Below are 54451 nucleotides of genomic sequence, written 5' to 3'. Positions count from 1 at the left end.
GGGGGGGGGGGGGGGAGAGATATTGTCTGTGCATATAAATACATTGTCAGGTTTACCGACTCTTGAACATGCAACACAAAATTGTCCATGGGAAAAACAATCCGTATTCAGATCTATACCTGATTATTCTAATGATTGCCCTTGAGCTTTGTTGATGGTTATTGCTGATCGAACATTCCCTGTATCCCCATCGTCATTTATATATCCCCCTGTGCCCCCGGCATCCCCAATTGTAGTTGGGTCCCTGTGTCCCGGTCGTCATTTATATTCCCAGTATCCGGCCGTCATTTGTGTCCCAGTGTCCCAATCTTTAATTTCTCTTTGAGCGTCCCAGTCGTCATTTATACTCCCTGTGTCCCGGTCGTCATTTGTGTCCCGGTCTGTAATTTATCTTTGAGTATCCCAGTCGTCATTTATATCTCCCGGTCGTTATTTGTATCCCAGTTTCCCAGTCTGTGATTTCTCTTTGAGTGTCCCGGTCGTCATTTATATTCCCTGTGTCCCGGTCTATAGTTTTCTTTTTCTCCTTTATTTTTATTTTTTCCTTTTTTTACTTTTTTTTTCTTTTTCAGCTTTTAGTTTTTTTTTGTTTTTTTATTAGTTTTTAGTTTTTTTCTTTTTAGTTTTTTTTTGTAGTTGTTACCTTTTTTTAGTTTTTTTCTCTTTTAGTTTTTAGTTTTTTACCTTTTTTTATTTTTTGTTTTGTTTTTTAGCTTTTTTAGTTTTTTTAGTATTTTCTTTTTAGTTTTTTTTTGTAGTTTTTACCTTTTTTAGTTTTTTTTTTCTTCTTTTGTATTAATGCACCAAACGACGTCATTTGGAAACATGAGTTATATTTTCTGATTTTTGATAAAAAAAACGCTTAGTTCCAGTATGCAAAGTCTTCAATGGCTCTGGGGGTGTAGCCAGTTGAGGAAGTTTAACTTTTCCTGAGGCGCAACACATTCCCATTGGTTCACCATTAAATTTCAAGGCCTTGCAGTAGGGACAAATTTTAGACATAGTCCCGATTTGAACACATCAACTATAATCATCGACTGGGCTGTACCTGAATGCCATGCGATAATTTTCACGTTGCTCTTGTGATTCCTCGGCACGCTCTCTTTTGGCATTTTCTCTTGAAGCCACAAGCCTGTTTTCATGTTGCTCTTGTGATTCCTCAGCACACCTTCTTTTTTCACTTTCTCTTTTAGCAGCAAGTCTGGTTTCGCGTTGCTCTGGTAGTTCCTCGACACGCCTTCGTTGACGGAAATTGCACATTCCTAATCTGGCATTATCTCTTGAAGCCGCAAGCCTGTTTTCACGTTGTTCATGTGATTCCTCGGCACGCTTTCTGTTCTTACTTTCTCAGCCGCAAGCCTGTTTTCTTGCTGTTCTTGTGATTCCTCGGCACGCTTTCTTTTCTTACTTTCTCTATCAGCAGCAAGTTTTTTTAGCATAGACTCTTTGAGCAGCTTCCTCGGCTGTTGCCATTGTAGGTTCTTCAGTCATTTTACAATTAAACATTTTTCCCTTCACGATCTTTTTACAATTAAAAATTTGTCTTTGAACGAATTTCTTAAATACCTTTAATGACGTCAACGTCAAAACAAACATGAATGCAAATAACTTCATGAAGACATGACGTCACTCGACAGACATAACACAGAGACAACTTATTTTTATATATATAGATGGATTTTTTTTTCTTTTTCTCCTTTATTTTTCAGTTTTTTCCTTTTTTAGTTTTTTTTATTTCTTTTTCAGTTTTTAATTTCTTTAGTTCTTTTAGTTTTTTTTAGTTTTCTTATTAGTTTTTAGTTTTTTTTCTTTTTAGTGTTTTTTTTGTAGTTTTTACCTTTTTTTAGTTTTTTTTCTTTTTTAGTTTTTAGTTTTTTTACCTTTTTTTGTTTTTTAGTTTTCTAGCTTTTTTTAGTTTTTTTTTACTTTTTTGTAGTTTTTACCTTTTTTAGTTTTTTTTTTCTTCTTTTGTATTCAAGGTTCGAACCTGGAACCTCTCGGACCTAAAACCTGAAACATAACGCTCTACCAACTCAGCTACTTCAGCTTGTATATATTCGTTTTTGAATTGGTATATTATGAAATAATTCAGACGTCATATATATATCTTCTATATATATAAAAATAAGTTGTCTGTCTGTCTGTGGATGTGTGGATCAGGTGACGTCACCTGAAAAAACTGGATCAGGTGACGTCAAAACTGAAAAAACTAAAAAAAGGCAAAAACTACAAAAAAAACTAAAAACTAATAAAAAAAATAAAAAAGCTAAAAAACTAAAAAAACTAAAAAAAGGCAAAAACTACAAAAAAAACTAAAAACTAATAAAAAGCTAAAAAACTAAAAAAACTAAAAAAAGGCAAAAACTACAAAAAAAACTAAAAACTAATAAAAAAAAATAAAAAAGCTAAAAAACTAAAAAAACTAAAAAAAGGCAAAAACTACAAAAAAACTAAAAACTAATAAAAAAGCTAAAAAACTAAAAAAACTAAAAAAAGGCAAAAACTACAAAAAAAACTAAAAACTAATAAAAAAAATAAAAAAGCTAAAAAACTAAAAAAACTAAAAAAAGGTAAAAAACTAAAAAAACTAAAAACTAAAAAAAACTAAAAAAAAAGGGAAAAAACTGAAAAATAAGCTAAAATAAAGGTAAAAACCAATAAAAAATTAAAAAAAAACTGAAAAAACTAAAAAAAGGCAAAAACTACAAAAAAACTAAAAACTAATAAAAAAAGTAAAAAAGCTAAAAAACTAAAAAAACTAAAAAAACTAAAAAAAGGTAAAAAACTAAAAAAATAAAAAATAAAAAAAAAACTAAAAAAAAGGAAAAAACTGAAAAATAAGCTAAAATAAAGGTAAAAACCAATAAAAAACTAAAAAGAAAAAAAGGAAAAAACTAAAAAAAATTTTCATCTAAAAAAACTAAAAAAAACTAAAAAAGGTAAAAACTAAAAGAACTAAAAAAGAAAAAAATAAATGACGAAACTCAAAGAGAAAGCGACCAGGACAAAAGGAATGTTCGATTAGCAATCAACAAAGCACCGGGACACAGGGAGTATAAATGACGACCACGACATAAGTAAAAAAAAAAACTATCTATATATATAAAAATAAGTTGTCTGTGGATCTGTGGATCAGGTGACGTCACCTGAAAAAACTGGATCAGGTGACGTCAAAACTGAAAAAACTAAAAAAAGGCAAAAACTACAAAAAAAACTAAAAACTAATAAAAAAATAAAAAAGCTAAAAAACTAAAAAAACTAAAAAAAGGCAAAAACTACAAAAAAAACTAAAAACTAATAAAAAAGCTAAAAAACTAAAAAAACTAAAAAAAAGGCAAAAACTACAAAAAAACTAAAAACTAATAAAAAAAAATAAAAAGCTAAAAAACTAAAAAAACTAAAAAAAGGTAAAAAACTAAAAAAACTAAAAACTAAAAAAAACTAAAAAAAGGAAAAAACTGAAAAATAAGCTAAAATAAAGGTAAAAACCAATAAAAAACTAAAAAAAAATCAATCAACAAAGCACCGGGACACAGGGAGTATAAATGACGACCAGGACATAAGTAAAAAAAAAAATTAACAAAACTAAAAAGAAGGTAAAAACTACAAAAAAACTAAAAAGAAAAAAAACTAAAAACTAATAAAAAAATCTAAAAATCTAAATAAACTAAAAAAGAAAAAAAAAGGAAAAAAATAAAGGAGAAAAACAAAACTAAAAAACGAATGTATATACAGACCGGTACACCGGGATACAAATGACGACCGGGACACAGGGAATATAAATGACGACCGGGACACAGGGACACAACTACAACGGGGACACGGGGGAAACAGGGGGATATAAATGACGACCGGGACAAAAAAACTAAAAAGAAAAAAAAACTAAAAACTAATAAAAAAACTAAAAAATCTAAAATCTAAATAAGCTAAAAAAGAAAAAAAAAGGAAAAAAATAAAGGAGAAAAACAAAACTAAAAAACGAATGTATATACAGACCGGGATACAAATGACGACCGGGACACAGGGAATATAATTGACGACCGGGACACAGGGACACAACTACAACGGGGACACGGGGGAAACAGGGGGATGTAAATGACGACCGGGACACCAGGACAGGGAATGGTCGATTAGCAATCACCATCAACAAAGCTCAAGGGCAATCATTAGAATCATGAGGTATAGATCTGAATACAGATTGTTTTCCCATGGACCATTATATGTTGCATGTTCAAGAGTTGGTAAACCTGACAATCTATTTATATGCAAAGACAATGGGACAGCAAAGAATGTTGTATATTCGCAAGTTTTACGTAGTTAAAACCATATATATATATATATATATATATATATATATATATATATATATATATATATATATATATCTATATTCACAGGTGGGACATAGGGACACAACTACAATGGCGCGTAACTATTATGGCGCGTAACGACTTACGCGCGCGGGGGGGCTTGGGGGGGGGCGCGAAGCGCCCCCCACCAACTAGGTGTTGGGGTGGCGCGAAGCGCCACCCCAACAGCTAGTATATATATATATATATATATATATATATATATATATATATATATATATATATAATATATATATATATATATATATATATATATATATATATATATATATATATATATATATATATATATATATATATATAAGACAAACCTTTTTTAGTTTTTTAGTTTTTTTTATTAGTTTTTAGTTTTTTTTTCTTTTCAGTTTTTTTTGTAGGTTTTACCTATTTTTTGTTTTTATTCTTTTTTAGTTTTTAGTTTCTTACCTTTTTTTTAGCTTTTTTATTTTTTTTGTAGTTTTTACCTTTTTTTAGTTTTTCTCTTCATTTGTATTAACACCAAAGTCAAGGTTCGAACCTGGAATCTTGTGAATCTTCTTTTTTTACATGGGTCTTTCTACAGACATAAAATCTTTATTTTGGGTTTGGTTCTACTTTTGTCGTTTATAAAACCCCATGGCATTTATTATAAGCAAAACAAAATAAGAATAAGATCTTCCATCCTCCGCACTCGATAGTTATTGGAATTGGAGGGGACGAATTGACCCCTTGAGTTTGACAACTACCTTAGCCTTTGTATCTTTGTTTAAAAACAATAAATCGAAAAAAAATACTCAAAGGGTCCTTTTCTTGTGTGAATCAGGGTATAGGGGGCACGCATTTCCACGGGGGGAATTTTCCGCAGGAGAGTGGGGATACACCAGACACCGTTTTTATGTCTAAAGTAACTTCAGCGAAAGAAGCTCTGTCCCCCGGTATTACAACTTAAGACGAGCAGAAACAATGTCCTACAATGAACTAAACTTAAATAATAAATAAATATTTCTTTATTGACAAACTAGGCAAAGAAAAGAGTAAGTGATTGTTATCAGAACTATGATTTGAAAAAAATATTGTCAGTATAAATTTTAAACCAAAAAAAACCTTATAAATAAACTAAAAAAATATAATCTCAATGAGCCATACCCAAAAACAACCCACCTTCTTATATACTTGACCCCCCCCCCCAAAAAAAAAATTAATTATATGACTTATTATACAGTATCCATCCATTCTTTCCTTTAGAACAGGACGGTGAATTTCCCCTTTCAGTACTTTTAACTCCTTACAAAAACCAAAAAACAGATCAAATTATCCTGGCAATATACATTTATTGGAAAAAATAAGGATCCACTTTCAACTTCACCGTTCCCATGCATATTCTTCTATCTCCAATTAGAAAATAGTTTCCTCTTACCGGTATTATCCACTTAAATTCTGTACTAAGCATTGCCTTAAAATAAAATTCATCCCCCATACTTCCTTAATCTAAATATAAAGAGAGGAAGACGTGATGTAAATAGAATAAATCCATTATATTCCAGCTCAGCAGCGCCATATGGTAAAATCTAACCCAATTTGTAATTATTAGAGGTGTCCAAGGAAAACTTTTTAGATATCAAACATTAAAGAACAAACTCGATTTTAGGAAAAATCGTCTCATATTGCAAACAGTAAAACTTAATTCTAAATAGCTCAAAGTTTTAGACGATAATGAGTGAACTAAGGCGAGGGAGGAGGATTTAACAAAAGGAATTGGTTAGTTGTACTGATTTTACCTAGGGTCAAATGAAGCTGGTAATCGTGTTAATTTGAACTTAAGCGTGACTCAGGCTCGGTTACCATCTCTCCTTACCACCACCTTTAGGATTACCACCAGCGGAGATTCCTAAAAAATCCTATGACTTTTCATGTTTTTAGCATTTTTCTCAATGACTTGCAAAATCAACTAATCATATTCCATATCCAGCCTTTATCTCGTAAACTAGCTGTAGAAAACTTTAGAAAAGGATCAAAAGAGAAAAGAAACACAAAAGTTTCAACGCAAAAGATACAGACGACAAGAGATACAATTTTAATCTTTGCTTGAAATGATTATCTCAAAAACAAAATTATTCAAAGAAGAAATTATTCTTTTGTGTTTTTTACACAACTGAAACAGCTTTATCTAGCTTGTGGAGCTCTTCTTCGTCTGATCTTTAGCTTGACATCAATTCAGTATCAGTGAAGAAACCGAATTTTATATACTTTCCATCACTGGGCTCGAACTACATGGATCCGTGACTAGCTTTAGGATAGAAAGAGACATCTAATCTTTATTGGCTCAATACCAAACATTGGATTTCGGTAATTAGCTGGGGTGAACCACAAAGTACAGACAGATAATAAACTATAAGAAAGGATTAGAAGGAAGTGTGAATGTCAGCGGAGGAAACAAAGAGTAAGTTGAATCGGATTGGTTTGATGAGAGGCTGGCACAGCTATGTTGACCTTCGGCAATTTTGTGCAGCAATGAGTTACTGGTAGTAGTAAGCTGCATTCAGTAGCAGCAAAAATTATTTAACGACAAATACGATTGAAGTAAAACAGAAAAGTTAAAATAAATCAATCCAATAAAGAATTCCAGCGAAACTAACTTACTTGGCCTCTCTTTAATCCAAAGTAACGAGCTACGGGGTCACCAGCCTGAATTCTCATAAGATGATTCTCTTTCAATTTGCTTTAACAGAAAAAATTACATTAATGTATTAGAACATAAAAAACTAGGCTTCCGAAATACAACACTTTTTACCAGCATGCGAGTGGGAACAATCAATATGATTTTATAACGACAGTACACCCACTATATGGTCAATATTTTTGCCATTAGAAAGAGGGCAAATCAGAGATTTTTTTTTATGGAGGAAGGGTTGAAACACTTAAAAGTCATTTTCATGGCAACCAAATATTTTCCAACTGCAAACCTTGTGTCAATCCTCTTTATCATAGGCAGCGCAATAGCGCTGCCTAAGTAGAGTGATATGGGCACAATGTATTATTTTTTTTCGGTTTTAGACCAGGGCACTTCGTATCGACGGAGGTGTCGTAGATAATTCAGAAAGGGCTCATTCAATTGAAATTTAAAGGGATATTGCCAATTTTAACAGCCGAAAGTGATTGGAGAGCAACCAACCCCACTTCCACGCCTACCACTTACCCAAACCCATCCAATCAAAATTTTGAGATAGAATTTTATCCAACGTAGTTGGAAGGTCTTGAAATTATGTATTTAAGGTTGACGATCCCCCTACAGCACTCAGGGCAAGGGTTGTAAGTTATGCCCTCAGGGCATTTATGGTTTATATAGAAAGGGTGATCGCATGAACTTCGGAAGAGGCTCATTGCAGTGCTAATCAGAAGTTTTAGAGCCTTTTTGAGATTCAGAGTGATGGGAGTGTGGATACCCCATCCCACACACACACCTCGGATTTTCTTGAAATGCTTCTGATAAAATTTTTATACGGCTATTTTTGTCATAGAACTTCAGAAAAGGGCTCATTCAATTAGTAATTTAAAGGGCTAGTGTCCTTTTTAAAGTGATTGGAGGGACACAACCCCCCTCCCATGCCCACCGTGTTTCCAAACACATCCAATCAAAATTTTCAGATAGCCATTTTATCAAACGTAGGGAGCATATAAGGTATATATAGAAAGAGTGATCGTATAAACTTCGGAGGGGGCTCATTGGATTGGTAATCAGAAGTTCTAGTTCCCTGTTTTAGATTCAGAGTTATCACCCACTTCCACACCTCATATTTTCCCAAAATGTAGCTGATAGAAATTTTAAGGTGGCCATTTGTTGTCGTAGAAACTTCAAAAAGAGCTCATTCGATTGAAAATTGAAAGGGCTAGAGTGCTTTTTATAGTCAAAAGCGATTGGAGGAAAATTAACCCCTCCTCCCATGCCCACAATTTCTCCAAACACATCTAATCAAAATTTTGAGATCACCATTTTGTTCAATGTAATTGAAAGGTCCGGAAATTGAGGATGACAACCCCCCGGAGCCCTCAGGTCAAGGGTTAGAAGCTAGGCCCTGGGGGCATATAAGGTATAAGTTTCAGAGGGATCGGAGGGTGATACCCCCCACACCTCGTATTTTCCCAAAACGCATCTGGTAGAAAATTTGAGATGGCCATTTGTTGTCGCTGAAACTTCAAAGAAAGCTCATTCGATTGGAAATTGAAAGGACTTGTGGCCTTTTCAATAATCGAAAGTGATTGAGGGAAAGTCACCCCCTGCCACACATACCATTTCCCCAAACAATTCCAATCAAAATTTTGAGATAGGCGTTTTAATCAACATAATTGAAGGTTTAGATATTATGTCTTTGAGGATGACAACCCCAATACCCGTCAGGGCAAGGGTTGTAAGTTGTGCCCTGAGGGTACATAAGTTTATATTGAAAGGGTGATCGTATAAACTTCGAATAATACTACTACTGTGACTACTATACAACTACGCTAATGCAGGAAGTTGAAATTTTCAAGAAATTTTGAGGGGAAAGATAACTGAATCAGAACACGCCCTCTGTATGCAGGTTGTCGAAAGGGTGTCATAGCAATATCTTAGAACAGTTTGGTGTGTGAAGTTCAAACTAACAGGGCTTGTTGTTATGGGTGTCGAACTAATCAAAAGAAAATATTTGCATCCTAATGCTGCTGCTTCTACTCATACTACTGTTACTATTATTACTACTTCTATTGCTACTATTTCCACTAAAGTATAGGCTACTACATCTACTACTACTATTACTGCTATCAGAACTAAGGATATTAAGGTGAAAAATTTGGGATAGACAGGAACTGTATGGAACTAAATACTATGCTCACACAGGTTGTCGAGCCGACGCATCAGAAATGCTTCAAGGATGGTTGATGGTATTTATTAAGCTGAAACTTTCAGCGTGTGTTGAAGGGGTTTCTAAAGAAACCAAAGGTGCTATGTGCATACTGCTACTAATGCTGCTACGAATATTGTTATTGCACAAGCTAGGGTATTAAGGTGAAACTTTTAAGGAATATTTAGGCAGATGTTGAACTAAATCAAAACAAACTAGGAGCATGTGGACTTTCAAATGGCGATAAACCAATATTTGAAGAACAACTTATATCAGTAAGCCAAAAGGTACAATATTTGTACTTTTAATGCTACCACTACTGTCAATGTAACAAATAAACGCTAATGGTTTTAAGATAAAACTTTTAGAGAACGTTTAGGAATTTCAATTAAAGGAAAAAACTGTATAGATGCAGGTTTTTAGGAAACTTTTAAAGGAGCTATTTCAATTCCAAATTAAAAGTTCTGGTGCCCGTTTTAAAAGTAACAAGACATTGGAGGGCAAGCAACCTTTCTCTCAAGCCCGTTCATTTTCCGAACAAATCCAGTCTAACTTGTGAGAGAGTCATTTTGTTCAGCATAGTAGAACGGTCCAGCAAATATGCCTTTAGATACACAAGGCAGGTAAACCACCCCCCCCCACTATTATACCTTAAAACTAAATGTTACTTTAAAATACATCAAAAGGCATTGTATTTATGGTTACCAATAAGATACCTCAGCAATACATCGAGAACGACTGGGGGTATTAAGTTGAAACTTTTGGGGATAATACAATTAATACTTCTGTTCTTACAATTTGAATAAATAAAAAAAGTGTAAGTGTATCCAGGTTGTCAAAGATCATAGATAGAATCTTGTGGGAATGATATTAAGTTTTGGTTCTTAGGTCAATTTCAGAAGCTATATCATATTAAATTAGATAATACCGCTTGTGTCAGGACTAAAAAATGTTGAAACAGTTTCTCCAACATTAAATAACAACCCGTATTATGGATTCTTTTAGAACCCAAGAGTTAAGAGCTCATATGGCACTTGTGACGAGGCGAGAAGAGCTAAGAGCCAAGAGATCATATGGTATGAGCTCTAACCAAATTCTATGAATCAATAGATTGATTTAAAAAGGAAAATAAGAGGCTTAATGCCGGTCAAGATTTAAAATAAGAGCCTGAGTCACAAAGTCCTTCTAAATATCAAAATTCATTAAGATCCGATTACCCACTCGTAAGTTATAAATCCCTATTTTTTTCTATTTTTTCCTCTCCCTTTTGCCCCCCCAGATGATCGAATCTGGGAAAAACGACTTTATCAAGTCAAATTGTGCAGCTCCCTGACACGCCTACCAATTTTCATCGCCCTAGCACGTCCAGAAGCACCGAACTCGCCAAATCACTGAACCCCTCCCCCCAAATCCCCCAAAGAGAGCGAATCAGTACGATTCTGTCAATCACGTATCAAGGACATTTGTTTATTCTATCCACCAAGCTTCATCCCGATTCCTCCACTCCAAGTGTTTTTCCAAGATTTCCCCCTCCATATCCCCCAATGTCAAAATATCTGGTAGGATTTGACATAAGAGATTTAAAATAAGATATCTGAGTTACGAGGTCCTTCTAAATATGAAGTTTCATGAAGATCCGATCACTCCTTCGTAAGTTCAAAATAGGTCATTTTTTCTTTTTTTCAGAATTACCCCCCCCCCCAATTGAGCAGATCCGTTCCAATTATGTAAATCATGTATGCAAGACTTCTGCTTATTTTTCCAACCAAGTGTCATCCCAATCCCTCCAATCTAAGCGTTTTCCATCATTTTAGGTTTCCCCACCCCAAACTTCCCACAATGTCACCAGATCCAGTCAAGATTTAAAATAAGAGCTTTGAGACACGATATCCTTCTAAATATCAAATTTCATGGAGATCCAATCACCCGTTCGTAAGTTAAAAATACCTCATTTTTCTAATTTTTCAGAATTACCCCCCCCCCCCCCAACTACCCCAAAGAGAGGGAACCTTTCTGGTTATGTCAATCATGTATCTAGGACTCGTGTTTTTTTCCACCAAGTTCATCCCGATCCCTCCACTCTAAGGGTTTTCCAAGTTTTAGATTTCCCCCTCCCAACTCCCCCCCCCCAAATGTCACCAGATCCGGTAGGGTTTAAATAAGAGCTCTGAACCACGATATCCTTCTAAATATCAAAGTTCATTGAAATCCGATCATCCGTTCATAAGTTAAAAATACCTCATTTTTTTATTTTTCAGAAATACCCCACCCCCAACTACCCAAAGAGAGCGGATCCATTCCGTTTATGTCAATCATCTATCTAGGACTTGTGTTTTATTTTCCCACCATGTTTCATCCCGGTCCCTCCACTCTAAGTGTTTTCCAAGTTTTAGGTTTCCCCCTCCAACTCCCCGCCCCCGTCACCAGATCCGGTCGGGATTTAAATAAGAGCTCTGAGACACGATATCCTTCTAAACATCAAATTTCATTGAGATCCGATCACCCGTCGTAAGTTGAAAATATCTCATTTTTCAAATTTTTAAGTATTACTCCCCCCCCCCAAATTACCCCAAAGAGAGCGAATCAGTTCCGATTATGTCAATCATGTATCTGGGACTTGCGCTTATTTTTCCCATCAAGTTTCATCCCGATCCCTCCACTCTAAGTGTTTTCCAAGATTTTAGGTTTCCCCCCCCCCTCCAACTCCCCCCAATTTCAACAGATCCGGTCGGGATTTTAAATAAGAGCTCTGAGACACAATATCATTCCAAACATCAAATTTCATTAAGATCCAATCACCCACTCCCAAGTTAAAATACTTCATTTTTCTATTTTTTCCAAATAAACCAGACTATGTCAATAAAAACGGACAAAAACTAATTAATTTTTTTTTCCACAAAAAAGTTTTCAAAGGAAAGTAAAGAGCTCCACTAAGCCGAGAATGAGAAAAAATGAAGTCAAACAATATTCGAAGCATAAAACTACCAGAAATCGTTATCAATAAATAAATGAAACTAAAAACTTCTATATGACGATACGTGTTTGAAAATAGAAGCACGGAACATTTTCCAATGTCAGAATGATAATTCAAACGAGTTTTAACAGGAAACCCAGAGATACGAAGAAAGAAAATTATTTACCCCTCCCCCCTTCCTCAAAGAAGAAAAAAACATATCTTCCAGTCTAAGTTTAGAAAAAAACGTTGTTCGATCTCACTCTTTAAATTTACAATGGAAAGAAAGAAGATTGAAATAGCCAGGTGGCATTCCAAAGATGATTTTAAGAAAATTATGAGGATTTGGCATGTCAGCAGGTGTAAAAAAAAAACAGGATGTGCTCGAATGGATGAGGTTATAAGATAGAATTGAAAGGAAGTGGGAACTCCTTAGGAGGGAGTACCAGTGAGGCTCTGAATAAAGGGGCAAATGAGAATATACAGCTGTATAGATCACAGGCAGCTTAGTGCTGAGTTGTGCAATGAGCTGCAAGCAAAAATAGCATAAACCACGGCTTCCGCTTCTGCCTACATAAAATGTTTAATAGCTAGTGATGCCTCCTGGAAATTCTAGTGGAATACGAAACTCCTGTAAATACAAAATAATCAGTCTTATAAAAAGTTATTTTTTGCCAATCCCGTTGGGGTAACGACACTTTGGTTTTGTCCTGTTTTTTCCCTAGTCTGCCGGTTTCAGGCAAAATTGATGAATATGACATAAAATTTTGGAATGCTCAATACAAAATATGCCTGGGACAGAAAAGGACGGTTTCACTAGTAACTGATCCTGAGTCTATGGTTTGTCAGTTAAAATGGAGTTTTAATACCTCTGTTGGACAAGACTACCTGAAGTTACACAGCCAATCTTTCCTTCCATGGAACCATGTTTCTGCTTTCGACTAAAAAGCTCCGTTATAGGAGGCAAGCAAGCAGATACCAGTTTCAAATTGAAGTTGAACGAAAATCGAAAAGTGCTTAAGATGTATAACGGTTACCTGGCCCCCTCACCAAAGCAATAGGAGCTTTCCTTTTGCTCCTTATTAAGCAGTGATATTAAAAAGTTGGCCCATGGCAAGAAAATAAACTTTTGAACCAAGACGGATAGTTTTTTCAACACTGATTAAAAGTCGTTGATATGTACCACGCTAAAGTTGTGGTACATATTGGAAATCTGATTCTTATTTTAAGACAAGGGAGGGACTTGATAGTAGCTATTGGCTTTTAGTGTTATGCCTCGCTCGTGTTTGTAGACATTATTATTTGCTTCTGGTGCATTTAAGGTTAAAAAAATTTGGTTTCATGTCCACTACGGAGATGGAACTGCAAGTAAGAACAGGTTGATAGAGCATGGTCCCCAGAAATGAAGGGTTAATTTCTTTTACAGACTGGTTGTACTTTCCTTTTATTTGTATCAGCGTTTATCTATTACGAAAAGCGTCACATAGCTTTATAGTAACAACTAGGTTTGATAAAATTATATTGTAAGTTTTGAGTTCTTTCATAAGATATAACCCTTAAGATTTCGAGGGGTTAAAAGATTCATTTTTAATGTGCACATTGAAAGAAAGAATTCGGATTAGAAGTATAAGACAATTTAGAGACTTGAAAGCAACATTCGGCTGTTAGATTGGGTTATATTGGTCAATGAGAAACTTGTAACCTTTTCTAGTTTGTGTACCAATTATTGGGTCGTGAATGCATTTTAAGTCAAGACAAATGACTTGTCTATGTTTCTCTTGTTTCCGATACATTTGAGGGTAAGATTTGTCTTCAAGCGGATAGGCAACGATTATAAACAAAATACATGACAATTATGCAACGCAGTTATTATATAAATAAATAAATAAATATATTCGCAAATTTGATGGCAGGCCGTTAAGCCTCTACAAAACGAAAATCTTAATTTGCATTTCTTCTAAATTTGCATAAGGAGAAAATGTCACTTGAATAATATTCATCAACTTCCTTCTTGAATGTCCGTAGGTTTGTGGAGCAGATTACTCTTTCTGGTAAGTTGTTCCAATGCTGAACAACTCGATTGCCGAAAGTCCATCGGCCCATGTCCTTGTAAAAACGTTCCACACTCACTTTGTACTGATGTCCTCGGAGATGATTTTTATTGAACTGCACGATTCTCTGGGCTGGTACGTTATCATAGGCTCCATTGCAGAGCTTGTACATTTCAATAAGATCACCACGATGAAATCTATAGGCGAGGGTTGGGATTTCAAGCTTTCTAAGCCGCTCTTCGTAGGGAAAGAACCGTAACCTGGGAGAGAATTTAGTTATCCTCCTCTGAACATTTTCGAGAGCATCTATGTCCTTGTTGTAGTATGGTCTTGTAGAACAATGTAAATACTCAAGAATCGGGCGGAAAAGGGACTTATAGAGCGTAGCAAGCATTTTGTCGTCCTCGCACGAGAAGTTTCTTCTGATCATACCAGCAACTTTGGAAGCCTTCTTGACGACAGCTTCATAATGGCTACTGAAGTTCAGTTCAGAATCCACTAAGATGCCTAGGTCTCTTTCTTCTCTACTAAGAGTGAGTGCAGCGGAACCAAGAAAGTATGAGGACGAAAAGTTTTGTGGACCCAGAGTGAGGATATGACTTTTCTGGGTATTGATTTCCATGATCCACTTCTTCATCCAGTCATCGATTCGTTGGAGATCCGCCTGCAGGTGGTGAATGTCTTCACATGACAAGATGACGCGATAGAGCTTTGTGTCGTCCGCGTAGAGAAGGATGCCAGATTTGATGCCCTCAACTAGATCGTTGATGTAGAGATTAAACAGAAGGGGCCGAGAATTGACCCCTGGGGTACTCCGCTAAGAACTTTTTCTTCGGTATTGCTGAAACAACCTTCTACGCACACAACTTGCTTTCTGCCAGTTAAGAAGTCCGTTATCCATTGAAGAAGACTGAATGAGGACCCGGATGAGGAGAGACCGTATTTCCTGAGCTTCTTGACGAGACGCTTATGGGGAACTTTGTCAAAGGCTTTCTTGAGATCCAAGTATATGAGATCAATCTGGAACCCCTTGTCGATGTTTTTCTTCCAATCATCTGTGGCACAAAGCAGTTGGATCTCTGCAGATTGTTCCTTAAGAAAACCAAACTTCTTTTCGGTAAGTATTTTTTCTCGTTTTAAGTGTTCTAGGGTGTGGTCTGCAATGAGAGACTCAAGTACTTTACACGTAATACAAGTGAGGCTTATCGGTCGGTAGTTTGATGGGTCTTCTCGTTTCCCACCTTTGTATATTGGGACGACAATAGCGTTTTTTCCAAATAGCGGGAAGCTCACCGAGTTCAAGAGACTTTCTATAAATGTAGACTAGTGGCTCTGTTATTGCCGTTGCAAGTTCTTTGACCAGTTTTGGATGTAGATTGTCTGGGTCTGTGGACTTGCTTCGGTTAAGTTCTCTGAGTTTTTTTAGAACATCGCTATGTTTGATCTCTATCGATCTTATCAATTCGCTTATACCCTGAATTGGTTCCTCGCGGCTAAAGTGGTCTTCGTTCTCAGGTTCCTGAGTAAAAACAGAAGAGAACTGGCTGTTGAGAAAATTTGCCTTGTCCGTGGGGTCGTGTACCAGCTTTTGTTTCACGGGATCGTAAAGAGATGAGACTCCACCTTTGTTTTTCCTTTTGCTGTTCATGTATTTCCAGAAAATTTTTGGGTTTTCTTTCAAGGAGAAAGCTAATTTACGTTCTCTAAGCTTTCCTTCTCTTCTTGTTGCTTTTCGAACCCTGTTGCGGAGCCTCTTGAATGTTTTCTCTCGGTCGTTACTTTGTCGATTACTTTTGTAGTCTCTCCATGCTTTTTGTTTTGCTTTAATCAGTTCAATATTGGCTTTAGGTAATGCAACACGGGTGTATTTATTGTGCATAGGAATAAATTGTTCTTCCATTGAGGCTACAATTTTAGTGATCCTTGTGTAAATGGTGTCTAACGACTCCAACCCACTGAATTCTTCAATCCAGTTGACATCCGAAAGCTCTCTTCTCATAGCAACGTAATCTCCCTTGTAGTAGTTACGTTTCGGTGCCACAAGTGTCCTCAAAACCTCCGTTTTCAAGCTAAACACAATTAACGAGTGATCCGATTTACCGATTGGTGACAACTGCTTAATATCTGATACCAGGTCTCCATCATTTACCAGTAACAAATCGAGGATACTTGGTGTGTCAGATCCCCGCATCCTTGTTGGCTCAGATATTAGCTGCTCTAGAAAGTGTTCGTTAATAACGTCCAGGAATTTACTCGTCAAGCTTGCGGTAGATTCCGTGGTGTATCGCCTATTCCAGTCTATCTTAGGGAGATTGAAATCTCCTATAATAGCAAGCTTTTGGTTGGTATTCTTAGCAAATGCTGCTATTCGCGAGAACAGAGCTTCGTCGGATGTGTTAGTGTTGTTGGGGCTACGATAACAGATCCCAAGAACAGTCTCGCTGGTCGTTTTAGACTTAATGCAGATCCACAGACTTTCTTTGGGCTCAATCGTGTCGGTTGACCTTGATATTGGATGCACGTTGATGCCTTTTCGACAATAGCAGACTATCCCTCTACCTGTATTCTCTTCCAGATTTTGTTCATACAGATAATAATCTTCGATACTGAGCTCTGTGACGGTAGGTAAGTATCTGTAGTTTTTTGGTTTAACTTCTACTATTGCCACAATATCCGGATTTTCCAGTTTGATAACCTGCTTTGCCTCCTCCATTTTGTTTAAGAGAGAGTCAGCGTTGAAATAGAGGCATTTTATTTTTTTTCGGACTCATTTGTATGGCTTGGGCCTTTTCCTCGTCAATTTTGGGGCTGTCGTTGGCTGGGACCATTTGATGGTCTCGCTTGTTGTCTCATTCTCTGGTTCCCGTTGGACCTGGAATTGGTGCTTCCAGTAACATTAGAGTGTTGCTGTGCTTGCTGACCTTGGCTCGACTTTGCTCGACGCTGTTGTGCCAGTTGTGCCCTTTGCATTGGTGTTCGATCAGGGTTTATGTAGACCTGGTTTTTTACAAGTTCGTTGGTCGATTTTCTTAGATTTGGGGCTGCACTGAGAATCTTCTGTCGCTTCTTGATTGTGTCGATTGAGTCCTTCAGTTTGACTACTAAGACGCGTGGCTTACTGCCATTTATTTGACTTCCAACGCGTACGACCTCACGAATGTCGTCGTCCTGCAGGTGAGCTCCCAAATCATTCTCTGTAGTTAGGTTAATCACCAAGTCTTTGTCAGAGGTGTCTTCTGACTCCGGGAGACCAAAGATCGCAACATTTGTCCGTTTTCCTTCTCTAAGTTGTTTTTCCTTATCAGCCTTCAGTATCACATCAACAGTAGTATCATAGCTTTGGATGGTGCTTTCCGTTGGAACAGGAGCTGGGAGCGAAGGACTGGGTGCATTTAACTGGAGCGCTTCCCTCAGTTTTAGCTGCAGGAACGATACGTTTCTTTTGTTGCAGCTCTCGCATTCGTATTTGAAAAGACGTGAATCAGGATCTAGGCTCCTAATTGTTAGGAATAGATCGGCGTTTAATTGTCTACATCCCGCGTGCTCGTATTCACTACAGAAAAAGCATTTGATGACCGTGGAATTTTCTGTCGGTAGATGACAGTAGCTGCATAGTTCATTTGCAGCGCTGAGCTCGACCGCTTCAGGTAAGGTGGCTTTTCCCTGTCCCAAGCTCTGATCCGAGATGTTGTTGTTGCCTCTGAATGTTGTTGGCATATCGTTGTTTGTGCTGATCGGAGTTGAGTTGTTTTTCGGCGGTAGATTTGGACTAGGGGCTACTTCTGGGTTCGATCGGGTTTTGGGACTCCCGATGCAGGTGAGCTTGTATTCGCAGGCTTGCAGCTAGGGCAAACAAAGATGCTTGCTAGTTCACGTGAGTATTTTGTCTTTCCGCACGTCAGATGGCACCACTTATGGCATTTCGTGCATTTTGCACCGCCGCTGCTTTTGGTTACATTTTGACTGCAAACAGAACATGGTGGTTGGTTCATTTGTTTAGTTGCAAATCAAGTAGTAGCGTTGAGTGTTTTGAGCTCGAAATGTCGTCTGGCTATTGAACCCTTACCCCGCAATTAAGGAAGGTGGGCCAAAAAGATGTCCGAATCACTTTGCCGCGATGCTCTGGCAACAATGAATAGAAAAGTAAGGGAAGTGTTGAGGGTTGGTTACCTTGTCCCAGCAATTTAAGGGGCACGCCCGGCGGGTACCACGGCTCTTATAGTAAAGACTAGCTGCAGCAATACGATTTTGCGGAAAATAAACAACAGCGAAAAAACAAAACTAAACCAGGGGAGCGAATTTGGCTAAATTTAATTTGTTTCTGATGTGTTTGAGGGTACTTTCATGCACATATTTTAAGAGTTCAACTGGCTGAAAAGTCAAAATTTTGTTTCCGACACGTTTAAGGAATATTATGTATACATATTGCATACATTACATAAACACAAGGTTCAAACGGCTCCAAAGTCAATATAATATTTGTAAATCCCTTCCTTGGACTCCCAACCAAAGTGTTGCCTCTGCGACATTTCTGTTGGCGAAGACGATAAAGGGTTACTGCAACACTTCATGTCGCCTAGGAAACGTAATTTCTGGGGGCCAAGGTACCTTACATATTTCATCAGCTTGGGGTTCGGCACCCACTTTGTTTGAACATGACTTGTAGCTTAGGTTATTATTTCCCTCGGACCTTTGATCCTTTTCTGCTCGTGACACCATTACTTTCTAGTGGCTTGAAGTCGTGTCCTTTAAAATAGAAACCATTCACAATGAAATGCCAGCGAACCATGCTTAATTCTAGACATACTGCTTGGCCAAATCTTATATATGGCTCATGGAACACGCTACCTTCAATCGGAAAAGCATTGCTAGAATGTCATGTGATAACTTTTCTGACAGTTTTGGACGAAACGATTTAATTACCCTTGCAAAATCACAGTTTTCAGTCTTTTTTGCTATATTCTTCTACTTGAAAATTCGGGAGCGTCATTACAAGTCTTCATTAACATCTGCTTTCTAACCTTTTCATTAGAAATTGATTTTGTAAGAGATTACACAGTTATTGTTTAGTCACTACATTAAACAATTTTCAGAAATAAAACAGGCAAAAGAAGAACTTTCGAGCTATTAATAGAAGACAATTTGGGAAATAAAACTTGATCAATCATAAAGAGTTCATAATTTTTTAGAAACAGCATTAGTTTGTCAGATTTCTAATAATGTTATTTTTTAATCATAACCGTAGGCTAGATGTTACATTTTTACTTTTAATGTTAAGTATAATAGACATTCAAAAGGAAACGCACTTAATTCTAAGGGTACGGTAATAAATTATCTTCTTTTTTGGGTTGATTCTCAGTCAGAAAGTATGTGCTATGCATTGTCTCATAAAAAAATTGAATAAATCTTATTTTTTTAAGTAAAAATATAGATTAATATTTCTTACAAACCTTCAATAAGGTTACATAATCTTATTTCTCAATTGATTCAGACACACTCGTGAAACCCTTTCTCAGCCTGTCAAAACGTAATTTGTGATCTAAAAAGAGATACTATTCACCAAGGCCGTATCCAGGGGAAGGGTTTGACCCCCTCCCCCAAAGTATTTGTTTGATTTATAAAAATGTAGCAAAAATGAATACAAAAACGTTTTTGTAGCGTTTTTCAAAGTTTTTTGTACCCCCCCCCCCCTCAATACGTTCTTACTATGCACATTATGTTGTCTTTTTCTTTTTACTTGGAATAAATGAACTGGTAGCAACCAAGCTCCTTTTTAATAATTCCATTATCACAGCACTAAACCTTCTATTCAACAGTTCAAAAACTGAGGTATTATCAAATAAATCTTGCGTCACAATTATAGATAACTATATTACTATTTGGATTAATCTTTGATCAACACAGATACGACAGCTGTGCCGGAGAACTATCGATATGTTAAATATTTTGGCACAGACAAAACTTACTATCGCATAAGGAGTTCTGTTTTCTCCTCCGGGGTGAGAATCACATGCTCCGGGACCAATTCATGCTCAGTGATGTTGATAAGAAGCTCAGATTCTAGGAAATATTCGAGGATGTATTTGGGAGCCATATCACCAAGACTCTAAGAAGAAAGAAACATACATTGGTAACAAAGGTGCAATCTTCTTATACTTACAGAACTGAAGTATTTACGCAAAATAGCAGCGTCTACACAAAAATTCAGCGCATAGTTATGGACGGACTTCCCCTAGCCTCGACACAATGAGACTAATAACGAAGTCAGAACTTTTTTGTTTAAAATGGTTCTTGAGAAACGACTTGATAAGGATAAAAACAGATTTAATCGGTTTTTCGCCACCAAAACCTAATATAGACATAGTAGAGGTAAAAAACCTAGCACAAAAACCTAGTAAAACCCAGCAGAACAGGGAGTGGGAAAAGACGGAAAGATGACAGACTTGTAAAAGAAATTCTGTATGTTCATTTATTTCTCCCATTCAGAATAATAATAATAATAACCAAAAAATTGTGATTTATTTTGAAAAACTGTAGGTTATATTTTCTCCATCACTTTCGAATCTGCGTGCAGAATAGAAAAAAGGATATTCTTTGAGCAGATTTGAAAGCTGTTCAAGCATGTAAGATTTAAAAAAAAGAATACATCTCAACTGCTTGAAGATACTGCTGTCAGTTAAATGAGATGTACAGAACCCAAATCCAAGCAGTGAACTTTTTTACGTTCAAAACCACTTAATTGAATTGAATCTCAGCTTTGTAGTTTTACAAAAAAAACACAAATTTGAAGATCAGCCACCCCCTCCCCAAAATTAAAATATTTTACTGAGGGAAAATTGGCGAAGTCAACATCAAATATACTTAAGCACAATTTTTAAATTCAAGAACCAAGCAAACATCGAAATAACAAGGACTTATTTTGTTCCACCAGACCCAATGTCAACAGATCCGGTCACGTTTAAAATAAGAGCTCTGAGCCACGATATCCTTCTAAATTAAATAAAAATAATAATATTTTTTTTGGCTGAAAGTAAGGAGCGACATTAAAACTTAAAACGAACAGAAATTACTCCGTATATGAAATGGGTTGTCCCCTCCGCAATCCCTCGCTCTTTACGCTAAAGCTTTTAATTGTTTTAAAAAGTAGAATTGTGGCAAAGAGTCAAACTTTAGCGTAAAGAGCGAGGGATTGCGGAGGGGACAACCCATTTCATATACGGAGTAATTTCTGTTCGTTTTAAGTTTTAATGTCGCTCCTTACTTTCAGCTAAAAAAATTAGTTTTTTTTTTATTTCATTTCTGAACGTTTTTGAATTAGTGCATATTTGGTTTTGGCTCTCCGCACATAGATTATTAAAATGAAATTTGTATATTAATTCTTTTTTGGCTAAATGACTTTCTCTTAGTTTTGATCAGACGATTTTGAGAAATAAGGGGTGGAGAAGGAGGCCTAGTTGCCTTCCAATTTCTCGGCTACTTAAAAAAGCAACTAGAACTTTTAATTTTTAACGAACGTTTTTATTAGTAAAAAATATACGTAACTTAAGAAGTAACTTACGTAACAAACTTTCATAACCTTATATTTTTATTATGTATACGAGGGGGTTTGTGCCCTCGTTAATACCTCGCTCTTTACACTAAATCGTAAGTTTTGTCCCAATTCTTTAAGAATGACCCCTGAATCAGAAAGGCCGTAGAATAAATAGTTGAAATTACTAAAAATACTTTAGCATACACAGCGAGGTATTTATCTCCTCCTAAATACCTCGCTCTTTATGCTAAAGAATTATTAGAACCCCTCATATTCGTAATAATATCTGTTCGTTTTAAGTTTCAGTGCTACTCTTTCCTTTCATTTGAAGAAAGTTTTCATGTTTATTTTTCATTGTTTTCTTATAGTAATGCTAGAAAATCCTGCGCCCTTTTCATTTAATTTTTCTTCCCCCATGACATATTCCTCCAAGGAAAGATCCTCCAACATAGCCCCCTCTCCTAAGCCCCACCCCCAAACAAAATAAAATCCCCCTGAAAACGTCTGTACACTTCCCAATAACCATTACTATATGTAAACACTGGTCAAAGTTTGTAACTTGCAGCCCCTCCCCCAGGGATTGTGGGGGAGTAAGTCATCCCCAAAGACATAGTTATTATGGTTTTCGACTATGCTGAACAAAATGGCCATCTCAAAATTTTGATCCGTTGACTTTGGGAAAAAAATGAGCGTGGGAGGGGGCTTAGATACCCTCCAATTTTTTGGTCACTTAAAAAGGGCACTAGAACTTTTCATTTCCGTTAGAATGAGCCCTCTTGCGACATTCTAGGACCACTTGGTCAATACGATGTCCCCTGGGAAAAAGAAAAAAAAAACAAAAAAAAAAACCAAATAAACACGCACCCGTGATTTGTCTTCTGGCAAAAAATACAAAATTCCACACTTTTGTAGATAGGAGCTTGAAACTACTACAGTAGGGTTCTCTGATACGCTGAATCTGATGGTGTCATTTTCGTTAAGATCCTACGACTTTTAGGGGGTGTTTTCCGCTATTTTCTTAAATAAGGCAAATTTTCTCAGGCTCGTAACTTTTGATGGGTAAGACTAAACTTGATGAAACTTATATATTTAAAATCAGCATTAAAATGCGATTCTTTTGATGTAGCTATTGATATCAAAGTTCAATTTTTTAGAGTTTTGGTTACTATTGAGCCGGGTCGCTCCTTACTACAGTTCATTACCACGAACTGTTTGATTATAATTTTGTGAATGTTAATTTTGACTTGTCGACGGATTTTTGTGCGTGCATGACAATAAAAACTAATAATCGGCTCTGTCCGTCGCATATTTTTTAAATAAAATGAATTTGAATGCATCTCCTTTTTTAAAGCTTTTCTCGTGGTAATGATGTTAAATCAGTGATTGGCTCATTTGTAAAAAAATCACTATGTCTTGAGCCAAGAATTTGGCTCAAGACAGCCCCCCAAGAATTTGCTCTAGATCCGCCCCTGCTAAATTACAGCATTTTGTACAATGCAAAATATGTTTAGTGCCGCAGATGTAAGACACTCATTATTATTATCATGCATTTCCATACAACTCACAAGAATCGGTTGATCAGTCTTGTCGCCGATCCCAGACAGCACCAGCCAGCATCTATCAAAGGATAGTTTGACCGAACCATTGTTAAAAGTATTTAACAAAAGGTATTTTAAACTCGCCTTCTGCCATGGCGAAGCTATGCACGTGGATTTCTCGTTAAGAGGGCTAGGTACGGAGGCATTAATTATGGCTTGTCCCAGAGATCCAATCCATCTCTTAGGAAATAAAAAAATGACACCATTCAGCCCACTGCTAAGATTCATTATTTGAGCTGCTCAGTTAGACCCAAGATATACATCCGTGCATCATTACTCAGAGGACGTTATTACTAAAGATAAAGAGCGTCAGTTTCATGGAGTAGGTTGCACTATTCCCCAGGTCTCTAAGTTTACTAAAAATCCTTCCTGTAAATGTAATACGTGTAGTAATTTCGCTTTCAAGACTTTCATCAGTATTCAAGACTTGATGAGGCTCTCAAAATAATTAATTTCTTCAATCTCCCTAAGCACATCAGCTCCACCTCGGAGTGTGGGAGGGGGCAGGTAATTGGTTTACACTGTTTTGCAAATTTTGTTTTTTAACACAAAAATTGATGGACTGAGTTTGAGTGACTCCACTTTGCTTGAGAGCTCATTGATTTTCAGCAGTATCCCCTCTCTTACATTAGACAAGAGAGCTGTGTCATGAGCAAAATCACCACCACACAGAAAGCAGCGTTTGTTTAATTGGTCGTCATTGCAGCTGTGGTTGTAACCTAGTAAAGAGTAAACTATGGCCTGTTGTTACTAGAAGTTTAAAAAGACGGTTTGAAAAAAAAATCCTCGGAATGAAAACTACAATTGGAATAACCATGGTCAAAAACCTCACAAAGGAGAATTACAGTCACCTATCTTGATTAAATAAAAAAAACAAATTTTTTAAATGAAATTAAGGAGCAACATTAAAACTTAAAACGAACAGAAATTACTCCGTATATGAAAGGGGCTTTTCCTCCTCAACATCCCGCTCTTTATGCTAAAGTTTGACTCATTCTCTTAACTCTACTTTTTAAAACAGTAAAAAACTTTAGCATAAAGAGCGGGGAGGAGGAAAAGCCCCTTTCATATACGGAGTAATTTCTGTTCGTTTTAAGTTTTAATGTTGCTCCTTACTTTCATTAAAAAAACTTGTTTTTATTATTTAATTTCTGGACATTTTTGAATTAATGCATGTTTTGATCTTGGCTCTCCGCACATAAATAATTAAAACGAAATTTGCATGTAATTTTTTTTGGCAAAATCGCTTTTTCATAGTCTTAACCAGAAGATTTTGAGAAAAAAGGAGCGAGGGACGAGGCCTAGTTGCCCTCCAATTTTTTGACTACTTAAAAAGGCAGCTAGAACTTGTAATTTATTACGAATGTTTTCATTAGTAAAAAAAATACGTATCTTACGAATTATTTGCGTAACGAACTTCTATATTCGTATGTTTTTATTGCGTATATGAGGGGGTTCACCCCTCGTCGATACCTCGCTCTTTACGCTAAAGCTTAAATTTTGTCTCAATTCCTTAAGAATGGCCCCTGAATCACAAAGGCCGTAGAATAAATGGTTGGAATTACTAAAAATACTTTAGAGTAAAGAGCGAGGTATTACGAGGAGGTAAACCCCTCATATGCGTAATAATTTCTGTTCGTTTTAAGCTTTAATGCTGCTGTTCACTTTCAGAAGAAAAAAACTTTCATATTTATTTTTCCATTGCTTTTTAAATAAAGCTAGAAAATCCTTCGCCCCCTTCATTGAAATTCTCTTCTCCCATGAGAAGCTCCTCTATGGAAATATCCTCCCACGTAACACCCCCTCCCTCCACTCTCCCCCTGAAAACGTCTCAACAGTTCCCAGCAACCATTACTATATGTAAACACAGGTCAAAGTTTGTAACTTGCAGCCCCTCCCACGGGGACTGCGGGGGAGTAAGTCGTCCCCAAAGACAGTTATTAGGATTTTCGACTATGGTGAATAAAATAGCTATCTCAGAATTTTGATCCGGTGACTTTGGGGAAAAATGAGCGTGGGAGGGGGCCTAAGTGCCTTCCAATTTTTTGGTCACTTGAAAAGGGCACTAGAACTTTTAATTTCCGTTAGAATGGGCCCTCTCACGACATTCTAGGACCACTGAGTCGATACGATCAACCCTGGAAAAAACAAAACAAAAAACAAACGAACAAAAAACAAAAACAAAAAACAAGAGCTATGAGCTCATATGGCACTTGTGACGAGGCCAAAAGAGCTAAGAGCCAAGAGTTCATATGGTATGAGCTCTAACAAAATTCTAAGAATCAATAGATTGATTTAAAAGGAAAATCAGAGGCTTAATGCCGGTCAGGATTTAAAATAAGAGCTCTGAGTCACGATGCCCTTCTAAATATCAAAATTCATTAAGATCTGATCACCCACTCGTAAGTTATAAATACCTAATTTTTTCTAATTTTTCCTCTTCCTTTAGCCCCCCAGATGGTCGAATCTGGGACAACGACTTTATCAAATCAATTTGTGATCCTCCCTGACACGCCTACCAATTTTCATCGTCCTAGTACGTCCAGAAGCACCAAACTCACCAAAACACTGAACCCCTCCCCCCAACTCCCCCAAAGAGAACAAATCCAGTACGGTTACGTCAATCACGTATTAAGGACATTTTCTTATTCTATCCACCGAGCTTCATCCCGATTCCTCGACTCTAAGCATTTTCCAAGCTTTCCGATTTCCCCCTCCAACTCCCCCAATGTCAACAGATCTGGTCAGGATTTGAAATAAAAGCTCTGAGACACGAATTCCATCTAAATACCAAATTTAATTAAGATCCGGTCACCCGTTCTTAAGTTAAAAATACCTCAGTTTTTTCTAATTTTTCCAAATTAACACCCCCCCCCCAGCTCCACCAAAGAGAACATATCCGTTCCAATTATGCCAATCACGTATCTAGAACTTGTGCTTATTCTTCCCATCAAGTTTCATCCCGATCTCTCCACTCTAAGCGTTTTCCAAGATTTCTGTTTCTCTCCTCCAACCCCTATGTCCCCGGATCCAATTCGAGTCGAAAATGGAGCATCTGAGACATAAGATCCTTCTATATATCAAGTTTCATTAAGATCCGATCACCTATTCGTAAGATAAAAATGCCCCAATTTTCACGTTTTTCAAGAATTCCGGTTTCCCTCTCTAACTGCCCCCAATGTGACAGGATCTGATCGGAATTAAAAATAAGAGCTTTAAAGCACAAGATCCTTCTAAATATCAAATTTCAATAAGATCTGATCACCCGTTCGTAAGTTACAAATACCTCGTTTTTTCGAATTACCCCACTTCCAACTCCACCAAAGAGAGCGGATCCGGTCTGGTTATGTCAGTCACGCATCTTAGACTTGTTTTTATTCTTCCCATCCAGTTTCATTCTGATCTCTCCGCTTTAAGTATTTTCTAAGATTTCCGGTCCCCCCCCCCATGACGCTGGATCCGGTTGAGATAAAAAATATGAGATCTGATTAACGAAATCCTTCTAAATATGAAATTTCATGAAGATCTAATCACTCCTTCGTAAGTTAAAAATACGTCATGTTTTCTAATTCTTCAGAATTAGCCCCTCCCCCAAATTCCCCCAAATAGAGCCGATCCGTTCCAATTGTGTCAATCACGTATCTAAGACTTCTGCTTCTTTTTCCCACCAAGTTTAATCCCGACCCTCCACTCTAAGCGTTTTCCATGATTTTAGGTCCCCCCAAACTCCCACCCCAATGTCACCAGATCCGGTCGGGATTTAAAACACGAGCCTTGAGACACGATATCCTTCCAAACATCAAATTTCATTAAGATCTGATCAACCATTCGTAAGTTAAAAATACTTCATTTTTTTCTATTTTTTCCGAATTAACCGGCCCCCCACTCCTCCCCATGTGGTCAAATCGAGAAAACGACTATTTCTAATTCAATCTGGTCCGGTCCCTGATATGCCTTCCAAATTTCATCGTCCTAGCTTACCTGGAAGTGCCTAAAGTAGCAAAACCAGGACAGACAGACAGACCAACAGACCGACACAATTAGCGATTGCTGTATGTCACTTGGTTAATATCAAGTGCCATAAAAACAAATAAACACGTATCCGTGATCTGTCTTCTGGCAAAAATGCGAAATCCCACATTTTTGTAGATAGGAGCTTGAAACTTCTATAAAAAGGTTCCCTGATACGCTGAATCTGATGGTGTGATTTTCGTTAAGATTGTATGACTTTTAGGGAGTGTTTCCCCCCTATTTTCTAAAATGAGGCAAATTCAGGCTTGTAACTTTTGATGGGTAAAACTAATTGGTATCAAAATTCCATTTTTAGAGTTTCGGTTACTATCGAGCCGGGTCGCTTCTTACTACAGTTCGTTACCACGAACTGTTTGAACATCAAGGTAAATCAATGTTTCGCCTGGGAAGTAGTGATGCATAGTAGTATGCTTCCCTACTTCGCCTGGGAAGTAGTGGGAAGTAGTATTGTTGTTAATTGTATATATTATAATTTTGTGTATACTTGTCGACTTATTTTCGTGTGTATGTGACAATTATTATTATTAATTGTATGTATTAAATAAAAAAAAATGATTTTTTTAGCTGAAAGTAAGGAGCGACATTAAAACTTAAAACGAACAGAAATTACTCTGTATATGAAATGGGTTGTCCCCTCCGCAATCCCTTGCTCTTTACGCTAAAGCTTTTAATTGTTTTAAAAAGTAAAATTGTGGCAAAGAGTCAAACTTCAGCGTAAAGAGCGAGGGATTGCGGAGGGGGGACAACCCATTTCATATACGGAGTAATTTCTGTTCGTTTTAATTTTAATGTCGCTCCTTACTTCCAGCTAAAAAAATTAGTTTTTTTTATTTAATTTCTGAACGTTTTTGAATTAATGCATGTTTGGTTTTGGCTCTCCGCACATAAATTATTAAAATGAAATTCGTATATTAATTCTTTTTTTGGCTAAATGGCTTTCTCTTAGTTTTGATCAGACGATTTTGAGAAATAAGGGGTGGAGAAGGAGGCCTAGTTGCCCTCCAATTTTTCGGTTACTTAAAAAGGCAGCTAGAACTTTTAATTTTTAATGAACGTTTTTATTAGTAAAAAATACACGTAACTTAAGAATTAACTTAAATAACAAACTTTCATAACCTTATATTTTTATTATGTATACTAGGGGGTTTGTACCCTCGTTAATACCTCGCTCTTTACACTAAATCGTAAGTTTTGTCCCAATTCTTTAAGAATGACCCCTGAATCAGAAAGGCCGTAGAATAAATAGTTGAAATTACTAAAAATACTTTAGCATAAAGAGCAAGGTATTTATCTCCTCCTAAATACCTCGCTCTTTGTGCTAAAGTATTTTTAGAACCCCTCATATGCGTAATTATCTCTGTTCGTTTTAAGTTACAATGCTACTTCTTCCTTTCATTTGAAAAAACGTTTTCATGTTTATTTTTCATTGTTTTCTTATAGTAATGCTAGAGAATACTGCACCCTTTTCATTGAATTTTTCTTCCCCCATGACAGATTCCTTCAAGGAAAGATCCTCCAACATAGCCCCCTCTCCTCAGCCCCCCCCCAAACAAAATAAAATCCCCCTGAAAACGTCTGTACACTTCCCAATAACCATCACTATATGTAAACACTGGTCAAAGTTTGTAACTTGCAGCCCCTCCCCCAGGGATTGTGGGGGAGTAAACCATCCCCAAAGACATAGTTATTATGGTTTTCGACTATGCTGAACAAAATGGCTATCTCAAAATTTTGATCCGTTGACTTTGGGAAAAAATGAGCGTGGGAAGGGGCCTAGATGCCCTCCAATTTTTTTGGTCACTTAAAAAGGGCACTAGAACTTTTCATTTCCGTTAGAATGAGCCCTCTTGCGACATTCTAGGGCCACTTGTTGACCCCTGGAAAAAAAACAAACAAATAAACACGCACCCGTGATTTGTCTTCTGGCAAAAAATACAAAATTCCACATTTTTGTAGATAGGAGCTTGAAACTTCTATAGTAGGGTTCTTTGATACGCTGAATCTGATGGTGTCATTTTCGTTAAGATCCTACGACTCTTAGGGGGTGTTTCTCCCTATTTTCTTAAATAAGGCAAATTTTCTCAGGCTCGTAACTTTTGATGGGTAAGACTAAACTTGATGAAACTTATATATTTAAAATCAGCATTAAAATGCGATTCTTTTGATGTAGCTATTGATATTAAAATTCAATTTTTTAGAGTTTTGGTTACTATTGAGCCGGGTCGCTCCTTACTACAGTTCGTTACCACGAACTGTTTGATATCAAAGTTCATTGAAATCCGATCACCCGTTCTTAAGTTAAAAATACCTCATTTTTTAAATTTTTCAGAAATCCCCCCAACTACCCCAAAGAGAGCGGATCCGTTCCGTTTATGTCAATCATCTATCTAGGACTTGTGTTTATTTTTCCCATCATGTTTCATCCCGGTCCCTCCACTCTAAGTGTTCTCCAAGTTTTAGGTTTCCCACTCCCGACTCCCCACCCCCGTCACCAGATCCGGTCGGGATTTTAAAAAAGAGCTCTGAGACACGATATCCTTCTAAACATCAAATTTCATTGAGATCCGATCACCCGTTCGTAAGTTGAAAATACCTCAGTTTTTCTAATTTTTAAGAATTACTCCCCCCCCCAAACTACTCCAAAGAGAGCGAATCAGTTCCGATTATGTCAATCATGTATCTGGGACTTGCGCTTATTTTTCCCATCAAGTTTCATCCCGATCCCTCCACTCTAAGTGCTTTCCAAGATTTTAGGTCCCCCCAACCTCCAACTCCCCACAATTTCATCAGATCCGGTCGGGATTTAAAATAAGAGCTCTGAGACACAATATCATTCCAAACATCAAATTTCATTAAGATCCAATCACCTGCTCATAGGTTAAAAATACTTCATTTTTTCTATTTTTCCAAATTAACCGGCCCCCCACTCCCCCCCCCCCCCCAGATGGTCAAATCGGGAAAACGACTATTTCTAATTTAGTCTGGTCTGGTCCCTGATACGCTTGCCAAATTTCATCGTCCTAGCTTACCTAGAAGTGCCTAAAGTAGCAAAACCGGGACTTTAGGTTCCCCCCTCCAATCCCCCCCAATGTCATAAGATCCGGTCGGGATTTAAAAAAAGAGCTCTGACACACAATATCATTCCAAACATCAAATTTCATTAACATCCAATCACCCGCTTATAGGTTAAAAATACTTCATTTTTTCTATTTTTTGCGAATTAACCGGCCCCCCACTCACCCCCCCAGATGGTCAAATCGGGAAAAAGACTATTTCTAATTTAATCTGGTCCGGTCATGATACGCTTGCCCAATTTCATCGTCCTAGCTTACCTGGAAGTGCCTAAAGTAGCAAAACCGGGACCGACAGACAGACAGACCGACAGAATTGGCAATTGCTATATGTCACTTGATTAATACCAAGTGCCATAAAAACTGAAAAAAGTAAAATATTATGTTTTCCATGAAAAAGACTATGTCAATAAAAAACGGACAAAAACTAATTAAATTTTTTTTCCACAAAAAAAGTTTTCAAAGGAAAGTAAAGAGCTCCACTAAGCCGAGAATGAGAAAAAATAAAGTCAAACAATATTCGAAGCATAAAACTACCAGAAATCGATGTCAATAAATAAATGAAACTCAAAACTTCTATATGACGATACGTGTTTGAAAATAGAAGCACGAGACATTTTCCAATGTCAGAATGATAATTCAAACGAGTTTTAACAGCAAACCTAGAGATACGAAGAAAGAAAATTATTTACCCCCCCCCCCTTCCTCAAAGAAGAAAAAAAAACATATCTTCCAGTCTAAGTTTAGAAAAAAAACGTTGTTCGATCTCACTCTTTAAATTTAACAAGTCAACATCAAATATACTTAAGCACAATTTTTAAATTCAAGAACCAAGCAAACATCGAAATAACAAGGACTTATTACAACAATTAGACCAGACAATTGGTAAAACAGGCCAAAACAAGCAGTACAACTTCTGTTTTAATTTCTTCATTTGCTTATTGTTTCAGGCACTTAATCTATTGGCAGTAGAACAGCTCACATTGCCTTGTTTGACTGTTTTGGATGATAATGGATAAAAGACAAGAACAAAACTTGAATCAACAAGGGATATCAGGATCATTATCCACACAATATCCATAGAAGGGATGGGGGAGGTCATTGAGCATTATTTACGCCTTCGATACATGTAAGTGAAAATTAAATTCATTTCAGAAATGGGGAAGGGAGGTCATCTACTGAATACGCCACTGCTATTGCTAGACTATTCTGAACATGAATGGTGCTACACAGTTAACACAAGTACAGCCTACCAAATTAAGGTGGTAGTCTACAGTTTAATATGTACAAAATATAAAAGTTTCCAGATTACGACTGATAGTGACAGCTTTTGTTTTTCAGGTTACTTGAGCCCATTAAGAGGAAGAGGTGCTTAAGAAAGACTACTTTATGGTGGCATTATAAGATAGAAAGATCCTAAACTTGTCTTCACCTATAGTGAACAGGAAGAAAATTACACTTCCTGTTAAATTATGCGGAGCATACGTACATAAGTGACAGCTTTTGTTTTTCAGGTTACTTGAGCCTATTAACAGGAAGAGGTGCTTAAAAAAGCCTACTTTATGGTGGCATGATAAGATAGAAAGATCCTAAACTTGTTTTCACCTATAGTGAACAGGAAGAAAATTACACTTCCTGTTAAATTATGCGGAGCATACGTACATATAGCGACAGCTTTTGTTTTTCAGGTTACTTGAGCCTATTAACAGGAAGAGCTCCCCAGTTGGTTTTTCAACCAGTTTCCTTTTTCAGCTCCCCAGTTGGTCTCAAACTCAGTTTTCTTAGGCAAAAATATTTGATCACCAACCCTATTCTTAGCGTTGATGGCATGGCGTCTAGCCTGTGTAGTAAAGAAATGGGCCAACCCTGGATCAGTATTCTTTTTTAATTGTTCGTAATGGGTGTTATGTATTTTTGTGTACAGTAATTATTTTTTTTCCTGTTTTTCTCTCAATTTGCACTCCATCGTTTTCATTTTGTGTACTGATGGGTAATAAAATATTTCATTCATTCATTACCTGTTTTGCAGAAGGTGTCATGCCTAGCTGAACAACAATAACCGCTCTAGTAATATTTTCTTCTTGCATTCTTTGACAGAAACTTTTAATGGTTTTTATACCCACTTTTGGCTCCTCAGGAAAAAATATAAACATTTGATCTGGAAATAATATAAATATACATTGGAATGTTTTATTAAACAAATAAGATAGAGAAAAGAGTCAAATTTGATCAGAGGGTAAATACAGTAAGAAGACAAATCAATTAGACCTATTTTACTCACTATTCTAACTTATATATTTATATATATTATATACATTTATATGAGAAAGGAAGCTAAAATAAGAGAAAACAAAAAAGAGGGGAAAGGACCTCTCGAAGTCAATAGATGAGATGCAACGGCAAGGTAAGTAACAAGTAAAGTTTTTGCTCCAACTGATGGGAGGTATACAAAATATCATATTATCTCTTTGAGCCGCAAGCCTGTTTTCACGTTGTTCCTCTGATTCCTCGGCACGATTTCTTTTGGCATTATCTCTTTGAGCCTCAAGCCTGTTTTCACGTTGTGTTTGTGATTCCTCTTCAATGGCTCTAGTGGTGCAGCCAGTTGAGGAAGTTTAACTTTTCCTGAGGCGCGACACATCCCCACTGTTTCCCCATTAAATTCCAAGGCCTTGCAATAGGGACACATTTTAGACATAGTCCCGATTTAAACACATCTACTCAAGCTATAATCATCGACTGGACTGTATCTGAATGCCAGGCGATAATTTTGACGTTGCTCTTGTGATTCCTCGAGACGCTTTCTTTTGGCATTATCTCTTTGAGCCGCAAGCCTGTTTTCACGTTGTTCTTGTGATTCCTCGGCACGATTTATTTCTGTATTATCTCTTTCAACCGCGAGCCTGTTTTTACGTTGTTCTTGTGATGCCTCGGCACAATTTTTTGGTAATTTCTCTTTGAGACGCAAGCTTGTTTTCACGTTGTTCTTGTGATTCCTCGGCAGGCTTCATTTCTTACTTTCTCTTCTAGCCGCAAGCCTTTTGGCATTAACTCTTTGAGCCGCTTCCTCGGCTGTTTCTTCTGTCATTGTAGGATTTATACTAAAATTTCTCTTTTAATTAACTCTTTGAGCAGCTTTCTCGGCTGTTTCTTCTGCCATTGTAGGATTTATACTGAAATTTCTCTTTGAATCGTCCCCTTATATACTTGTAATGACGTCATATACAAAGCCTTATATACTTATAATGATGTCATATGCGGACAAACACACAAACTACATCTACTCAAGGTATAATTATCGACTGGGCTGTACCTGAATGCCAGGCGATTATACATGCATTGCTTTTGCAATACAGCGACACGCTTTCTTTTTTACCTTCTCTATCAGCTGCAAGCCTGGTTTCGTGTTGCTCTGGTAGTTCCTCGACACGCCTTCGTTGACGTAAATTGCACATTCCTAATCTAGCCCTTTCTCTTTGAACAGCAATCATGGTTTTGCGTTGCTCCAGTGTTTCGTCCTGGTGTTCAATTTTTGGTAACATTTGACACTAATTGAAACTTGGACAAACTTTATTCGTGTACCTAGCACTCTAAAGCTCAACAATTTCTAATAAACCTCAACTTTTGGGTTTCTGTTTTAAGGTTTTCGAATTATTTTAATCCATTGTCAAAATATATTGAAATATTTGTACAATTACCAGTTTTTTACATTTCAAACAATTTAATAAAATTGAAAGAGACTAAATTTTATAGAATACTTATTATTAAAAAAAAAAGCATTACTGAATGCTTGATTAAGACAGAGTGGTAGAGAAAATGAAAAAGAATTGAAACCTTTTTGTTAGTTTTTTTAAATGATTGCTTTTTTGTTTTTTTCTTTTTTTAGATTTTGATGCTTTCTCAGTTTTTCTATTAATTTAGTTTTCCTTTTTTATTTTTTTTAGTTTGTTCTTTTTTCAATTTATATTCTTTATCAGTTTTTTCCTCTTGTTTTAGTTTTTAGTTTTTTAGTTTTTATCCTTTTTTTCTTTTTCTTTTTTTTAGTTTTTTACCTTTTAAAACTTTTTTTTATTTTTTTTCTCTTTTTTAGTTTTCTTTTTTTCTTTAGTTTTTTCTCCTTTCTTGGTTTTGCTTTTTTTTGTTTTTTTTTCTTTTTTCTTTTTTTAGTTTCTTATTTTTTAATTTTCTTTTTTTTAGTTTTTTTTCTTTTTCTTTTTTTTCTTTTTTAGTTTTTTCTTCTTTATACTTTTTTCTTTTTTAGCTTTTTCAGTTTTTTTTAGTTTTTGACCTTTTTTTCAGTTTTTTCTTTTTTTTTCTTTTATGACGGTAATAACATGTAACGGTAAAGATAGTGTAACAGACGGACATACAACTTATTTTTATACTAGCTGTTGGGGTAACAACACATCACAAGTAAACCCACAAACAAACAAACATGCATATATAAAACTTATTTTTATATATCTATACTAGCTGTTATCTATACTAGCCACCAACACCTAGTTGGTGGGGGCGCTTCGCCCCCCCCCCCACCCCCCAAAGGCCCCCCGCGCGCGCAAGTCGTTACGCGCCATATTAGTTACGCGCCATTGTAGTTGTGTCCCTGTGTCCCACCTGTAAATATAGAATAATGGTAAAAACGATCTGTATTCAGATCTATACCTCATTATTCTAATGATTGCCCTTGAGCTTTGTTGATGGTGATTGCTAATCGAACATTCCCTGTGTCCCTGTCGTCATTTATATATCCCCCTGTGCCCCCCGGCGTCCCCATTGTTGTTGTTTCCCTGTGTCCCGGTCGTCAATTGTGTCCCGGTGTCCCAGTCTGTAATTTCTCTTTGAGTGTCGCGGTCGTCATTCATATTCCCTGTGTCGCGGTGTCCCGGTCGTCATTTGTGTTCCGGTGTCCCGGTCTGTAATTTTTCTTTGAGTGTCCTGGTCGTCATTTATATTCCCTGTGTCCCGGTCGTCATTTGTGTCCCGGTGCTTTGTTGATGGTGATTGCTAATCGAACATTCCTTGTGTCCCGGTCGTCATTTATATTCCCTATGTCCCGGTCGTCATTTGTGTCCCGATGTCCCGGTGTGTAATTTCGTCAATAAACAAAAGGACGTCAGTCGACACACAAACATGACGTCACTCGACACACAGACAACTTATTTTTATATATATAGATGTCCCGGTGTCCCGGTCGTCATTTGTGTCCCGATGTCCCGGTGTGTAATTTTGTCAATCAACAAACATGACGTCAGTCGACACACAAACATGACGTCACTCGACACACACACACAAACACAGACAACTTATTTATATATATATATATATAGACTAGCTGTTGGGGTGGCGCTTCGCGCCACCCCAACACCTAGTTGGTGGGGGCGCTTCACCCACCCACCCCGAAGCCCGCCCGCGCGCGTAAGTCGTTACGCGCCATATTAGTTACGCGCCATTGTAGTTGTGTCCCTATGTCCTACCTGTGAATATATATATATATATATATATATATATATATATATATATATATATATATATATATATATATATATCCCCTGTGTCCCGGTCGTCATTTATATTCCCTGTGTGCCGGTCGTCATATGTGTCCCGGTGTCCCAGTCTGTGATTTCTCTTTGAGTGTCCCGGGCGTCATTTATATTCCTTGTGTCCCGGTCGTCATTTGTGTCCCGGTGTCCCGGTCGTCATTTGTGTCCCGGTGTCCCGGTCTGTATATACATTCGTTTTTGAGTTGGTCTTTTTTTTAGTTTTTAGTTTTTTACCTTTTTTAGTTTTTTTAGTTATACCTCATGATTCTAATGATTGCCCTTGAGCTTTGTTGATGGTGATTGCTAATCGAACATTCCCTGTGTCCCCGTCGTCATTTATATATCCCCCTGTTCCCCCGGCGTTCCCGTTGTAGTTGTGTCCCTGTGTCCCAGTCGTCATTTATATTCCCTTTGTCCCGGTCGTCATTTGTATCCCGGTGTCCCGGTCTGCATATACATTCGTTTTTGAAATGGCATATGATGAAATAAATTTTTGTATTTTTCCCCTTTTTTTCTTTTTAGTTTTTTGTTGGTTTTTACTTTTTTTTAGTTTTTTTAGTTTTTTTTTTCTTTTTATTTTTTTTTCTTTTTATTTTTTTAGTTTTGTTTTTCTCCTTTATTTTTAATTTTTTCCTTTTTTCTTTTTTTTCTTTTTTTAGTTTTTTAATAAGTTTTCAGTTTTTTTTCTTTTTAGATTTTTTATAGTTTTTACCTTTTTTTTTAGTTTTTTTAGTTTTTTTTTACTTATGTCCTGGTCGTCATTTATATTCCCTGTGTCCCGGTCGTCATTTGTGTCCCGGTGCTTTGTTGATGGTGATTGCTAATCGAACATTCCTTGTGTCCCGGTCGCTTTCTCTTTGAGTGTCCCGGTTGTCATTTGTGTCCCGATGTCCCGGTCTGTAATTTTGTCAGTCGAAAACATGACGTCAGTAGACACACAAACATGACGTCACTCGATAGACACACACACACACACACACACACACACAGACAACTTATTTTTATATAAATAGATAGATATATAAAAATAAGTTGTTTTTCTGTGGGTCTGTCGAGTGAAGTCATGTCATCATGTCGTCATGAAGTTACTTGTCGTCATGTTTGTTATGACGATGACGTCATTAAAAGTATTTAAGAAAATCGCTCAAAGACAAATTTTTAATTGTAAGAAGATCGTGGACGGAAAAATGTTTAATTGTAAAATGACTGAAGAACCTACAATGGCAACAGCCGAGGAAGCTGCTCAAAGAGTCTATGCCAAAAAACTTGCGGCTGATAGAGAAAGTAAGAAAAGAAAGCGTGCCGAGGAATCACAAGAACAGCAAGAAAACAGGCTTGTGGCTAAAGAACGCAAAACCGCGCAGTTAGATGAAAATCCACCTGGACAGGGAGAGTCAAAACATATCAAAACTGAAAATGATAGCGATGATGATTGGGTTTGGGATTTTGACTTGGATAAGGTCATCAATGCCTACCAGATTTTAGTAAAAAAAAAACAAAGGTTCGGCGATATGTATTTCATAGTGACGCTGAAAAATAAAGAAGAAAAGGAAAACTGAAAAAAGAAAAAAGGTAAAAAACTAAAAAGAAAAAACACTCAAAGAGAAATTACAGACCGGGGTAGAGGGAATATAAATGACGACCGGGACACTCAAAGAGAAATTACAGACTGGGATACCGGGACACAGGGAATATAAATGACGACCAGGACACAGGTATTTAAGAATATCGTTCAAATACAAATTTTTAATTGTAAGAAGATCGTTGAAAGAGAAATTTCTAATTGTAAAATGACTGAAGAACCTACAATGGCAACACCCGAGGAAGCTGCTCAAAACGAATGTATTCAAGCCGAAGTAGCTGAGTTGGTAAAGCGTTATGTTTCAGGTTCTAGGTCCGAGAGGCTCCAGGTTTGAACCTTGGCTTTAGCATTAATACAAAAGAAGAAAAAAGTAAAAAAGGTAAAAACTACAAAAAAAACTAAAAAGAAAATACTAAAAAAACAAAAAAATCTAAAAAACTAAAAAAACAAAAAAGGTAAAAAACTAAAAACTAAAAAAGAAAAAAAAACTAAAAAAAATGTAAAAACTACAAAAAACTAAAAAGAAAAAAAGCTAAAAACTAAAAAAAAAAAAACTAAAAACTGAAAAAGAAAAAAAACTAAAAAAAGGAAAAAAACTGAAAAATAAAGGAGAAAAAGAAAACTAAAAGCCGGGACACAGGGAATATAAATGACGACCGGGACACTCAAGAAGAAATTACAGACTGGGGACACAAAAAACGACCGGGAGATATAAATGACGACCGGGAAACTCAAAGATAAATTATATACCGGCACACCGGGACACAAATGACGACCAGGACACAGGGAATATAAATGACGAACGGGACACTCAAAGAGAAATTACAGACTGGATACTGGGACACAAATGACGACCGGGATACTGGGAATATAAATGACGACCGGGAAACAGGAATTGTTCGATTAGCAATCACCATCAACAAAGCTAAAGGGCAATCATTAGAATAATGAGGTATAGATCTGAATACGGATTGTTTTTCCCATGGACAATTTTATGTTGCATGTTCAAGAGTCGGTAAACAGACAATGGGACATCGAAGAATGGTGTATATTCGCAAGCTTTACGTAGTTAAAAACATATATACATCTATAACGAAAAGAGAAATCTTTTCTCTTTTATCTATATCCACAGGTGGGACACAAGGACACAACTACAATGGCGCGTAACTAATATGGCGCGTGACGACTTACGCGCACGGGAGCTTGGGGGGGGCGCAAAGCGCCCCCACCAACTAGGTGTTGGGGTGGCGCGAAGCGCCACCCCAACAGCTAGTATAGATATATTTTCTTTTTTAGTTCTTTTCTTAGTTTTTTCCTTTTTTAGTCTTTCTTTTTTCTTTTTATTGATTTATTGTTTCTTCTTTTTATTGATTTGTTTTCTTTTTTAGTTTTTTCTTTTTTTTAGTTTTTCCTTTTTTTTAATTTGTTTTTCTTTTTTAGTTTTTCTTTTTTTAGTTTTGTAGCTTTTTTCTGTTTCAGTTTTTTACCTTTTTAATTTTATTTTTCTTTTTTAGTTTTTTACCTTTTTCTTCTTTTTAGTTTTCATTTTCTTCTTTATTTTTCAGGTGTCATATGCAAACCCTCAAACATACAAAAAAACATGCTTTAATTTAGTTTAGTTCTTTTTTAGTTTATTCTATTTTTCAGTTTTGTAGCTTTTTTAGTTTTTTAGCTTTTTTTTCTTTTTAGTTTTTTTCCTTTTTTCAGTTTTTTTTCTTTTTTTTAAGACGTCATATGCAAACCCTAAAACATACAAAAAAACAAACATGCTTTAATTTTTTTCTTTTTTAATCTTTTTCAAAGTTTTTCAATTTGTCAATGTTCATTCTAACATTGACACTTGGAAAAATCTTCACGTGCCAAGCATGCTAAAGCTCAACAATTTATAATAAACCTCAAGTTTTGGGTATCTGTTTTAAGGTTTTCGAATTACTTTAATCTATTCTCAAAATATATTGAAATATTTGTGCAATTCCCAGTTTATATATATATATGTTTTCTCTTCTTTTTCAATTTTTTCTTTTTTTTTATTTTTAGCTTTTTTCTTTTTTTACCTTTTTTTATTTTTTTTTACCTTTTTTTACGTTTTAAAATTTTTATTTTATTTAATTTTTTTATTTATTATTTTTATTTTTTTTCTATTTTTTTCTATTTTTTCCATTTTTTTCCAAGTTTTTTAATTTTTTTTTATTTTTTTATTTTTTTTTATTTTTTTTATTTTTTTTTATTTTTTTTTATTTTTTTTTATTTTTTTTTATTTTTTTTTTAGTTTTTTAGTTTTTTTTAGGTTTTTTCTTTTTAGGTTTTTTTTTATTTTTTTCTCATTTTTAGTTTTTACCTTTTTTCAGTTTTCTTTTTCTTCTTCATTAGTTTTTTTTAAACTTTTTTCTTTTTAGTTTTTTAACCTTTTTTATTTTTATTTTTTTTAGGTTGTTTTTTAATTTATTTATTTTTTTAGTCTTTTCTTTTTAGTTTTTTTTCTAGTTTTTTACTAGAACTTTTACTGTTTCCTTTTTCTTCTTTTTTTAATTTGTATTCTTTATTAGTTTTTTCCTCTTTTTTTAGTTTTTTATTTTTTTTTTTTAGTTTTTTTTTAATTTTTATCCTTTATGGCTTTTTATCGAAAAGCTCCAGGCCAACATAGGCCTACTTAGATTAACCTGTTATTATAAGCCAGGATTTTCTCAGGCTAACACAGCTTATTGATTACCTATAGAATTAAGGAGCTATGTCCTTTGTCTAAAGTCTAGGCTTTAGACAGGGAGATGGGTTCACAGTTTCTTGAAAGATAACCCCATAAATTATTTCACCATATAAATTATTATCGTGACGTTCCTATGTCCATGTTGCAGGTATAGTCGCAGGTATCCTGTTAAAAAAAATACCTCGGAATTAATGTTGATGAAACCCTATCATTTAAAGATCATGTGAAGTCAGTTTCGAAAATATTGTCACGTAACTTAGGTATCATGCGAAAATTAAAACATATTCCCCCTCCCCCCCCAAATGTTCTACGATTGTTATACTTTTCCCTGATTCACCCTTACATTTTGTATTGCTCGTCGATTTGGCTTGCTACTTTCCCTTCGATAGTTCGTCCAATCCGCTTGATCCAGAATAATACTATCCGAGTTTTTTGTGGTGTTGTGAACCAGGAGTCTTTGAGGTCTGTGTATAGAGATTTAAATATATTGCCTGCCGCTGGATTTCGCGATTTTTATACGTTGATTTTTATATATGGTATTACAGTGATAGCCTTCCTGATTGTTTTACATGAATATTTTGTGAGAGGTCTGATGTTCACCACCACATTACTCGGATACGAGGTAATACTGAGGTTCCTCGATTAGTTTCAAGTAGGTCTTCTTTTTCACTTATTTATAGAGCTTCAAAACTTTGGAATAAACTGAGTATAGATATCAAGGAAATAGGTAGCCTTGGCCAGTTTAAGTCTGATTTACGTGTGGAGTTGCTCGGTAGATATACTTTTGAAACATATTAACTAAAATTAATTTTACATAAGTTATTCATTTGCAATATTTATGTGTTTAATTGATTTCGGTATATGGTCTCATTCTCCATATTTTCTTATTCTCCATATTGTGTCTTTATTTTCTTTGAATTTAGCACAGCCTCGCGAGCTCCGCTTATGTTGTGCTATTGATTAAGAAATGTTTATTTCTAATAAAATTGTTCTACTACTACTACTACTATAGCCTACACAGATTTGTTGAGAGGAGAGTGACCCGTAGTTTCCCTAAAGACTTTTGCTTTGGCTACATTCTTAAGATTATAATATCAGTGCTGGAAGTTTCTTTATAATGTGAGTTGTTCTTATTCATTTATTGTTATTTTTTCTTCCTTCTTCTTCGTGTGTTTAGTAGTCGGTTTTTTTTTCTTTTGTGTGTGTTGTTTAAAAGAAAAATTCTTCTGTTTTCTCTCTTTTGGTTGATCTTTTTCTTCTTCTTTTTTTCCCGTTGAAAAAAGCTCTCGGACGTGGGGCCAAAATATTCGGTAATTTATTAAATCAAAGTGTAGTTTAGTTTTTATTTTTGTTTACTGCTTTATTGAAATTAAAACCAGTTTTCTCTTGCTTAAATTTTCTATCTGCCTGTAGAATGTTTTTATATAATATATAAAACATTTAAATATATATAATTTGCATTCATTGGTCTTACCAGTTGGATCCTCACTATGAGCCACGAGAATTGTCAAATCTATCCGGTTTGGCCTTCTTTCACTGAAAAAGAAACAAAACTATTGTGAGCTGCTTGTCTCAAGGTATGGCTCATCGGTTAAGTCAGAGGGGTACATATGGGGTGGCAAAAGAGCACCCATACGGATGAACATGTTGACAGTAGCCACCAAAAAGAGCTGGGCAACAGACTGATTGCATAGCCATCAAAAATAAATAGAAGGCACAACCTGAATGGTTTCAAACACACGGCATGAACTAGTAATCTGGTGAAAGTATAAATCAAAAGAAGAGAAAGAGAGAAGAAAACAATCCCAGCATTGTCGAACTTGTATCTGCTTTTATATTAAAATGGATTATCAAATATTCGATTTCGGGTTTGATTTATCAAAGCTTTTAATATTTAACTTTAAAACAGTAAGTTATGAAATCCATAATCAAACAGTTCGTGTTGACGAACTGTATGTAAGGAGCGACTCAAGCTAATATTAACTGAAACTCTAAAAATAAGTTTCGATACCAATATACAGGTTAAAAGAATCAGCTTTTTATGGTGATTGTAAATATCAAACATATACAACAAAAGAATTTACTTTTATGGTTTATCAATTTAAAGTTACCGACCAAAAAACACAAGCATGAGAAAAGCTTGCCCCTATTTTAAGAAAGGATTTGGGAAATGTCAACCCAAAAGATCCAGATAACAATTATACCATCAAATTCAGCAAGTAAAAGAAGTCTATTATAGAGGTTTCAAGCCTATATCTACAAAAAGGGGGATTTTTTTTTTTTTTAAAGGATGATCAATGATGTTTTTTATTTGTTTTTCACCGGTCTACCGAACCTATGGTCTTAGAATACCGGGAGAACGCTCATTAGAAAGGAAAGTGAAAGTTATAGTGCCTTTTTAAAGTAGTATAAAAGATTGTGCCTCAGTGAAGCAGCGCTTCAGCTATTTTTTTATGCAAAACTGTGTATTTCTTCCTAAATATGCACTTAGCCCACACAAAATAAAAGGTTAATATAGACATTTACCAACCAAAAACTTTATTTTTACAGAAGTTTAAACAGAAATATCTCTAACTTTCTATTTATATACATTGTTCAATGTTTTATTGTTTCCTAGGGATGTTGCTCCCTGGCACTCCTGGTCCATAGTGAGCATCATTATAAAAAATCTGCTCTAAGAACTTGCCCTGACAAACCATGAAATAATATAACTAATTTTGATTTTTCAGAGCCCCCTGCTAATAAATGTTCAGAGGGAGACATTCATGGGTCAAAATGGGTCTTAATTTGCTTCAAAGTGCAAATTAAGGTAATGTGAATATTAGACGTAAAAAAACAAGGGCTAAAGTAGGGAGCGGTAGTCTCTTTCATAATTAAGATCCAAAGCCTTGGATCAAACAGCACGTCGTAAAGAACTGCAAGTAAGAAGCAACCCTTGTCAGTAGAAACTAAAGCTCTAAAAAGCACAGTTTTGGTTATAATATATGATATAACAAAATCTATCATGTATGCATTAATTTTAAACTTGCTCATCATTAATATTAGCACAGGAAAAGTTTACATAGTTTCAGAAACAGGGACTAAACTACATAAAAGAAGTGCCACCTTGATGGAAATTATGTGAGGGAATTCCGCATTTATGAAAGTCTTAAAGCCACTATCTACACAATGTGAATACTTTAATTTTCCTTAAGAAATAAATCAGTATTCAGAAGATTAAAATTTTAATATCTATCCCCTTCATTAGTAGTATTAGCCACAGTACTAAAAGCATTAAAAAATAATGAGGCTCCAGTTGCTGATAATGTGGTAAATGAGTTTCTTAAATATGGTGGCTCTGCGGTGAGAAGTAAGTTACTGACGATTGTGAATATGATTTTTGAAAAAGGGGAAGTACCTAACGAATTTACGAAAATCTTAATTAAACAGCTGTATCAAAAAGGTGATACGAGTGAGTATCATAATTATCAAGGAATTATTCTGGTCTCTGTAGGTAGCAAATTACTTAGTAATATGATACTTTTTAGACTGAGAGATGCTGTAGACAAAGTTTTAAGAGAAGAACAGTGCAGTTTTAGAAAAGGTAGAGGATATGTCGACCAGTTTTTCACTCTTAGGTTACTAATTGAGATGTGCCTGAGGTGTCAAACACCTTTGGTTCTCAATCTTATAGATTATGAATAAGTATTCGATTCTGTTGATAGAAGAGCTTTAGCAAAGTCTTATCCTTGAATGGTATACCAGACAAATACATTAAAGTGATTAGAGCTATGTACGAGAATAACACTGCTGCGGTTAAGGTAGGAAATGAGGTTAGCAGCTGGTTTTGTATCAAATCAGGAGTTAAGCAGGGTTGTGTTCTATCCCCCTTTATATGCATCATTTTGATGGACTTGTATTAAGGAACAAAGGCAACGGAATCAAACAGGGAAGAAAAACTCTGATGGACATAGATTATGCTGATGATTTAAGCATCCTAGATGAAAGTGTGAGCAAAATGAATGATTTTTTTAGAGGTTTTGCGAGTTCAGGGTGCTAGAATAGGTTTGAAAATTATTGTTAAGAAGACTAAATCACTAAGGCTAGCAATAGGTGAAGATGAAAAGGTGATATTGGGTAACAAAAAGATTGATCAGGTGGGCAGCTTCACTTACCTTGGTAGTATTATTAGTAGAGACGGTGGGAGCAGTGAAGATGTTAAAAGTACAATAGCCAAGGCTCAAGGTGTTTTTTCCACAGTTAAAAAAAGTTTAGAAGAATAGGAAGATAAGTCTGCAAACCAAGATCAGAATATTGGAAACTACAGTGTTGACAGTAGCCAAATATGTCTCTGAAGCATGGGCGCTGTAAAAAGCACATGAAAATTTACTAGGTGTGTTCCAGAGAAATTGCCAACGGATTGTCCAGGAAACCCGGTTGACTAACCGTATTTCAAACAGTAGGCTCTACGAAAATGTGGTTCAATCCCGCTTTCTAGGATTATAATGAAAGGAAGGTGGAGATGGCTAGGGCACGTTCTGCGGATAAAGCATGACAGACTGCTGAAGATTGTCCTTTTCGGCCAACCTTCAAGGGTTAAACAGAAAATTAGGTCGTCCTCGTCTGGGGTGGCAGGATGTCATAAAGAAGTTCCCATTTCAAAGGAATTGGGAACCTCCTGGAAGTCTGTAAAGAGGGAGGCGTTGAATAGATCGGGATGGAGGAGGAGCATGCGTACCTGTGTTTGTCTTGGGCGGCTTGGTGCTGCAGTAAGTTGTTAGTAGTATATATATATATATATATATTACAAGGACATGCAGCTAGAAGATAAATGAAAATGAGAATTAGAACGTGTCGAAAATGAAAGTGAAGATTAAAGACACACGCGGTTAGAAGAACAGCGGCGTCGTAACCTTCGTCACCAATAAGGTGTGGAACAAAAACAAGTACTTCCGCACAAAGATGCCATAAACTTAGTAAATATCACATAAAAGTCTTGGGGACACTTCAACCTTGCTTGTATTCAGCGTGGAGCCCTCCATTTTCCGTAGAAAAGATTAACAAAAAAAAAGGTAATTCATTTGGAGATTACTACTTGCATGATCGAATTGCAATGTCATCACCTCAATTACCAAATGAATTGATTTGCCATTTTTTAGGATGTCACTTGCTCTCTGAACAAACGTATTCGAAACTTGAACTCATTCAACGTAAGCAATGATTGAACCATAAATAGCCGGAAAATATAGGGCACATTCGTCACAAACTACTGAAGGTGAAATTGAGCCCCTTCATATGGCCAAATGTACTTTTTAGATCCCAATGAAGCTGTTGAGGAACGTCTTGCACATACTTTAAGTTACTGGATCTCTCGTCATATAATGAATCTTTGAAAGAAATATTGAGCTAGTTACAAAAAAATGCGAGGAGTGGAAGATGATGCAAATCAACTTGCTGCTTCATTGGGACAACAGCCTCCAAACGTGCAACTCATTTTTACTTTGCCAGATGGTGCAGATTATAGATGGTTCAACTCTCCTGCACGTAATGAAGTATGTGCTGTGCTTACTCTTAATACTGACCATAGTTCTCGACGAAATGAAATGGTTGTAAAACGAAGTGGCAAAAATCTTGTCATTTTAAAAAATACCGACCATCATGTGGAGCCCCTTATCTACCAAATATTTTGTCCAACTGGAAATTCAGATGGTCAAGGAATATGCTGCTTCAATCACCTTATGCAAGTCGTCAACAAATAGCACCACTTGAATTAGCGAGGTATCATATCGCTTTTCGACCTGAACAAGCGAAAAGCTTCTCTGTGCAAGCTGTGACCCCCGACCTGCGTCGGATTAGTTTTAATGCTTTGCGTTTTGGTGAAAGACGTTTCCAACAGTACTTTGTTGATACCGATATTCGTGTTGAGCTTGATCGTATTGAATGGATAAAATACAACCAGAAAACAACTATGGGTGAAAACTAAGTAGATGTTACACGACTTCTTAAAGACAGCCTCAAAACATGATTAATTCGTAGGTGCAAAAGTAAGATTTTCCCGATCTCATTACTCGAATTTCAAAACTGAAATTTGACGATATAATCATTGATCTTGATAAGGGACACATATTTGGAGAGGTGGCAGCAAAATTATATACTACTAGCTGTTGGGGTGGCGCTTCGCGCCCCACCCCCTGCGCGCGTAAGTCGTTACGCGCCATATTAGTTACGCGCCATTGTAGTTGTGTCCCTGTGTCCCACCTGTGAATAGAGATAGATATAAATATATGTTTTTAACTACGTAAAACATGCGAATATACAACATTCTTCGCTGTCCCATTGTCTGTGCATATAAATAGATTGTCAGGTTTACTGACTCTTGAACATGCAACATATAATTGTCCATGGGAAAAACAATCCGTATTCGGATCTATACCTCATTATTCTAATGATGTGTCCCTGTGTCCCGGTGTTCCAGTTTGTAATTTCTCTTTGTGTGTCCCGGTCGTCATTTATATTCCCTGTGTCCCGGTCGTCATTTGTGTCCCGGTGTCCCGGTCTGTAATTTCTATTCGAACAATCCCTGTGTCCCAGTCGTCATTTATATATCCCGCCTGTGCCCCCGGCGTCCCCGTTATAGTTGTGTCCCTGTGTCCCGGTCGTCATTTATATTCCCTGTGTCCCGGTCGTGATTTGTGTCCGGGTGTCCCAGTCTGTAATTTCTCTTTGAGGTTCCCGGTCGTCATTTATATTCCCTCTGTCTCGGTCGTCGTTTGTGTCCCGGTCTGTAATTTCTCTTTGAGTGTTTTTCTTTTTAGTTTTCTTTCGTTTTTTACCTTTTTTTTCAATTTTCTTTTTCTTCTTTATTTTTCAGCGTCACTATGAAGTACATATCGCCGAACCTTTGTTTTTTTAACTTAAATCTGGTAGGCATTGATGACCTTATCCAAGTCAAAATCCCACACCCAATCATCATCGCTATCATTTTCAGTTTTGATATGTTTTGACTCTCGCTGTCCAGGTGGATTTTCATCTAACTGCGCGGTTTTGCGTTCTTTAGCCGCAAGCCTGTTTTCTTGCTGTTCTTGTGATTCCTCGGCACGCTTTCTTTTCTTACTTTCTCTATCAGTCGCAAGCCTGTTTTCTTGCTGTTCTTGTGATTCCTCGGTACGCTTTCTTTTCTTACTTTCTCTATCAGCAGCAAGTTTTTTGGCATAGACTCTTTGAGCAGCTTCCTCGGCTGTTGCCATTGTAGGTTCTTCAGTCATTTTACAATTAAACATTTTTTCGTGAACGAATGTCTTAAATACCTTTAATGACGTCATCGTCATAACAAACATGACGACAACTAACTTCATGACGTCAGTCGACACACAAACATGACGTCACTCGACACACACACACACACAGACAACTTATTTTTATATATATAGATTGATTTCAAAAACGTGGACTACCACATATGCATTTGCTATCGATCATAAGTCCTCATGATCGAATCCAATGTCCGGTTCAAATTGATGATCTTATTTCAGCTGAAATCCAAATTCCAAAGATCCATTATTAAAAGAATTAGTTTTAAAGTATCGAATGATGAAAAACCAAAGTATCGACGTCGTTATGATCCCAAATTAGGCAAAATAAATATAGAAGAATTTTTACACGACTGTCATGTTTATCGGAAAGATGCTAACAATCGCCAAATTACTCGTAATAATCGTCATGTCACCAAATATAATCCTCATATGCCTAAAAAATTTTAATGCCACATAAGTGTCGAATATGTAAGAAATATACGTCCGATAAAGTATCTGTATAAATACATCTACAATAGACATGATTGTGCTTCAATAAAGATTGTTGAAAATAAGAAACCTACAGAAACCTATGTGGAAGGACGCTGCATTGCACCAACTGAAGCATGCTGGCGACTATTTAGTTATGATACAAAAAAGAGCCATGACGTTCAACGTTTAAAAGTTTCTTTGCCACGATATTCCGTAATGCAAAATAATAGCTAGGCCCAAGAAGATTTGATAGATAATGGACAATGAGGCTTAATGTTGGAAGCGTATTTTCGACACAAAAGGGCGTTAAAACAAAATGAAAAAGAAGGAATTTTTCAATTATTGGGAAATACCTGAACACTATAGATGGAATGGCCATTCACAACGTAAATTCTGTGTCTTTTCCCGAGTGCTTCTATTTGCGAGTGCTTTTGTATCATGTGATGAATCCAAGAAGTTTTGAAGATCTTAAACAGTTGATAACATTGTTTATTCCACATATAAAAAGCATATAGAAAGAATTCAATGCTCATGGCATTGAATTTGACGATAAACAGTGGTTTGACACCCTAGAAGAGTCGGCACTGTCCAAAATGCCTTCTGTAATGCGATTACTTTTCGCACAGATTCTTTTGTTTGGTAATTCTGCAAATTCAAAAGCTCTTTGGGAAGGATTCAAAAATCATTTGACAGAAAGTTTTTATTCGACATGCGCAACGAAATAATTTATCTGATTATCTAGCAGTAAAGCGTGCTTATGCCATTATTGCATCGAAGTTAAATACGATGACAACCAAAGTTTTAGTTTTTGGGTGGAACGATACGGCATGAACAATATTGAGACCTATGAAAATGACCAAAGCGTGGAATTTCTATATTCTAGTTGCTTTTGCCATTATTGCATCGAAGTTATATACGATGACAACCAAAGTTTTAGTTTTTGGGTGGAACGATACGGCATGGACAATATTGAAGTAGCAGTCAGCTGCTACTGGAGATATCAAACAAAGCTTCTGCAAGCAAAACATCTTGATATTGTTGACAATATTTTAAATGCTGTCAATGATCCTAATTATGTTGGGAAAAAAAAATTTTTCATAGATAGACCAGGTGGTTCCGGTAAAACATTTGTTTGTAAAACCTTGTGCCACATTCTTTGTGGCAAGAATCAGAAAGTAAAATGTATGGCTTATACGAGGATAGCAGCGACTTTATTGCCATTAGGACTAACAACACACAAGACCTTTGGCTTGAAAATTCCACTTTCCTCAGATTCTGCATCACGCCATATTAGTTACGCGCCATTGTAGTTGTGTCCCTATGTCCCACATGTGAATATATATATATATATATATATATATATATATATATATATATATATATATATATATATATATTTATATATATGTTTTTAACTACGTAAAACTTGCGAATACACAACATTCTTTGCTGTCCCATTGTTTGTGCATATAAATAGAATGTTAGGTTTACCGACTCTTGAACATGCAACATATAATGGTCCATGGGAAAACAATCCGTATTCAGATCTATACCTCATGATTCTAATGATTGCCCTTGAGCTTTGTTGATGGTGATTGCTAATCGACGATTCCCTGTGTCGCCGTCGTCATTTATATATCCCCCTGTGCCCCCCAGCGTCCCCGTTGTAGTTGTGTCCCTGTGTCCCGGTCGTCATTAATATTCCCTGTGTCCCGGTCGTCATTTGTGTCCCGGTGTCCCAGTCTGAGATTTCTCTTTGATGGTCCCGGGCGTCATTTATATTCCTTGTGTCCCGGTGTCCCGGTCGTTATTTGTGTCCCGGTGTCCCGGTCTGTATATACATTCGTTTTTGAATTGGTCTTTTTTTTAGGTTTTAGTTTTTTACCTTTTTTTTAGTTTTTTAATTATACCTCATGATTCTAATGATTGCCCTTGAGCTTTGTTGATGGTGATTGCTAATCAAGCATTCCCTGTGTCCCCGTCGTCATTTATATATCCCCCTCTGCCCCCCAGCGTCCCCGTTGTAGTTGTGTCCCTGTGTCCCCGTCTTCATTTATATTCCCTGTGTCCCGGTTGTCATTTGTGTCCCGGTGTCCCGGTCTGTAATTTCGTCAGTCGACAAACATGACGTCAGTCGACAAACAACTTCATGACGACTTACAGCTCAATCCTTATAATGACGTCAGTTGAAAAACATGACGTCAGTCGACACACAAACATGACGTCTTCTAATGATTGCCCTTGAGCTTTGTTGATTGTGATTGCTAATCGAACATTCCCTGTGTCCCCGTCGTCATTTATATATATCCCTGTGCCCCCCGGCGTCCCCGTTGTAGATTTGTCCCTATGTCCCAGACGTCATTTATATTCCCTGTGTCCCGGTCATCATTTGTCTCCCGGTGTCCCAGTCTGTAATTTCTCTTTGAGTGTCCCGGTCGTCATTTATATTCCCTGTGTCCCGGTCTGTAATTTATCTTAAAGTGTCCCTCTCGTCATTTACATTCCCTGTGTCCCGGTCGTCATTTGTGTTATTCTAATGATTGCCCTTGAGCTCTGTTGATGGTGATTGCTAATCGAACATTCTCTGTGTCCCGGTTGTCATTTATATATCCCCCCTGTGCCCCCCGTCGTCCCTGTTGTAGTTGTGTCCCTTTTTCCCGGTCGTCATTTATATTCCCTGTGTCCCGGTTGTTATTTGTGTCTCGGTGTCCCAGTCTGTAATTTCTCTTTGAGTGTCCCGGTCGTCATTTATATTCCTGCTGTCCTGGTCGTCATTTGTGTCCCGATGTCCCGGTCTGTAATTTCGTCAGTCGACAAACATGACGTCAGTTGACAAACAACTTCATGACGAAATACAACTCAATCCTTATAATGACGTCAGTCGACACACAAACATGACAACAGTCAACAGAAACACAAACAAACAACTTATTTATATATATATATATATATATATATATATATATATATATATATATATATATATATATATATATATATATATATATATATATATATATATATATACTATCTGGTTGGTGGGGCGCTTCGCGCCCCCCCCCCAAGCCCCCCCGCGCGCCTAAGTCGTTACGCGCCATATTAGTTACGCGCCATTGTAGTTGTGTCCCTGTGTCCCACCTGTGAATATAGATAGATTTATATATGTGTTTCAAACTACGTAAAAATTGCGAATATACAACATTCTTGGCTTTCCCATTGTCTGTCCATATACAAAGCCGTATGTACTAATAATGACGTCATATACAACCGCTCTTTTTACAAACAAACAAACATGCATACACACAACTCGTTTTTATATAGATAGATAGATAGATAGATACAATACAAATTAACTACGTAAAACTTGTGAATATACAACAGTCTTCGCTGTCCCATTGTCTGTGCGTATAAATAGATTGTCAGGTTTACCGACCCTCAAAGATGCAACATACAATTGTACATTGGTAAAGCAATCTGTATTAAGATCTATACCGCATTTTTCTAGTGATTGCCCTTGAGCTTTGTTGATGGTGGTTGCAAATGCTAATCGAATTGGGAATTGCAATCTTTTAAATTGAAAAAGCAGATCCGTTGGAATCATGGGAATGCGAGGAATAAGAACAGCCTCGCCCTCGTAAGGCCCTGTCAAGATTGTGGCCTCTATTAGGTTTTCCATTGTTTTTTTTACGGCAAGTTGCGTGCCATTGCAAAGCTTTGGTGGGTTGATATTTCTTAAAAGTATTATTGGTACGCCTATTTTTAGTTGTAGCACGTGTGGTGGAAACCCTGAAGGATCTATGGAATTTAAAAATTCAGATGGATAATTAACCGCTTCATTTGGTTCCAAAATACAAATTAACTGCGTAAAACTTGCGAATATACAACATTCTTCGCTGTCCAATTGTCGCTGCATATAAATAGATTGTCAGGTTTACCGACCCTCGAACATGCAACGTACAATTGTCCATGGGAAAAACAATCAGTATTAAGATCTATACCACATTTTTCTAATGATTGACCTTGAGCTTTGTTAATGGTGATTGTAAATGCTAATCGAATTGGGAATTGCAATCTTTTAAATTGAAAAGGCAGATCCGTTGGAATCATGGGAATGCGAGGAATAAGAACAGCCTCACCCTCAAAAGGCCCTGTCAAGATTGTGGCCTCTATTAGGTTTTCCATTGTTTTTTTTACGGCAAGTCGAGTGCCATTGCAAAGCTTTGGTGGGTTTATATTTCTTAAAAGTATTATTGGTACGCCTATTTTTAGTTGTAGCACGTGTGGTGGAAACCCTGAAAGATCTATGGAATTTAAAAATTCAGATGGATAATTAACCGCTTCATTTGGTTCCAAAACTGTGTCGACTGACTTGTAAAGGACTGCCTGGTCTCGAATCTTGGTCAAAACAATATTGTTGATTTCGTGGACGTCTATATTTTTGGGTGCGAGAATCGCTCTTTCACTTAGCCATTTATTATTTTTATAATTTTTTAGAATATTCGGAAATACTTTTTCAATCAATTCATTTTTGGACGTCACTAAATTACAGAAATCAGCAGGTAGTTGTATACGTCCTGAAATTGAGTCTACTGGGAGCTTTCCGTTTCCCATTGCCAGCAATTGATCTGAAAATGTTTGACCAGAGTCATCGTTTTGCAATCGGACAAGCATATTTGTAGTTAATTTTAATATTTTTACGTGTGCCCATAAATTAGAATTTTTTAGGCAAGCATTCATTTCGTCTGCAGGAGTTGATCTAGGTATCATAGGTACTGTTTGCCTGAAATCTCCCGCAAGCAATATTAATGTGCTGCCAAAGGGTTTCGACTTCCCTCGCAAATCTTTCAAGCATTGATCCAGAGCCTCGAGCGATTTTTTGTGTGCCATTGTGCACTCATCCCAAATAATAAGTTTGCATTGCTGCAATACTTTACCCATCCCAGATGATTTGGAAATATTGCACGTGGGAGTTTCTGTAGAATACAAGTTCAGAGGCAATTTCAAAGCGGAATGAGCAGTTCTTCCACCAGGCAGCAATGTTGCGGCTATTCCGGACGACGCAATTGCCAACGCTATATCATTTTTTGATCGAATTGATGCCAGAATCAGTTTTATCACAAACGTTTTACCAGTACCTCCTGGCGCATCCAAAAAGAAAATTTCTCCAACGTTGTTATCTCCAATAAATTCAGAGCTTGGCATGCACTACGGTAAGTGTCATGTATAGTACCATTTACAGTCCTCAAATACTCAAAGGATGTCGGACCGGATACATTCACCAAAAGCAGGCGTAGAAAGAAGCATTCATGTTGATTGGGGTGAACGGTGTAGAGTCTTCCTATCGTGGTATCTTTGAAGATGGTAGGTTGGCCGTCGACTGACTTACCCTGTTTTCGACGTTCAAATACTTTATTTTTAGTATTCCACGTGTAATACGAAGGCACTTCAGTATACAGCAGTTTTTTTGCAAAAGAATCATTTTTGCAAAGCGAAAAAAAAGCTGTTAATGTTGTATCCGGTGGATTCAGGACTCTTTGTTGCACGTTGGTTTCCGTGAAATAAACACGTTGACCATTCTGTAAATGTACCGCTAAGTGAACAACAGCTGGACTACGTTCATGTATCGGAAATGAAAGAATTCGCCAAACAGCTTCATTACTGCTTATGTATCTTCCAGCCTGATATTGTACGATTTCATCGAAATCTTTGATTTCGGGCTGCAAGCCAAAAACTGCCATGTCACTGCCTTTGTTGACGTATTTACATATGTATTTGATTGCCTTTACGGAGTTACAGTATTCAACGTTTATGTGTGCATTAAATGTTTTTGATAATAATGGGGAATATGGAACAACCCACTGGTTATCTACTTCGATGGTGGTACCGTTACGCTTCTTTATTATTGCTGTTTTACCGCCATCTTCAGTAGATCTTCTTCTATATTGTGGGTAACCATCATTGCCAGTAATTGTGTTTGATACTAAAAGTCGAGGATATTGCTTTGTGCACCTTCCTTTGGCCATGCATGGTGAATTTTCGTTCAGTGCACCGCAAGGTCCATGTATCATATTTTTTACAATAATATCATGTAACCCCTTATCGACATTTTTATCAGGTATTTCAGCGTCACCGTCAAAGCAAAAATGACGACAACTAATTTCATGACGTCAGTCAACACAGAAACATGACGTCACCTGATCCACAGAAAGACACACAGACAGACAACTTATTTATATATATATATATATATATATATATATATATATATATATATATATATATATATATATATATATATATATATATATATATATATATATATATATATATATATATAATGACGTCATGTTTGTGTGTCGACTGACGTCGACACAAGTAAATATATATATATATATATATA

General features: G+C 36.4%; 1 protein-coding gene across 1 annotated transcript; it reads right to left on the bottom strand.

Annotated features, from left to right (window-relative positions):
• Positions 1 to 6979: 6979 nt before the first annotated feature.
• LOC136042749 (DNA-directed RNA polymerases I, II, and III subunit RPABC1-like) lies at positions 6980 to 41842 on the bottom strand. The gene is made up of 4 exons (XM_065727713.1): positions 41763 to 41842; positions 32481 to 32620; positions 20197 to 20336; positions 6980 to 7068 (listed from the first exon to the last, which is right to left on the bottom strand). Exons 2-4 carry the CDS (start codon positions 32613 to 32615, stop codon positions 6981 to 6983), a joined length of 363 nt encoding a protein of 120 aa, XP_065583785.1. The 5' UTR covers positions 32616 to 32620; positions 41763 to 41842; the 3' UTR covers position 6980.
• Between the last annotated feature and the right edge of the window lie 12609 nt (positions 41843 to 54451).

This window comes from Artemia franciscana, unplaced genomic scaffold (assembly GCF_032884065.1).
Source record: "Artemia franciscana unplaced genomic scaffold, ASM3288406v1 Scaffold_1921, whole genome shotgun sequence".
NCBI lineage: Eukaryota > Metazoa > Arthropoda > Branchiopoda > Anostraca > Artemiidae > Artemia > Artemia franciscana.
This window is presented reverse-complemented; position numbering and strand designations above follow the sequence as displayed.

What these genes read in the sequence shown, in the direction of transcription:
- LOC136042749 (XM_065727713.1), bottom strand. Translation starts at nt 32,615, where the DNA reads ATGTTTATATTTTTTCCTGAGGAGCCAAAAGTGGGTATAAAAACCATT. An exon ending in TGACACCTTCTGCAAAACAG is followed by an intron (nt 20,337 to 32,480) that starts GTAATGAATGAA and finishes CTTTCTTCTTAG; the next exon opens with AGTCTTGGTGATATGGCTCC. An exon ending in ACAGAACTCCTTATGCGATA is followed by an intron (nt 7,069 to 20,196) that starts GTAAGTTTTGTC and finishes TTTCTGTTAAAG; the next exon opens with CAAATTGAAAGAGAATCATC.